At 40.5% G+C, this 72,089-nt stretch overlaps 1 protein-coding gene across 1 annotated transcript; it reads left to right on the top strand.

The window, feature by feature from the left end:
* Nucleotides 1-32,240: 32,240 nt before the first annotated feature.
* On the top strand, nt 32,241-69,401 carry IRX6 (iroquois homeobox 6). Its single transcript, XM_075836743.1, has 7 exons — nt 32,241-32,312; nt 32,821-33,075; nt 33,620-33,729; nt 43,926-44,230; nt 55,013-55,612; nt 62,313-62,421; nt 69,302-69,401. Exons 1-7 carry the CDS (start codon nt 32,241-32,243, stop codon nt 69,399-69,401), a joined length of 1,551 nt encoding a protein of 516 aa, XP_075692858.1.
* The last annotated feature ends 2,688 nt before the right edge of the window (nt 69,402-72,089 follow it).

Genomic DNA, 72,089 nt, shown 5'->3' with positions numbered 1-72,089 from the left:
GGGATGTATCACACCTGATGCGTGTGCACACTTCATAAATTCAATGCCATTTTTATAATTTAATAAAACTGGAAGTCCTTATCCATTCTATGAAAAAAAGAAAAAAAAGATCTAGCTTGGTGAAATTCATTAAATAAGCATAAAAAATTCATTAAACAAGAGAATTGCATTCATGAGTGCTTTGATGCAAATGCCCTTTAAGCAAAGTAAAATCTCCATTTTGAGTTAACCTTTTGTTTTCCTAATATTTAAGGATAGACAGCTGATATGAAAATAACTTAACAAACTTGTGTTTCAGATTGGTATTCAAATTAAAATACATTGTAATGTCGAATGACAACTGTATTTCAATTGTTTAAGGTAGAAAAGCTACAGCTGTGGAATTCTCACAAGAATTAGAATTAGAATTCTGTTAAGACTTCGAATCAAATAAATAATTTTCACCTTTATAGTACCTACTGCTGTATAACAAATATTTACCAGCTTATGTTGTGATACAGTTTGACCATTTGTGTCTAAAAAAATGTTTTATGTATAGATAATTGTTAATTGTTTTACCATTTTACACAAATATGTTACATCTAAATAAATGCCTAAAGCTCACTTAAAACAATAATGCATGAGTTATTTGCTTAATAATTCTATAATAAATTAAGAGCATATTCAGTCAGGTTCAAAGTATTTAAAATAAAGATAAAATAAAATTCAACAGTTATTGTTAGGGTTATAGACGTAGTAAAAAACATTTTGCCGTACAATAAAGGGAATTCTTGTTATGGAAGAAAGCACTCTTGTCTTGTTCATTGCATGGGCACTGCCATTATGCCCTCATGATCAAGAGTGGGACAGAATTGCAAGACCCAATCAAAGATGAGAAAGCCAGCTTTGATAGTGTCACAGGAGTTCCTTGTGATGCTTTTTTGGCTCATATCATATGTGAACAGACAGTCCAGGGTCCATTGACCCAGGGTTCTCTGGTCAAATTGCCTGTTGTTAGGGCGTACTTAAGTATGCCCCAACAACTGCCAGTGGACTATTAGTACACAAGCTAATTTACTGGCATATAGGAAAAAATTATAATTTAACCCCTTCCCGATCTGTGCCCTACTATTAAATAATAGTTAACAACAAGGGGACATATAACACAAAAACACAGAAAAAGGCCATACTTACAAATGGACACAGACAGGTCAGAAACGCTGATGAAGGAGAGTGAACAGGTGCTTTAAATAATAATAGCCACTCCCACTAGTCTTGAGGGGAGTGGTGTGTGGTGCATGGGATGTGTAGTAAAAAATAATAAATGAACAGTGTATGTGCAAGTGATAATAATAGGGGTGAAATATAGGGCGAAGTAATGAGTAAAGTGCATAAATAAAAATAAATGAATAATGGGGTGCCAGTGTGTGAAACATGGAGGGATAGTGTGTAGGTTATGAGGCGCAGCGTGTATAGCCAGGTAGAAGCCTATTTGTGACCCCTTGATAATTCATAGAGCGTGCTACCCTGCTTACTATGCCAAACAACAGCACACCATACTCTCCCAGCATCAAAGACCCGGCTGTGTCCAAAAGAAGCAAATATAAGTAAGAATGAAATACCCACAGACTTAGGATATATAAGGAAAAGGACAACAGAATACTCCCCCTTCTCTGGAGGAACTGGTAAAATAGTGTGAGATGTGGTGCACCCAATGGATAATTTTAATACCAGGGTCCCACTATTAAAGTGCCTTGCTTACAGAAGCACTGCTGCATGCGGCACTGTAAGAAAAAAAAAAAACAGAGTCTGTGAAGTATAAGGACAAGAGTGATGTCCTTACATTGAGAATAATACACATCAATAGCAGCTTCCCTGTCTTAATACAAAGTACCAGTACAGAAACCCCCAAGCCAGACTACCCTGGACTATAATAGGTACATGGGAGGGGATGACCTGTCGTATCATGTGCTGAAGCCGTGCAGCACCATGCAGAAATTGAGGGTGGGGTACAAGAAACTGGCTGTGCACATCATACAGATTGCATTATATAATGCTTACATGCTTCATTGATGTGCAGGCCAGAGGGAAACCTTTCTTGAAATTCAGGAGGTGGTTGTCAAGACCCTAATATTTAGAGACTAGAAATGGGGGGGGGGGCAGACTTCTGGAAGCATGGCCACACGCATTGTACCAGTGACGTTCCCCAAACTAGAAAGAAGGGAAAAAGCCAAGAACGGTGCAAAGTGTCTTCCAATAGGGGGAATAAGAAAGGACACTATTTATCAGTGTGACAACAGCTCCAACAAACTGGGACTTGCATGAAAGATTGTTTTAGAATCTACCACACATCCCTTGATTAATAATTTACTTTAAGAGTAACTACACTTTCATAAAAAATTTGATATGTCATAGAGACATATCAAAAGTTTGGATCGGTGGAGTTCCGGGTGCTGAGACCTCCCACCATTGCTGAAACTAAGGTGCAGAAACGCCCTGCACCTTCTGCGGTAATGGGTGCTCCCTGGCAAGCTGGAGATGACTCTCACAGACGTTCTATGTAAGCCGTTTTCAGCCTCACGATGAGCGCTACTCACAGACAAAGGAGCAAAGCACTTGGCTGAGCGCTTCTGCACCTACGTTTCAGCTACGGTGGGGTCTCAGCACCTGGACACCCACCAATCCAAACTTTTGATATGTCTCTATGACATATCAAAAGTTTGATGAAAGTGTACTTCCTATTTAAACCCACTGTTTATTCACTCTGCATAGCATATATACCTCTATATCATCAAAGTAGGCCCCAAATGTCCCTTGCCCTTCTGAGCCCTGCCGTGTGCCCATGCAGCAGATATGCAGCACTTTGGAGAACCTGCATAACAATTAATGGGGTGAGTATCTCCAGTGGCACAAGCCAGACACAACATACTATACACTGAAACTGAATAAATATAGAAACAAATTGCAATTTCCACTCTGCCCCATCCATTGTTTCATTCAATTTTGGAAACCACTTGTGAGGTCAAAATGCTCACAACACCTCTAGATGAATGCCTTGAGGGCTTTAGTTTTCAAAATGGGGTCTGTAATCATAGCACATTGCAGTTAATATCACCAAAGTAGGCCCCAAATTTCACATGCCAGGCCTTCCCTTCTGAGCCCTGCCATGTGCCAAGGCAGTAGATAACAGCCACATGTGGGGTATTGCCATACCCAAAAGAACTCGCATAACAATTTATGGAGTGTCTATCTCAAGGGGCACAATCTGGGCACAACATATTGGGCCAATTCACTTCAATGGGAGAAGGCTGTAATACTGTGAACCGCTGCTACAAGTGTGTCGGCGATTCACAGTGTGAGCAGTAAAGGAAATGAAGGGGAAGCAGCGCTCGTATAAGTGCTACGGCCCCTTTCAAAACAGCTAATCAGCAGGGGAGCCAGGATTCGGACCTCGACCAATAACATATTGATGGCCTATCCTGAGGATAGGCCGTCGATTTCTTAGAACTGGAAAACCCCTTTAATTCTAACAAATTCACTGATAAACCTGTGGTGTCAAAATGCTCACTACACCCCTAAATTAATTCCTTGAGGGGTGTAGCTTCCAAAATTGGGTATTTTTCTGGATTTTTGCCACCTCAAGGCCTCTTCAAACATTAAATGGTGCTTGGAAAACATTCTAATAAAAAGGAGGCACCAAAATCCACAAAGTGCTCCTGTGTTTTAATAAGTAGCATATTAGGGGCACATATAAGATATATCTGTAATCTGCAGAATCTGGGTTAATACCAGTGGCGTAACTACCGCGGTAGCAGCAGTAGCGGCTGCTACGGGGCCCGGGGCTTGAGGGGGCCCGTGCCGCCAGCCGACACGCCCTCCCAAATGCCCGGTGGCGCCGCTAGCAGCCGTTATGGCTGCTACAGGGGTAGCACCGCTACTGTGGGGCCCGCGCCACCGAGCCTTACACAGGCACTCTCATGCCTGTAGGTGTCGCTAGCACCGGAGGGGGCCCCGGTGCTAGCGGCAGCCAAATACATGTATTAGCACTGAATGGCCGGGCATGTTCCGTGCCTGACCATCCAGTGCCTTACAATGACACTGATTGGCTAGCGGCGCGATGACATCATCGCGCCGCTTCCATGCTTGGAAGGTGCTGATTGGCGGGGCAACTCATTCTGCCCCGCCAATCAGCGTCATTGAAGGACGCTCATTCAGCTCCTGCAGACATGCTCAGAAGAGAGCATGTCTGCATCGCCAGTGAACAGCGTGGGAACCGGAGAATGTGAGTATGTCAACTTTATATATTTTTTTCCTCATAAAAATGTGAATGGCATTATCTATAGTGGGGGGGTCTATCTACAGGGGGGGGTCGTCTTTATGTGGGCTATTATATATAGGGGGGTCTATATGTGGGGCAGTAGCTACAGGGGGGTCTATATGGGGGGATGTGGGCCACTATATACAGGGGGGTCTATATGTGGGCCACTATATACAGGGGGGGTCTATATGTGGGGCACTAGCTACAGGGGAAGTCTGTATGTGGGGATGTGGGCCACTATCTACAGGGGGGTCTATATGTGGGGCAGTATATGTGAGACACTATACAGGGGTGGGCTATATGTAGAGCACTATCTATAGGGGAGCTATTTTTTAGGGTACTTTCTATAGGGGTGGGCTATGTGTGGGACACTATATACAGGGGTGGGTTACCTGTGGGGCACTAGCAACAGGGTGGCTATATGTAGTGCACAGTCTACAGGGGTGGGCTATATGTGGGACAATATCTACAGAGGTGGGCTATACGTGTAGCACTAACTATAGGGGAAGCTATATGTAGGGCAGCACGGTGGCTCAGTGGTTAGCACTATTGCCTTGCAGCTCTGGAGTCCATATGTGGGCACTATCTACAGGGGCTTCTATGTAGGTCACTATCTACAGGGGGCACTATCTACAGGGGGCACGGTGTGTGTGTGTGTGTGTGTGTGTGTGGCAGTTATATTTAGATGTGTTGAGAATTTTAACTTTGTTTACAGGTGCAGAAATGTTTTAAAAGTGAGAAGCTGAAGATATCTGAGCGGAAAACTACAGAAATGGGTCATGGCCGGGAGAAATCCATCATAGATGTCTGAACCGGAGGGAGAAGAAAAGAACTAGAATCTGAGACGTCACCGGTGAGTCACTTAATGTAAATGTTTATTCTGCCTCTAATCAGTATTGTAGTCACTGTATGATCTGCAGCGAGATGATGGTGGTATGATTTTTTTTTGTCAAACCGCATATCCTTATCATTGTTTCGGCCATGCTGGGAGCTGTAGTTTTACGCCGTACAAACCTATGCGCAGTGGCGTAACTACCGCTATAGCAGCCGTAGCGACTTCTACGGGGCCTGCAGCATGAGGGGGCCTGTGCCACCCGCCGGCACGGCCCCTCCCATGGCCGCAGGCTCCGCTAGCAGCCGCTATGGCTGCTACAGCGCGACGCCACTGAAGGGGTTGTTCCTACAAAAGACATGCATCCCCTAACCACAGGATAGGGGATACATGTGGGATCGCTGGGACGCCCAGCGATGAGGAGAACGGGGGACCGAAAGTCCCCCCTAAGTTCTCCATGACAAACCTCGGACTTCCGTAGTCTGTCTGCAGCTCCATGGAAATGACTTGCGCACCGGTCGAGCTTGTGCGCATGCGTGACCAGCGCTCCTTTCATTTTTATTGAACTGCGCAGACGCCGGAAGTCCGAGGTTAGTCATGGAGAACTTCGGGGGACTTTCGGTCCCCCGTTCTCCTTATCGCTGCCAGCGATCACACATGTATCCCCTATCCTGTGGATAGGGGATGCATGTCTTTTGTAGGACAAATTATAGGCCGTTTTTTTTTTGGGCGGGGGTCTGTATGGCGTAATCTACAGAGGGGGCTGTATGGCGTTATCTACAGAGGGGGCTGTATGGCGTTATCTACAGGGGGCTGTGTATGGTGCTATCTATAGGGGGCGCTGTGTGGTGGAATCTATAGGGAGGCACTATCTACAAGGGGGGGGGGTTGTTGTGTGATACCCAGCAGAGGGGGGTGGCCCCAGTCAAAAGTTTGCTATGGGGCCCAGTCTTTCCTAGTTACGCCCCTGGTTAATACATATTAAGTTGTGATTCTCTGTTAACACCTGCTGTGTTACAGAAGTAAATGGATTACAATTGAATATTTGCAAAAAACAATAATAATAATTTGTAAATTTTGACTTTACATTTCTTTAATTTCTGTGAAACACCTAAAGGGTTTACAAACTTCCTAAACATGTTGATGAGTGCAGTTTTTAAAATATGGTGATTTATGGGCGGTTTATAATATATAGGCCCGTCAAAGCCACTTCAAAACTGAAGTGGTGCCTAAAAAATTAGGTCCTGCAAATTTTGTTGAAAATTGTAAAACTGCTATTAAACTTATAAACCTTACAATGTCCTAAAAAATTAAAAGAATATACCTACATAAAAACATTGTGTCATTATCCATTTTAGAAGCAGAGTATTTCAAATGAAGGAAAATCCTAATTTTTAAAAATGTTCTTTCAATTTCTGGAAAAATAAATAAAGAGATAAAATTATGACCAAAATTTACCACCAAATTATATTATAATGGGTCGAAAAAAAAAAAATCTCAGAATCACTTGGATAAGTAAAAGCATTCCAGGGTTATTACCGCATAAAGTGAAACAGCTATGTCAAACTAAAAGCAAAAAGTTCCCATCAGAATAAAAAAAGGCAAAATCTAAAAATTCTTAAATAAAAATAAAAATAAAAATTGGGTAAATCTGTTCTAAATGTGATTATACAGGGTCGGCTTTACCTATTGGTGCAGTAGTAAGTGTCCTTATTTAATCTTATACAGACAGAGTGTGGGACCCTAATACACCTTTTCTGCCCATCATAATGTTTCTTACGGAGTCAATGAAGAGGAGTCGGACATGTTATGTAGCCGCCTAAAGGTCTTTTTTACAAATCTTATTTACATTTATGTAAAATCTGAATGCTGTGTTTTTCAAGCTGCATAAAAACACAGAAAAATGCAAAATTCGGACTGTTGTTTAAAATCCCCTCTTGCTGCCACTATTGGCACTAGAATTAGAATACATTTTTCATTGGCTAATTAAACAATGGAATTAAATAAATACATAATTTGGTAAAAAAAAAAAAACGGGGGTTTTCTAGGCAATAGACATCACGTGGTGAGTTACCACTGCGGTCATGTGACGTTATTATAGATGTCATTCTATTATACAAAATTATAAAAAAAAATAAGCTGCAATAAGACCCAGGAGACCAGTAGGGGTGGGATAACAAACAGTAAAGTTAGAGGACTGTACAGCAAAACAAGTATAAATGATGTATAGAGTGTATATGCGTGAAAAGTCCTAAGGCCCTATTACATGGGCCAATGATCGGGAAAACGAGCGTTCATATGAATGCTCATTCCCAATCATTGACTTGAGTAATCAGAGCAATGATCAGCCAATGAATGAGCAAACACTAGTTCATCGTGTGATCGCCTCTTTTATCCAGAATTAAAAATCATCGTTGTCGGCAACACATCTTCCTGTTTATCAAGGTAGACGTGCTGCCAACATGATGAAAATGTATGGGGACGAGTGAACGATAGTCAATCATTGCTCCATGTGATAGGAGCAAACGAGCGCCGATCAACGCTTCTTTGATCGGCGCTTCTTTACATAGCCCATGTTGGGCCATGTAATAGTACACTAATTATGAGCAAACACTTGGAGACACAGCCATTTTTCGTATTTTCCTTTTAGTTTTTTCCTCCCCGCCTTCCAAACGCCATAACTTTTTTTATTTTTCCATTGACATAGCCGTATGAGGGCTTGTTTTTTGTGGGTCAAGTTGTAGTTTTTCACAGCATTATTTAATACAGTGTATTGGGAAACCGTAAATGAATTCTTTGTGGGGTGGAATGGGAAAAAACATAAATTCCACCTTTGTTTTTTGGGTTTCATATTTATGATGTACAGTACGTCATTTGGTAAAAATGACATGTTAATTTTATTCTACTGGGTTGATATGATTGTGGAGATACCAAATTTATATCGTTTTTTTTTTTCCCGTTTTACCACTTTTATGAAGATAAACTATTTGTTCAAAAAAATAGATTTTTGTCAAAACATTCCTAGAGCCATAACTTTTTTATTTTTCCGTCGATTGAGTGGTATGAGGGCTTATTTTTTTGTGTGGCGAGCTTTAGTTTTTATTGATATCGTTGTGCGGTAAATTTTTTGATCACTTTTTATTTGATTTTTTTGGGGAGCTAAGGTGACCCAAAAATAGCAATTTAGACTATTAAAAAAAAATTACGGCGTTGAACGAGCAATTTAAATAGGGTTATATTGTAATAGTTCTGACTTTTACAGACGCGGCAAAACCATTTATGTTCTTTTTTTAACATTACTTTAGGGAAAAAATTGGAAACGGTTTTTTAAACTTTAAATATTTTTTAAATATGCAGTGAGGTGTTAGCTGTAACATACAGTCAATACTCGCTAAGTATGGAGCACACTCAACCTGTGAGCGCGCTCCATACTTCCACTTTAATAATATTTACATTAATTTAGTCTTCAGAAAAGACTACTAAGGTGGGATCATGATAATTTTTTATAAGAATATAAATGGCCCATTCAAAATTTTTGGGCAAGAAGCTGTTCAATGACAAGGGAACATTACCTTTTCTGGAAAAAAAGAGCTTCAATGTTCAGAGGTGACAAGGCTTCTTTACAGTAAGGGTATGTTCACACGCTAGACTAAAAACATCTGAAAATACAGAGCTGTTTTCAATATAGTCAATGAAAAACATCTCCAAAAATGGTCCCAGGAAGTGACCTGCACTTCTATTTCGCGGCCGTTTTTTTATGCGGCCATTTTTTCAAAACGGCCGCGTAAAAATGCGGCTCGTCGGAACAGAACGCCGTTTTCTCATTGCAATCAATGGGCAGATGTTTGGAGGTGTTCTGCTTCTGATTTTTTGGCTGTTTTTCGGGCGTTTACGGCCCGAAAAACGGACGAAAATAGGCCGTGTGAACATACCCTAAGAGCTTTGAATCTGTACAAGAGCTGGTTTTAGCAGAAACCATTATTTACTTCAAGAAAGTCTAAATACAAGTAAAAAAACAAAACAACATTAATGATTATGAAGTCCTAGAAGTTAATCGAGTCATATATTTTCAGTCTTTAAGGTATTTGTAAAATTATTTCCAATATTAAAATAAATACATTTTTTTAAAGCACTAATGTCTATAATTTGAAAGTGATTGTAAGGTTGTCTATTTATTTTTATTTTTTGCTAAAGTCTAAGTAATCTGTCATATGTTCTGATAGGAAAATGTCCAGTAACAGAGAATGTTGGTCTCTTTCATAAACTGGCACTCAATCCTGTAAAGCGCCTTTTCATAACTGGTAGACAGGAGAGATGTAAGAATATTCAGGATGTTGAAATAATTAATTACTTTTATAATTGTGTTAATGTATTTTATTTGGCCTCTCTATATGGAGGAAAGCCAGCCCTCACAGCATAGAATGAAATAATCATCTGGTACCAGATAAGTATATTAATGGTCTTTGGTCATTTAATTTTTACTGCTTGGTGAGTTACCATATTTGTTTGACTTCATTAGAAGAATGGGGTAAATCTGTTATTGCAAAATCCAGGGTCATCAAGAAGATGACATTCCAGGTTCTCTTGAACTCTTCCTTTACTTTTCAACACCCCCTGGCTGCGTTTGGGGACCAGTATCTCAATGTCCCATCATGCGCCGCTGTGGATCACAGTGGAAGTTATCTGCTACCCTTCACAGTACCACTCTCGCCAGGCTGCAACCTTACAGGGTAGAAGTCTAGTCAATATCACGCGACCTGAAAAGCTGGTTACGGCAGTTTCAAAGTTAAAGTTACAGTCATTAATAGTGTCCTTGTTGGTCAGAAAGTAATGTGCTGCCGCTCCTTTTAAAAGGTTCTTGCCTGTGGTATAAATTATTATGCAAGACAGGTACAAAGTGCAACATTGCAGGTGATGAACATATGTTCTTTTTTTTAAATAAATCTCCTGGCCCAACGGCATTCATCCACGGGTATTAAGGGAATTGAGCTCAGTAATGGAGAGACCATTGTATCTTATCCTTTTAGGATATGTTCACACGCAGAGTAAAAAACGTCTCAAAATATGGAGCTGTTTTCAAGAGGAAACAGCTCCTGATTTTCAGACGTTTTTTGTGCCACAAGCGATTTTCGTTTTTTACGGTTGTTTTTGGAGTTGTTTTCAATAGTCTATGGAAAACGGCTCCAAAAACGTCCCAAGAAGTGTCCTGAACTTCTTTTTCGCGGCCGTTTTTTTACGCGTAAAGAAACGCCGCGAAAAACGCTCCGTCGGAAAACAGAACGCTGTTTTCCCATTGAAATCAATGGGCAGAAGTTTGGAGGCGTTCTGCTTTCTATTTTTCAGCCGTTTTTCGGGCGTTTATGCCCCGAAAAACAGCCGAAAATAGGCCGAGTGAATATACCCTCAGACTCTCTGGTAAGGGTATGTGCACACGACAAGACCAATCAGTGACCAATCAGCCTCATACACTTCTCATTGTTCCAGCCCAGCATGATCCACGGTACAGTGTGATTGTGCAGTGAAAGAAGCTGGGCTTCTCATTGTTCCAGCCCAGCTTCTTTCACTGCACAATCACACTGTACCGTGGATCATGCTGGGCTGGAACAATGAGAAGTGTATGATGCTGATTGGTCACTGATTGGTCAGCCTCATACACTTCTTTACAACACCCACTTGGTCAAAAGTAAAAACACGCCCAGTTGGTCTTTAAGAAACTAATTAGCATAAATCTAAAATTGCTTATAACTTGCTCAAAAATTATCGTTTTGCAAAATAAAAACCACTGCTGTTATCTACATTACAGCGCCGATCAGACTATGTAGGAGATAGGGCACTTATAATCTGGTGACAAAGCCTCTTTAAGTACCAATTTTTATTGTCTAGTAAGTTTAACATCTGCAGTATGTAAAATATTTTAAGGTGTTCAAAGAGATGAACTGCAAAAGTATATGGTGATGAATAATCTACTAACTGATAACCAGCATGAATTCATGAAAAACAGGTCATGCCTAGCCAACCAACATGCACAGTTTCCATGAGGAGGTAAGTGCAGATCTGGATGTTAGTCATGCAACTGATGTGATATATTTGGACTTTGCATTGAGAGATATAACTAATCTATCAGTGAATGACGTGTAATTGATTGAGAAGGGTTGACCTAGATGGACCTGTGTAATTTTTCAACCTATGTAACTATGTAACACAATCCTTACTATAGGTAGTTCTCTCAAGAAGGCAACGGATCAGCAGAAGAATGCAGCCCATATGCCTCTAAACTTCCAGGAGGAGGGCAAACAGACAAAAAGGGGAAGACACACATAACACCCACAAGAACTACACAGAAGGTAAAGCAGACGTCCAGTGTGTGATAGCATGGTAGACTACTTTAAACACATACTTAGACATTAAACTAGGTGTTGCGCTAATGTGCACATAAATATATACACTCCCGTTTCCAGTGGTTTTTTTTTAACCTAAATATGCACTTGTTCTTAAGATTGTATGACCTAAAGAAGTCAATTAAAGTTTGAAATGTGGAGCCTTTTTAATAAACACTCAGGTGACTTATTGTCTACATGTATACTGACAATCTAAATCCATTTGTAGGAACGTAGCGCTCTCCAGCCATCCATTTCTGCTCACCTACAACCATCTGCATGGTTGAGTCCCAAAATGTTTGAGACGGGAATTTAATGTCTTGACTCCTTAATTTCATGAATTAGTGGGGAATCCAATGTTCAGAGTGATAGAATATTCGGACACTGGTGGAAACATATTCGGACACATCACAATGACAACATGTCTGAAGATGCTTTTAAAGTGGACTAACTCTTCAAACATAAACGTGTGAATGCTGTCTGAAAGAAACAGCTAAGGCTTCGTTCACATCTGCGCTAGGGCTCCGTTCTGACATTCCATTGGAGCTTTCCATTGGAACGGATCCCTGACAGACACAAACGGAAAACGTAGGTTTCCGTTTCCATCACCATTGATGTCAATGGTGAGGGATCCTGTTGACAGACGGAATCAATAGTGTAGTCGACTACGCTAGTGAGTTCGTCAAAACGACGGAACACTTGCACAACTGACACAAACGGAAACCATTTGCACCGTATCCGTCACCATTGAAATCAATGGTGATGGAAACGGAAACCTATGGTTTCCTTTTTTGTCTGTCAGGGCTCCGTTCTGACGGAAAGCTCAGACAGAACGTCGGAACGGAGCCCTAGAGCAGATGTGAACAAAGCCTAAGCGTAACAGAGAGCATTATGTGCAAATGAGTGAAACTACTTAATATCTTAGTATGTGTTTAAAGTAGTCTACCAGGCTATCACACACAGGCATTAGAGAGCAATCTCTGCTTCATAGCTGTAAAAGAAAAGTACTTGAGCATAATTTGGAGAAGATCCACTATGGTCATTGGAGACTTCTGAAGCCAAGATGATTTTTTCACGTCATTTAACATATCCATTGTTGGATTTTAGCTTTCCCCAGACACCAGAATCCAGAAATATAGACTTAAATGTCTCTAAGGATCTTCTAAGTATTATAATTCTTTTACTGGAAGGAAGAAAAATGCCTCTGTAATAATTTAAATACAAAATTTAAAATGAGTATTTCATGATTATTAATTCAAAACTAAAATGTGTGCAATGTTTTATTGATACTTCTAAACATGCTTTTGGTTTGGGCACACAGTATAATAATAATAATGTAAAGCCTGAATAAGAAAGGTTCCGGAGTATTGATCTGTCTTCTAAGTTTACTCGGTAAGCATAGGTAGCTAGTTTCTTGAAGGCATTATGCCAGTTTACACCTACTTTCGTGCTCTTGGAATGTTAATGCCACAAATATTACTAAAAAGAGGAATATTTTATATACATGTTTATTTAACCACTTATAAAAATTGTTTGTTGATAAATAATCATTAATGTAATTTTATATAATAAGCCTTCCAGATTATTATTTTTATTTTAATTCAAATTACTAACAATGATTTTTTTTTTGTAAAAGGTTAATTAAAGGGGTATTCCCATCTCAAACATTTATGGCATATCCATATGAATATGTACTTATATGTAAATTATATGTATTTACATGTTAATTACGCATTCACATTGTGGTGGGTGTGAGAGGAAGACACTCAGGGTGGGCTAAAGGGAAGGGTGAAGGAGAACTATGAGTGGAGTGACAATCAATGAGACAGCCCACATATAGAAATGCATGGAGACCTACATTTCTATCATTTCAACAGCACACCTCCCTGTTTACACAGGGAGATGTGCTGCTGACAACGATAATATTTCATGCTGCATGTACGATATGATCAGCCGGTGAACGAGAATTTGCTCGTTCATTGGTTGATCGTTGCCTCTTTGCCTTGTTTTTCATATGAACGGCCGTTGCCTGATAATTGGCTCGTGTAAAAGGGCCTTTAGACCCCAGACAATCTGTGCCCACAGGCCGCTGAGCTACAAATCCGGTAATGTTTCTAAGTCTTCTTTTTCTCTTTTTAATGCACTATTGTTCTATATATACAGTATAAAACTTATTTGTATTGAAATGCTGTTATATTCTATTCAGAAATAACTGTAAAGCCTATGTCAATTCCAAACCTGAAAATTCAGATGTCACTGCAGTTAAGTTCAGTATTCCACTCTTCATCTCCCATGTCATTCAGGTCTCAAGTGAGCTGAGATACAGGTGACTTTTTAGCAGAGTCCCCACAATGGAGAAATTGTTTCCTTACTAAATGGGTTTCCTTGCAAAAACGCTATTTTATTAGGAAAAGAAGATTGCCAATAATCAGCAGTGACCGCTGTAAAAAAAACAAAACACTTTCCTATATCTCAACTTCTACACACTTGTGAGTGTGGCATGTTAGTGAAATGGGATATTGGAGTTTATTATGACCTTCACTTCTGAATTTTTCGTTTTTGAGTCAAGTATGGCATAATATCAGGACTGGTTAGCTCCCGCCATAAACCACATTTTAGAAATAACAAGGGTCATATTATTGTTTTAGTAAATATTCCTTTTCCTTTTCATTCATTTGAAAACAAATGGGTTAATAACAAAAAAAAAACCTCCATAATTGCCAACTTCACTTTGAACGCCCTAGGAAGAATGATCTTTACAACCTGTTATGAATCATCTCCCTTTCAGAGTCATGCTGCACTTTAATGGATGATCAATATAATATTTTTCCATAAAACATTAGCTTTGAAATCTATATTTAAGTGCATTAGATTTTTTTTGTCTTTTCAATGAGTGGGTGTCCCTATACATGATAATCAAATAAGAAAGAAATATGACATAGATTAATTGTTATATTTATTTATAGGACCTCTAAAATACACTGTGAATATATTGGCACATTTTGGGATAGTGAGCTAAACTTTCAGAAAGTTAAAAGCATTTAAGGTGACTGCTGTGTAGATTTATAGGATCTAACTACACACAGGTATTAGGATGGGTCAGACATTAATAGCTGCAACTCATATGCTTTTTCTATCTTTTAAAGCAATATATGACCCCAATTTTTATTGATTTTTGAAGATTTATTATGGAGAAGCTTTTGGTCCTTGCCTTTCTTGGTCATAACTACTGTGTATGAGCAATAGTGTCAAGCGATAGTAAAACTATGTGCTCTATTTAACTGCTAATACTAATTAATGGGTATTGCATGTCTGCATAGGCATTAGACAACTTTAGTAGTGGAAAAAACTCTATCTAAAAAGGAGAACAAACTCTACTTAAAGCTTAATAATTTATGTTAAAATAAATTGTTAAAGTCAAGTTTTTATGTTAATCATATTTAGAAAAATTATGGTGCTCTCATTTAGATTTTCCATGTCATTATACCAATATATATATATATATATATATATATATATATATATATATATATATATATATATATATAAACTAAAGGGGTTGACCAGAATTAGAAAAGCATGGCTGCTTTTTTTTAAAAAACACTCCATACCTGTCCACAGGTTGTGTGTGTTTCGGCAGCTCATTTACTTCAATGGAGCTGAGCTGCGACACGAGACGCAACCTGTGTACAGCAGTTTTCATGCAGAGCACTGAGCCCTCAATAGGCTGACACTTACAAGGAGGGTGAACAATGTGTATATATATATATATATATATATATATATATATATTGTATTGCACTGTATGTAATGTTTTATTTTATAGGTCAGATGGATTACAGACCACGGTGTCTTATGGAATTGTCGCGTGTGTGATGCTGTTACTGTATGAAGGCATGAGAGACTACTAGGGGACAGTGACAGGGGAGGTATTGAGGACTGATTAGGCCCATAGAAGAGCCTGGGGCTGGCTGGGGATGTAGCCTGGTGATGCTAAAGCGCTGTGCCACCACGTAACCAGGTGAGACAGTGAGAACTCATATAAGGAGAAGGGTTGGCGCCATTTCAGGTGAGTGTGGGCGTACTGAGTTTAGTGCTAGACTTGAGTGTTGGAGGTATGTGCATTGATAGGCCGGGACCTGCTCACCAGTGGAAAAAGGTTTGTTGCTCTGCGGAGAGGCGGGGAAGACCGAAGACTGTAGCTGAGAAGGTGGTGGACCATAGGTTGGGAAATGAGACAAAAGGTCTGTGCAGAGTAGAAAAGAGAGAACGCCGGCCAAGAGTGAGATAGTTTCTGAGCAAAGAGCAGTAGGGCTGCTTTGCCAAGTAAGGGCTGGAACGTGTGGAACCACCCCAGTACTCACACTTCCTGTTCGGTAGTGATCGCTTCTCAGCAACAGGGCCGGCCTTAGGTGTGTGGGACCTGTGCAAGTGCACAGGGTGCTGCACCCTCCCAGCATGTAGGGGGCGCCACTGGGCTCTGCCTCTACTCTGTGCTCTGCTCTTAGTTAACACACGGAGTAAATAAGAGCCGAGGAACAAGAGAAGAAGTGGAAGCTCCGCTCACAGCCCGTCCTGCAAGAAACCTGTGATCCTGTCAGCACGGAGAGATGGTGAGTGCCTATGTGTGACTGTGTGGCTACAGTAACTGTATATGTGTATATGTGTGTGTGTGTGTGTATACAGTATGTCTCTCTGTGTTTGTATGTGTATATGTTACAGTGTGTGTGTGTGTGTGTGTGTGTGTGTATACAGTATGTGTCTCTGTGCTTGTATATGTATATGTTACAGTGTGTGTGCATGTGTGTGTGTGTGTGTGTGTATATGTGTCTGCTGCCCCTATATACCCTGCTGCCCCTTATATACCCTGCTGCTCCTTATATACCCTGCTGTCCCTTATATACCCTGTTGCCCCTATATACCGTGCTGCCCCTATATAACCTGCTACCCCTATATACCTTGTTGACCCTCATATACCCTGCTGCCTCCTATATACCCTGCTGCCCCTTATATACCCTGCTGCCACTATATACCTTGCTGCACCCTATATACCCTGCTGCCTCCTATATACCCTGCTGCTATTTGTATGCCCTGCTGCCCCCTATATACCTTGCTGACCCTTATCTACCCTGCTGCCCCTTATATACCCTGCTGTCCCTTATATACCCTGCTGCCCCTCATATACCCTGCTGCAGCTCATATACCATGCTGCCCCTTATATACCCTGATGCCCCTTATATACCCTGCTGCCCCTCATATACCCTGCTGCACCACATATACCCTGCTGCCCCTTATATACCCTGCTGTCCCTTATATACTCTGCTGTCCTTAAGGGAAACACCACATTTTCACATATAGTAATCTATAAAACTTTAACCAATTCATAAAGGCAAGGATTGATTGCCTAATTATAAAAAAGAAACAAGTGAGGTTTCCGAGTCCCCAGCCATAGGAACGGAACAGGACTCTAATAAACTACGGAACGGGTAGGAGGGGTCATTACCCCACAGAGATTAACATTTATCCTTCTGGGAAATAGACTACTCACATGCATTGAAATAATTTGGAGCATCTTTTACACTCTGCAAAGAAATGTTAATATCATCAATATAAAATTTACATTTATTGCATGGAGCATTACATCTCCTTTATGATAAGGAAGATTTTTTTTGTAAACAGTCTTGTCCTGGTGTGTCATTTGTTTTGCACACTTTTTTAAATATGTTAAAGGTTACATTTTAAATGAAACTCTAGTCCTATTCCAGTGATCTGATTACATAGGACTGCTAGTAACATCTACTACATTATCTGTACTCAGAGTTATCACTGTGTGTTATCTGTGGTAAACAAGGGGAGAGAAATCCTCCAGCTCACCTGACACAAGGATTGGGTGTCGCTGTCAGCGCCTGGATCTTTTTCGTGTCGGCACACGATGCAGGAACAGAAGTAGCAGAGAAAATGTGGTCCAGCGCTTGGGTAGAAGTAAAATAGAAAAAATATTTTTCCAAGTTTAATTAAATTGCGTTAAAAAGTCCATTGTAATATGGTCTCGGTGTGTGGATAGAAGGAAAAATGACCCTGTTAGGTTAGCCTACGCGTTTCGGACGAGGCACCGTCCTTAGTCTTGGCTGTAGTCTTGTACAGCCAAGACTAAGGACGGTGCCTCGTCCGAAACGCGTAGGCTAACCTAACAGGGTCATTTTTCCTTCTATCCACACACCGAGACCATATTACAATGGACTTTTTAACGCAATTTAATTAAACTTGGAAAAATATTTTTTCTATTTTACTTCTACCCAAGCGCTGGACCACATTTTCTCTGCTACTTCTGTTATCTGTGGTGTTACATAGGACTGCAGGTAATGTCTACTACATTATCTATACTCAGAGAGTTATCACTCTGTGTTATCTATGGTGTTGTATGTATGTATGTATGTATGTATGTATGTATGTATGTATTTCAGAATGTGTATATGTATATTTGCCTGTATGTCTAAATATCTGTCTTTTTTTATGTACAGCATATATGTTCCAGTATGTGCGTGTCTATATATGAGGTTAATTTTTGGTTTCTGTAGGGGGCGGCAATAGAGAGTTCCGCACAGGGCGCCATCCAACCTAAGGCTTAGCAGTCATCTCATTATTATAACAGACAGGATTACATTGAAAGGTAACACATCCCTATTATTAAGCTGGAAGCAGATAACGCGGGATCACACCATTGACAATAGGTCATGTTCACAGCTCATCTCCTCAAATCAGAAAATAAAAACAGATTAGACTAAAAAATATGTTTCAGTATCTCATAATAATTAGTATAAAAAAAAATATAGAGGATACCTTCCTTTTAAATTACTTTTCAACCATTTAGAAAAAATAAATCAGCAAGTCGATAGACCCACATGTTTTATCAACTAGGTGCGTCATTCTGTATATATTTAGATTTAGATTTTACACACAGCATGAACATGTTCTGTATAATTAAGATTTTCACCTGCAGCAATACATGTACTATAACAACTACATTTAATCCTAAATCCACAGATTGTGGTTCTGTAATTCCTTAAAGGGATTAATGTTGTTCCAGATATTGGATAGTGTACTTTATGTTGTACTGTTTTTAATTTGCAATATAACCTGCTTTTTTCTTCCTAGTAGAGCCTTTTCAACACATGTGTAACTTATTTTATGTCCCACATTGTCATTTTGCAGGTTCAAGCAATGATGGCTAGCTATGGAGGCTTTGACTTGTTTGGCGCTGGGAGAAATGGATAAGACACCAACTCAGTTAGACTATTTCCACACCATAACAGTGTAGAGGACGGGACTAGCATGGCTATGCAGCGTCCTCACGCTAGCTGTCTTTATATAAGGTGGCTGTTCCCGCCTAGCGGTGTTCAGTGGCCCTGCAAGCCCATAAGGACAAGATATTGTGAGATGAGCTGCTGTTGGTGACAAGCAGCATGTAAGTGGACCCTGAGCTACTGTGGGCCCTGAAACATCGGTCGGTGATGAGCCTCCTGCTGGTTTGAGATATCATGATTGGCAGTTGGGCACGAGTCTCCCTGCAAGAAAGAAAGCAAGTAAGCAGCATTAACAGCAAGCATTGGAGGCCTAGAGGAAGACTCAAATATCTGCTATGGGGATGTACCCCTTTAACAGAGAGGAGCGCCCTAACTCTGTCCTGTTTATGGTGAGCCAGTCCCCACTGTCTGCCTGAATCAAGTTGTGCAAGCTTGTAATGTTACTAAGAACTACTTAGCCTCTCATAACTGCTGGGAAGCAAAGGTGTAGCTAGGGGTTCAGCACGGGTGAGGGGGAGCAAAACACATCTGCAATCTGAATGGTTAGCCCCCGTCCCCCGACCCCTGATGAATGGGCCTGATGACAGATGGTTTTAAAATGGGATTTTCTGTTATGTCTCAGTGACATGTCAGAAGTTGCCATGGGGAATGGGGGTATAAATGAGCCGAGTTATCCACTGGTCCCCAATGTCTGTCCGGCTGATGTAATCCATCTTATTTCCCACATTGGGTACCTGATACTCCATCCTAACAGATGGGGTGTCCTGGGTGCTGAAACCTCGGGTCTGCGATCGGGAAATGAGATATGGCAGCAGTCTGAGCACCATTTGTAATGCCCAGTACAGGGCAAGTCACAGTGCCAGGACTGGTAAGGGAGCTGGAAACTTCCGAACATAACATTTCTGTCGCATATGCAGGATGACCACTTGTCTCTTGGTGCTTTGTTCACTTTTGCTATAGGAGAAGAATTGAACATTTTGCGGTTAAAGAGGAGGATGTCCAGGATTAAAAAATGTAAACTGAAATAAAAGACACAGCGCATGGACAAGTCTTGGGCTGTTTCTGAAAAAAAGTGGGTTTTTCCTAATCCCAGACAACCCCTTTATATAATCACATCTCTTACATGTTCATCTCCTTTAGGATAACTCCTAAAATGCCACGGTCAATAGCGACTGCAATACCTAAGGAGATTAGCAGAGGGAGGGGGCTGCCCTCTGTCACCCCATTGGCACCCCCACAATGCCAATAGGTTGTCATGGCCAGGGTATTATTGCCTGTCAAGGGCTGCCTAACAATGGAACGCAGGTCTGCAATGTGTTTGTGTTTGTTATGTCTTGCCTAAAGCAGTAAAACACTGACAGGCAATAATAAACCGCACTACAGGAGTATTTACGTGTTTAGAAGCGATCAAAGTATCCCAGTCAAATTCAATAGTGGGAATAAAAAAGAGTTTATTAACAAAAAACAAAGGTTTCAAGATTTAAAAAGATAAAATAAATGTTTACCATTAAAATCCAATTATAAGGCAAAAATAGTAAAACAAAAACATATAGACACATATTGGCATTAATAATGACCCATATAATAAAGTTATAACAAAGTTATTTATATCGCGTGGAGAACAACGTAAATATAAAAAACAATAGCTTATTTGCTATTTCTTTCTAATAACATCCATAAAAAATTAATAAAAGTCAATAAATTAATCCCAAAATGATACAATTGAACAATATAACTAGTTCCGCAAAAAAGAAGCTCCCATAAAACTATGTCTACAGAAAAATAAAGGAGTTATGGCTCTCAGAATAGGACAATGCAAAAACAATTTTTTTTTTTATAAAAAGTGCTTTTATTGTTCAAAAGTAGTCAAATATAAAAAAATATATATACATATTTGGTATCACCGCATTTTTTAATGATTTGCAGAGTAAAAATAAAATGTTATGTATACAGAACGATGAACAGTGTGAAATAAAACAAAACACAATTGCGGAATAGAGTTATGTGCACCACAAAATTATACCACTAAAAAATATAACTTGTCATGCAAAAAACAAGCCCTCAAGCGGCTGTGTAGTTGAAAAAAAAAAAAGTTATTGCCTTTGGAATGCAGTGATGAAGAATCCATTGAGCCAGATAGTGAAAATAGACCGCATCCCTGTAGTGAACATAAAGTAAGAATCTGCACTGTGTAATTAAAAAATAAATAACATAATTTTTTTTTATATTATATTGATGTAAATCTTTTTCTTAGAAGCAATTTACAGTCAGGTCCAGAAACATTTGGACATTAGCACCATTTTCACAATTTAGCCTCTGTACACCCCCACAATGGATTTTGAACAAAACAATCAAGACATGATAAAGTGTAGACATTGAGCTTTAATTCAAAGGGTTTAACAAAAATATTGCATAAACCATGTAGGAATTACAGCCATTTTTTTCCATAGTCCCTCCATTTTTACAGGCTCAAAAGTGATTGGACAAGCTAAAATAGTTAGAAATAGTTATTTTTTAATACTTGGCTGTCAATTCTTTGCAGTCAATGACTACCTGAAATCTGGAACCCATGGACATCACCAAGTTTCCTCCCTTGAAAATCATTGCCAGTCCTTTACTGCATCTGACTTCGGTTGCTGCTTGGTTGTGGGTCTTTCTGCCTTCAGTTTTGTCTTCAGTAGCTCAATTAGGTTGAGATCTGACCCAGCTATTACAGAATATTCTATTTCTTTTGCTTAAAGGACGGATGTCGCGAAAAAATATTTTTTTATATCAATTTGCTTTTAGTGTTTTATTAAAAAATGTTTTATTTATTTGTGTGTTTGTGTTTTACTTTTTTTTATTTTTGAACTTTTACTTCTCTATGGGGGCTGCCATTTTTTTTTTCATCTCTGTATGTGTCGTTTAACGACACATACAGACATGGAATACGGCACATACAGCCCCATAGTGAATGCGAACGGGACCCGTTCCATTCACTATGCTGTACGCCGTCTGTGTGGGAACGGCGCATGCGCCGCTCCCACACAGTCCAAATGGAAGGTCTTTGGACTGGTCATTTTCTTGTGGACCGGAAGCCGCGGCCGGACAGTAAGATTACTACTACCGGTCGCGGCTTCCGGACTTGTGTTCTAATGCAAGCACTTGGAGCGGAGGGAGCGGACGGACCGGAGGGAGCGGCGGGAGCGGCGGCGGCAGGAGCAGGTAAGTTATTTCTGTGTATGTATGTGTTTTAGTGTGTGATTACTACTGTATGTAAACCTACTACACTGTGTGTTCGCTCAAAAAATGGCGACACACAGTGTAGGAGGTTTGACCGTTCAATCCCCTCCTTTCTCCTGGCACTAGCCTGGATAAGGGAGGGGGGATTCTGTGAGCTCACTAGAGCGAGTGCGTCTTCTCAAATTTTGCAGCATAAAGCAATGTGGTTGCTTTACCACATGCCAATGCTGCAATTTTGGGAATTGCTCCATCTAGTGACCAGCACTGGGAAATGTTATAAATTAGAATCTAATTTATAATATTTCCTGACTCGTGAAAAAATAAAAAAAAATTAGAACAATGTTTAATCATTTATACACTAACTTTTTAACTAAAAAAAAAAATTTTTTCCTAGTGACACATTACCTTTAAGAAGATCTTGGGATCCTTTCTCAGTGTGTTTTGGGTCATTATCCATCTGTACTGTGAAGCGCTGTTTATCAGTTTTGTAACATTTGACTAAAGCTGAGCAGAAAATTTAGCCGTATACACTTCAGAATCCATCCTGCTACTTTTATCCGCAGTCATATCATCAATAAACACCAGTGACCCAGTTCAATTGGCAGCCATACTGCCTCCACCATGTTTGACAGATGATGGGGTATGCTTCATATCATTAACCCTTCTTTTCTTCTCTATACTCTTCTCTTCCCATCATCAGTCTGTCCAAAAAATCTTGTTCCAGAACTGGGTGGCTTTTTTAGATTTTTTTCAACATAGTCTAATCTTGCCATTCCGTTATTGAGTATTACCAGTGGTTCGAAATCTTGAAATAAACCCGCTGTTTTCACAAGTACAGATGTAGCAGTCGCCACCTTGACTGCCGTCACACACTATGGTGGTATAGTGGCATGCCTATGTTGTTTGCATGGGGCAGCGCTCACTCAGATTAAATTAAACCGGGTGTTCGTCGCAAATAGTATAAAACATTGTTGTGCGCTACACTAAAATGCAGCATGCCGGCAGTGAATTTGGCGGCTGCTAGATCTGTATGTCTGATAATGTGTATTCTTTAGATTACATTGATAAATTCGTACATAATTGTATTTTTTTATTACTATACGTAATTTAAGTTATTCAGCAATGTATTGAGCTTTACATCATATGCCTGATAAAACAATCGTGAGCAAGGTGAGTGATGTAAAATTCAGCCTGCATTGTTTCTTTCATATTTTATTGCCTTCCTCCAAATACCACTGGACTCCTTTTATAACTACATTGGCTGTTCCTCGTCTCACCTTTATTTCCTCATTCTCTACCGTAATATACACAGAGCCTTGACTTGCAGTTCTCTACCACCCTCTTCAGAAAATCCAACCAACTGCAGCTGAACTCATTTCGGTAGCATTAAACAATTGTAGATGCTATGATTAACACTTCAAAGCCTACAGAACTCATACTGTATAGTGATTCAATTCAACGGGCTAAGGATACACATAAAACAGAAACATATACTACTGATTTGATGGGATAAGTAAAAATGTATTGTAATTTTAAAAATATTTAACACATTTATGTTATATTTATATGTTTTAGACTAATTTATGATGTGCGTTATTCAAGGAATGAGTATAGCAGGGTCTCTACTATCTATGAGTTCATCCCAAGGAACAGTATACACAGCTTGCACATTGGGACACTATAAACTGCCCATCCTTATTCACTGTTGCACAGGCCACAAGGAGAGTTGTCTGATTAGTCTATACCATCTGAGATCTTTTCATGGCGTTGCAGTGACTTTTACAGTAGTTCTCCGGGGTACTTGTTATATTCTGAGTGCTTTTCAATCTTAGTTACAGGAAAAACTTGAAGGCAGATATGAGCCATGGAGGATGACAACATTTGTCGATGAGAAGTGCTAAATTGGATGCTGATTTAGATAATGAATGTCAAAATGATTTAGTAAAATAGTAACATAATTTGGAGAGCTGAATAAGGCTATATTCACATCTGCATCGGAGCCTCCATTAGGGGCCTCCATCACAGATCCACATGCTGCGCTATTGTGTCCAGTAAAATGCCGGACACCCCAATGGAAAGCCGACAGAATCCATTAAAGTCAATGAGTTCCGTCGGCAACCTGCGGCATCCGTTGTGCAATGGAACCATGGTTACGTTATTCCCTTGTTCTGCTCCTCTGACAGAGCAGAACAACGCAGCACACCAATGCACGTGTGAACCCAGCCTTATAAATAAATACAACGAGTTCAGCCTATTCACCTGTACTTTTGATCCAGGGAAGAAAAAAATCCCCATGATTCAGAGGCCAAATTGCCTCATCTTAGGCAAAAAAAAATCCTTCCCGACTCCAAACATGGCAAAGAGAATAAGTCCCTGGTTCCCCATTTCCGCTAATCCTATAACCATAACTTGTAATATTGTTACACTGAAGAAAGGCATCCATACCCCTTTTAAATTCTCTAAATTCATCAACTAGCAGAAAGTTCCGTAGTCTCACTGTTTTTACAGTGAAGAAAATCCTTCAATGTTGGTGTAGAAACTGTCTTTCCTCTAGACATAGAGTCTTGTTATAGTTACCACCCTGGGTATAAATAGATCATTAGACAAATCATTATCTTAATCTTCGATATATATATAAACATAGTTATTAGGTCACCCCTCAAACGTAATTTTTCTAAAATAAATATCCCCAATTTTTATAATCTCTCTGGGCACTGCAGTCAACCCATTCCATCTCTTACTTTAATTGCCCACTTTTGAACAATTTCAAGTTCTACTATGTCTGTAAGCCGCGGTCCAACTCGTTTTGCCGCATTGATTTTCCTGCCTGGCAGCATGTCAGCCAGCCAGGAGCCATGGCATCACCATGACAACTGGATGTCACAGCTCTGCTCTGTGCATGACTACAGACGCAGGTTTAAGACCCAGTGCGCCGTTTGACTTCACTCTCCGAAGTCCTCAATGGGCAATCGCTCTTTTCTTCCAGTGCTTGGTTAAAAGCCCTAAGGGTCATATTCCTGCAATTTGTTTCTGCTGTTCCCTGTGATTTTCTTGACTCCTCTTGAATTTATTTTTTTGTGTACCAACCTCTGTTCTGATCCTAATACCAATTATTAGACCTGACGCGGCCCTCCTGTTATTGACCCAGCTCTGCTTGACCATGAAACATCTCATATACGCCATCTGCACCCCCACCGTTTTTTGGAGACTGCCCTGGGGTACCGCCACCTAGGAATCTTACCAGCAAAATCCATACCTCCTTGCAGTGGTTAAGGGTGAAGTTCAGAGGATTCCTTAGACCTCGCAACCCAGGTTAGCCTGCGCCAACTCAATAATGCGGTCCCAGTCATTCATTGTGTCTGTTGGCTGACGAACTTCTCCTACGATGTGCTATTTTGTTTCACCATCCCTAAGATGTCCTACTATGCTGTGCTACTCTGCTTAATTATTTTCGAGAGGTTATCCAAGATCCGGTTACACTTACCGGAGACCGTCTTTCAGGTATACTCTTGGGCTTATTGTCTAGTACCAAGTGTTGTCTATTTTGTACACTGGTGCTCAAAACTGCACACAACATTCCATATGCGGTCTGACTAGGGATTTTTAATGTAGTTGAACTATGTTCTTTTCATGTGCATCTATGTCGCTTCTGATGTAACCCATTATCTTAATTGCCTTGGCAGCAGCAGCCTGACACTTGTTGCTACAGTTAACTGTTGACTAATATTTCTAAGTCCTTTTCCATGTCAGTTTTATCCAGTATTTTCCTATTTAATAAGTAATGTTGCCATGATTTTCTCTTCTCAAGTATATAACCTTACATTTATCAGTGTTAAACTGCATTTGCCTTGTCGCTGCCTAAGCCTCCAACTTATCCAAAATTATTTGTAACACAATACTGCCCTCTTTTTTTATTAATGAACTTACCCTGTTTAGTATCATTCTCAAAAATTTATATTTTAAGGCCTTTTTACACGGGCCAGTGGTTGAGTGAACATTACCCTGTCTAAACAGGAAAGCAATCAGTTGATGAACGAGCAAACAATTGCTCTTTGGCTTATCTGGTCTTCTATATGGCCATAAAAAGGGTCTCTGGTCGGAAGCACATCTCTCTGTGTAAATAGAGGATGTGCTGCTGACAAGATTTAAATGTATGGGAATGAACAATCATAGTAACGACCATTCGTCCTCATACTCCCAATAATTGCTCCTATAGAATGGAGCAAACAAGCGCCGATCGACAAGCTGTATTGCTGATCGGCGCTCATTAAAGGGGATTAAACAGGGGCGAATATCTGCCCTTATAAAAGCACCTCTGCTTAATATATGTAATAAAGAGAATAGGGCCCAATACGGACCCATTGGTACCCCACTGGTAACGGTGACCCAATCTTTTTATATCATTAATAACCATCCTCTGTTTTATATAACTGAGCACGTTTTTACTCACTTACACACATTTCCCCCAGTCCCAGAATTCTTATTTTTATTCCAGCCTTTTGTGTGATACAGTATCAAATGCTTTAGAAAACTCAATATATATGACATCTAACGACCAGGTCTAGACTAACTTCCTCACAGAATCTGATCAGATTAGTTTTCAGGACCAATTCCTCAGACATCCATGCTGATATTCAGGTATGAATTTATTTTCATTGAGATACTTCAGGATAGCATCTCTTAGAAAACCTATTTTGTATTATATTATAGTGTAATTTGTATACATTGGATTTACTATTGGTGTTTTGCCAGAATTCTAGCCATTCTTTTTGGCGCAAAACACGTTAGACAAATTTATTTATGAAATGCGCCAATAAGTAAAAAAGTTGTTTGAAACTCATTCGACATGTGGGTGTGGCTTAGTGGGGAAAGAGGGCGTGTCTTAATATGTGCCAAATTGCACCAAAATTTTGGCGCATAAAATGGACTAAAGTTGGCCTACCAAGAGGTGGGATACAGTTAGAGAGAAGTTTCTAAAGGTGAGCCAAATTTATGACTCAGCATGGGCCACTGTGATAAATTTGGCGCATCTAGTCTTATTTTAAACTGTCTGAATTTCAGATAATATTAGTAAATCTGCCCCATTCTGTTTTCAGACCGGTTCATTTCCCTTCCACTGAGTTCCTGCTCTTGACAGCAGAAGGGGAAGAGTAGAGATAATGGGCTCCTTGTTGCACTCTTCAAGTAATGGCCATGTCCTATTCACTGTTGACTGGGAAGGTAAGTATTGACCCCCTCCTCTTCCGGTCACAGCAGTACACTAATTTCCCTTAGCAATTAAAACATTATCAGCTCCTTGTAGCATGTCACCAAATATCTGAACAAAATCTATTCAAGATATGAGATATCAAATCAATCCGCTGCATTTGTTTATTAACAATCCTGTAACTCAATACTGGTAAGTCTTAAGGCCCATGGGCTGATGATCGGGAAACGGAACGCTATCTTCCAAACATCGGCATCTGAAACAAGGTCCAGCAGTCAGCCGACAAACTGGTGTCAAAGGACCCTTAGCTGTGTAGCTATATTGATTTTCTAATTACTTGTCTCCTCACCAATGTTCCATTGCACTATCGGTACCAGCAATCCTTGTTTTACAGTCTGTTTAATGGACAAATAAACACGTCACTTATCGCACTGACAGAGACAGAATCAATCACGAAATTTCTGCACAGAGAAAGATATTACAGGGAAAGGATTCTCTCACTGTGATTGACTGCCGGGAGACCCTCTGTGTCTCTGGATAACAGGAAAACTTAGTCCCATGATAGTAAATATGGATGATATTGATAATTAAAGGATATCTACTTCTTGCACCAGAATTTGAAGGTAAGAGAAGTCTGGAGCATAGACCTGAGCTTACAAAATAAAGGTTGAATATAAGGATCCAGGGGCATTCTCAAGTTTCTATTTTTTGGTTGGAAGTTTACATTACGGTTTTTCTTTTCCGGTTAATAGAAGAAAATAAATTGCTGATATTTGAAATGCAAATGTTGCAAATTCATCCCTCACAAAAAATACTTTTCTAGACACATATGAAAGAATTACATAGTTATTTAGTATGGTAGCTAGCGTTCTGCAATCAAATAATTCTGATACATTTCTTACAACATGGGACATTTTGTCTTTTTAATATTTTCACATAGTAGATGACAGTTTTGCTTACATTAAATTCTTTACGTCATACAATTTTGAAGCAATAAAAAGAATGTCTCTAAATCTTGCCATATAGAAAATCGGATTGTGCTTATGCTATCATTCCATCTTCTCACGGAAATGAAGATTCAGTTAATATCTTGTCAACTAGACTTATTAATGAGACAGCTCATAAACTAAAAATTTGTCGTCAAGATTTTCTTGCTATAAATTGCACTCAAAGTAATGAGTTCAGGTTCCCTTGACTTCCAAGCCAGAGCCGATGCAGCCTTAGCACCTGCCCTTTCCACAAACTTATTATTCCCATTGTCTCCTCCTACTTTTTAAGTTTGGACTATGTGAATTACTATCAAGGATAGTGTCACAGTAAGGCTGTGTTCACATCAACGTCGCTTTTCGCTGAGGTGTTCCGTCGGGTTCCGATGGAACCCCTCAACAAAGGGGCAAAGGTGATGTGAACAGGCCCTAATTGTAGCCATTATTTATTTTGTTTTAAAATGTATTAACATTTAGTTTTACAGATACAATTAAATGTCTTATGTTCACACGGGGTATTTTGCTGAGTTTTTTGACGCGGAAACCGCGTCGCAAAACTCAGCAGAAATGGCCCGAGAACGCAGTAAAACTGCCTCGCGGAAAATGAAGCGACATGCCCTATCTTCGGGCGCTTCCGCCTCGGACCTCCCATTGACTTCAATGGGAGGCAGGAGAAAGCGTATATCTCGCTGTTTTATGCCCGTGGCGCTCAGTGGCCGCGGGCGAAAAACGGCGCGATAATTGCCGCGAAAATCGGCGTGCAGGGAGAGGAATATCTGCCTCAAAGTTCCAAACTGAATTTTGAGGCAGATATTCCTCCCCCAAAATACTCAGTGTGAACATAGCCTTAGGCTGGGTTCACACAGAGTTTTTTACAGGAGGAAAATCTGCCTCAAAATTCCATTTGGAATTTTGAGGCACATTTTCCTCTGCCTGCACGCCGATTTTCGCTGCGTTTTTCACAGCGTTTTTCACCTGGGGGCATACACTTTTTGATGTCAATGGGAGGTCAGAGGCAAAAACGGCCGAAGATAGGGCATGACCCTTCTTTTTCCCGCGAGCCGTTTTTTCTGCAGCATTCTGTCCTGCAGCATATACATAACCAAGCAAACTAAAATACTTGTCTCTGAGTTTTACAGTGCAGTTGTATGGAGCACATTAGACTTCTATAGGGCCCTACTGTGACTCCATATTGCTCTGTGGGGTGTGTGAGGCTAAATGCTCATGGACACTCAATGACTTGTCCCTATAATAAGTTACATGTTGGTTAAAGCCAGAGAATCGCTTTAAAGCAAAACTGTGGGCACAATTTCATAATTAGAAAAATGGTGCTACTAGTCATTTAACACAGTAGGGGTATTACTTCTTTCACCCTGGTCACTTGATGCAAATTTCCAAGGCACTCTGTACACTAAGGCCACATGCACACAACCGTGCCCATAATCACGGTCCGTAATTACAGGCATGGCCGGCCGCGGACAGTCACCCGTATTTGCGGGCCGTGCTCCCATTATACAGTGGGTGCACGGTCTATAAAATAAAAAAATAAGACATGTCCTATTTTTTACAGAAGCTTTCTATGGCCCGGACACCTTCTCGTAAATATACGGGAAGGTGTCCGTTGGCCATAGAAATGAATGGGTCCGTAATTGCGGTCCGCAATTACAGACCATAATTACGGATAAAATCTACGGTCGTGTTCATGGGTCCTTAGGGCATGTTCAGACATGGCAGCAATTTTCCACTGTGGATTTTGCCGTAAAATTGTGGCAATTCTGTAATGAATCTTCAGCAAAATTTGCATATTTGACAGCCCATCCAGATGTGGCGGATTTTGCAGAGGACTTGCCCTAGATTTCAGCCTTTGCATTGCAAAGGGTGAAATCCGCAGTGAAAATCTGCTGCTTCTCCCCAACAGACTGTGCATACTGCAGAATGTAAATTCCGCACAACAAGCTGTTTCCGCACTATTATCCGCAACGTCTGCACTAAGTTACCTAAAAAGCAATAGAAACCAAAGGAAAAAAAGTCTGCTGTGGATCTTTACTGCAGGCTGTCTACAGCAGAATTCCGCAGCAAATCTGCCATGTAATTTTTCCTAATTATTTAGATTTTGCCAAAGTTCCACTTTAAGCTATTTGTATCAAAATGTTATCAAGGCAAACCAAATGCATGCTGGGATGTATATTATTTATCAAAGCATAAATGAGCTGTAGAACATGTGCCATGAATAAAATGTGCTGCATTATGCTCTTATTATAATATAATAGCATAACATTATAAACATGCATACGTACATGCACCTAACTTAGAAAAACGGAAAAATGCAAAGAATAAATACAATTTGTATACTTATATTATATACATGATGAGTCTTATGGTCGAATATATGAGAAAGCAAAAATTATAATTGTGAGTCACAAAAAAGATCATTGGTGGAAGTTGAATTTTTGTACACTCAGAATTTTTATTTCCTCTTTTACAGAAGAGCCCCTTCTATTTCCGAACTGTACAATGCTTAAAACAAGGACATTTTCATTACTTAATTGAGGCAATTACCTAGCAGTGGTATTAGGCAGATTGGTCTCTTGGCAGTCATCAATCACTTTACAACTGACCTGTCAAATTTTTAACAAAATGTCAGGTAGGGCAACTTTTATGTTTTATAGGAAAGCAGATAACTTTTATTAATTCATTGAGTGAGTAGTTATTGTGTCCACATCAAGTGTCATTGTTCTAGGATATCCTCTGGGGCCATCCTGTAAAGATGTTCATCTCGGAGACTTTCATTCTTGCATCATCCTTTAGTGAAACATTATATTGTCATCTTTCTTTTTATAGAATTGCAAATTACAGCATTTGGATTTAAAATTATTGCTCGAAGTTAAGATCTTGTGATATCATATTTATGGCCGCGTACTATTTGTAAAGGGCTGTTTTAAGAGTAACATTATACCCAGAACGAGACCACAGCACAATGTATGTGTTATACTTTATTTTGAATATGTTATTTTAATTATTTTTTTTTGTTCTGCACAGATTAAATATTTTCTAGATTATTTGTGTTGATATCTTAACTATTTTTATTAGTTTTTTTTTATGTGTTTTTATGTTATGTTTTTTATTATTTTTTATGTTCCAATGTTTCTATGGGCTTCATCTGTTAAATGCGTATAAATTAATATTTCATGAGTGAATAAAGTAATATAGTAGCATTGTTTTCAGGCAATGCCATTCAGGACAAAATAATTATAGAGAGTAAGGAACTGTTAATGATGAAGATTATAATATGCGTGGGGAAATATAGCAAATAAGAAGTTGAATGTGTCAATTAAAACATTTCCACCTACACCTTTGGCATGCAGAACTCCTGGCACTGTATAATAGTCACATTTTAGTTACAATTTTACACTAAGGATTAAAAACCAGACCAGGGCTTCCACAGATCATACAAGAAAATTTACGATTTTGAAGCAGTTTACATTTTTCTATATGAACCGTAAATGTTTAAAATGCGAATGACTGAAAAAGAGACTGCAATGGGTAACAGATGTTAGAGGTACGTCGTATAAATTCCGCACAAATGTACAGCAATTACGTTTCTGGAGCTCAATGGGTTAAAACAACATGAAACAATTTTGCACTGTATCTTGAAATATCAGATGCGGAATATGATTGGGATCCTATCTTGTCCTGGGCTTTGGGATTACTGTGACGTCATTTTCCTCATCTTCCCTGGATAAATGCTAAAGAACTATAGATAAGCAAATAATACAACAAGCCGTCTTCATATCGAGCAAGATTTATTCATCTTTTTTTAACTCTTGTCTTCTAAACTCATCTTTCCTGATTTATTATTCCGACAGGAAGCCTAACCTCTTTGTAGCATTGTCCTGCAAGCTGAAGATGCTGTTCTTGTTAAGTGCAATCATATATAATTAAGTAAAAAGCCTGGGCTTGGGATGTGCATCTGATTCCGCCTTGGGTACGGCTGATCTGCGGGTAAACTATTGTCTATGGTAATAAAAAAATCAGGAGCCGAAATGTCATTTTCTCAGTTTGGATATCCATACAACGGCAACTCTCAGGTAAGTGACAGCACTGCCCTCTCATTCATTAGTTCTATCTCACAGATGTAAGGAGCAGCAGCTGCAGAAAAATCTGTATTCTTTATATTTTTCATTTTAAGATCCTGATTTTCTTTTTTAGATTTGTTTAAATATTCCTGCATATCGATGTCACAATGTCATATCCTAAATAGTACATAATATATATTTATATTCAAAATTTGTTCTGTATTGTACGTATATCAAGCAAATATAAATGTATAACATTTTATCTTTTGATTTTTTCTTCTTTGGGACATTTGTAAATCTGGTTGATTTATAAATGGACCCAGAAACATTTGTGTACATGGTACTCAAAGAGAACTGGTAACTGTTGTTATGGATTTTCCCCAGTTTTTAGCTTACTAAGGATTCTCAGTAACATTTGTTATACTGATACACTATTTCTTGTGGATCATTAATGCATTTGTATTGTATGCTCCACTATCTTTAGTATTTTATTTTATTATGTTATATTTTTTATTTGTAGTTTTTGGTATCTGCAAATCCAAGTACAATGTGTTATGATTCCTCAGTATCCAGATCTCTGCCTGAGGTCTCTGCTACTTCTGCCCAGACCCCTACCATCTGCTGTCCTTCTTATGAGAATAGGCTGCTGGTCAGCACAAGGACTGATCTGAGCGCAGCTCTTGGAGTGTATAACCCTTCGTACGCGACAGCCAGTTCAGGCTACACCAGTTACCTTCCTTGCAGTTCTGACCCAACAACCTTGTATTCTACTTTGGTAAGTAATTTGGAAAACATGAATATTAACTTCAGTATTCTTTACCACAGTTTTCAGTGTCTCAGAGCTGATACATATAGAGAGATAGATAGATAGATGATAGATAGATAGATAGATAGATAGATAGATTAGATAGATAGATAGATAGATAGATAGATAGATAGATAGATAGATAGATAGATAGATAGATAGATAGATAGATAGATAGATAGATAGATAGATAGATAGATAGATAGATAGATAGATAGATAGATAGATAGATAGATAGATAGATAGATAGATAGATATGCGATAGGTAGATAGATAGATAATTTAACTTTAACTTATTATTTAACAATAAACATATTATTATTTCCTTTATTGTTGTGTCTAAAGTCTGATTTGTTTTCCTAATTAACTCTTTGAATGGATTTTTAATTTTAGTTAACTCTAAAAAAAATGCTGATTATTTCTATAAATGCAAATGGCTAAATTTAACGTAACAAAAAAAATGTCACTGGTTGAGTAAGTACGTAATTCTTTTCTATATCTACATATATTCTAGACCTCACAGTATGAAAGGAAGGATGGTACCAGCTCTCTGCATCCAGGGATCGCTCAGCCTGCTGCATACTATCCATATGATCACTCCTTGGGGCAGTACCAGTACGACAGGTAACATTCTCTTTGATCAATAAGAATAACTAATGTTCTGTCTGTGATGCTGCAACAGACATCAAACCACACCATTTCCAGGGACTATTGCTACATATGATGAATCCCAAAGCAAGCGTATAACAGAAAAAATGTTTGTAATCTTATCAACTACCTTTTACATGGTAGAATGCTAATGCGGAATTGGGCTGTATTACTTTTCTTACAGTATTATCATGTATATGCGTTTTAATGCTCAGACTTTATTGTGAAGCATTAGAATCATTTAAAAATATGTCAACTACACTTAGTATGTAGAAGAAAGTAAATCTATTTATGTATCTCATACATCTCATATCTATCTATCTATCTATCTATCTATCTATCTATCTATCTATCTATCTATCTATCTATCTATCTATCTATTTATTATCTATCTATCTATCTATCTATCCATCCATCCATCCATCCATTCATCCATCCATCCATCCATCCATCCATCCATCTATCCATCTATCCATCTATCCATCTATATCCTCTTTCTATCTATTTATTTATGTATCTTCTATCTATCTATCTATCTACCGATCGATCGATCTATCATCTATCTTCTATCTAAATTAATAATCGATAGGTACAATATATGCTGAAACCTATGTAATATATATATAGTTATTTATACGAAGTTATTAATAGTTGCATGTGTATAAATATATATTAATAATAGATAGGTTTCAGAATATACTACGCTGTACAACCTACTCTACGTCAAAAACAAGTAAAGTGTATCCATTAATCATTGAAATGTTTTATGTGACGCATGTTGTGTTCGTATAATTAACATCTAGGATAACACTTCTTACCATTTGCTGGTCCTAAAAAAAAAATCTACTAAACATTACAGGTAAATTAGTATGGATGGATTATAAATGAATTCTAATCAAGACAACATAAATAATTACAGCTCTCTAATGGAGACCTGACACTTGATTCATCCTGTCCTGGTATCACCACAATTCCACACATTCAGATTACATGATGAAGTTTAAACCTCATTGTTAGTAAATACATTTTATGGGTAAACTGCATTAAAAGATAAAGAACAAATCTCAGTAAATGTAACATTTACACTGGACAACCTAGAATGCCACTTTACTGCAACAATCCCTCCTCTAATCTCCCCAGGTCTTAACAGAAAATGGAGCTAAGAGAGGTTGATTCACTTCATTTATTTATTTCTCATTGCTAATATTGCTTTACATAATTTTTCTGAAAGGGAATGAGGGTTTACCATTCTGTACAGAAGTGTTCCCTAAACAGTGGCTTGGAAATCACATGTGGCTATTGGGCTCCTTGCATATGACTCCCCAGCTGTTGGCAGATACACATATTATTGCACTAGTGGCACCGGAGAGGTCATATCATATTACTGGCACTTATTATTAGGGCAAAATTCATATCACATGGTCATATCTTTAACAGGCATTCTCCCTTTTAATATTCATTGTGGCTCAACATAAGCTGTCATAACTGAAAGTGGCTCATGACCTACAAATTGATGGGGACCCCTGCTTTATAGTAATCTGAAGTATGAATATGGTGCAAGCTGAAAGTTGCATTATTTATTTATTTATTTATTTATTTTATCGCCCGAATGGTATCATTCTACACGGGTGCTCATTTCATCAATGTATAAAACGGTATTTGTGTAAAATAGCTCTTTAGATGTCCCACTGGTATCATACCCACAAGCGTCCACTAGATGGTGTGCAAAGACTGCAAATGCTTATCATTTAAACTTTCACAAAGATCCACCCAACAATCTTTATCTGCCAGAGCTCTGCTTAATAAATATGATGTGTCTGGAAATAATAAATCAAGAAGAATAAAGAAGCAACGCAGCCGGATAGTGAAATGTTTTTCATAATCCATAACATTTCGATTCCCTGCAACAGATCTCCCAGATGATCCATCAGGTCCTTAGTAATTTCTCATCCGCTTGTTCCTCAGTGGGAGGCACACTGATCTGAAATCTTATTTTGCTGTCAGTCAGAAATGCTGCAGTGCTTCTGAATATTACTAAAAAATGCCATAACCACAAAGTTACTTAAAGAGGTTTTCCACGACTAGACAACTGATGACCTATCCACAGGATAGGTTATCAGTAGATGATCAGTGCTGGTCTGAAACCCGAACCCTGCACCGATCAGCCGCTTGGGCTGCCTCCAGGCGCCGCATGATCTGAATGGTTTGCAGTAGTTGGAGCCGGGAGCAGATAGCTCCGGCCACCGCATTGCAGTCGTTCTGCTGAACTGCAGCTCTGCTACAATTCAAGTTGTCCAGGCACCAGATGTCCATGCCGGAAGCAGATAGCTCCAGTCCAAAATAGCGGTCAAGCTTTAGTACTGCAGTTCTGCTCCTATTCAAGTGAATAGGATCAGATCTGAAATTCTGCAGCACGGCCGGTATGCAGTGTATGGAGCCATCTGCTTCCGGCTCCGAACACTGCATACACTGCATAACATTCGGCGCCCGGAGGCAGCCGGAGCAGCTGATTATGCATGATCTGGCTGTCGGACCCCCACGGATCATATACTGATAACCTATCCTGTGGATAGGTCATCAGTTGCCCGTGCCCGGATAACCCCTTTAAGGCTCTGTTCACACTGCAGTTTGGGTCTTAGTTCAGAGCCTTCATTGGCAGTTTTGTCGCTTTTGACAGCAAGAATAGTGCAACATGCGGCACTATTCTTTCCGTACAACGGATTCATCGTATTGTGGCTTCCATTATGTACAGAAGTCACCATGCAGATTTAACAGAGCCTAACTTTTTTAACAGAGACTTTTTTACTGTTAAGTTTAAGGATACACTTAGTGGCTGGTAGCACAAATTTGGAGAAAATCACTACGCTTTTTAAAAAAAAACTTAGGTTACGTTTTTACCGGTAAACAGCAGATATGTGAGCCTAAACCCTAAATATTCAATACTCAGTGTGACTCCTCACCACCTGTCATGTTTGTAAGTGGCTGAGTGACTCTCAATCTACAATAGGTTGGGGGCCTCTGTTTTAAGTATTTGGCGGAATATTAATATACACTGTAGTTCACTGTCTCAGTTTAAATTATTATAGCTAAACAGTTCTCCTCCAAAAAACAGAAAACTGTCTCTTTAGTGCCATCTATAGAGGAATACCCTGTAAATCAATGTCCGACCCTTTATAGAGCCTTAAAAATTAATTATTTGGATTAATAGCCAAACCAGAGTCACCCATCTGTAGACAGCACTGTTTTGGAGTTGTTGCTCCTCATCAGTACAGAGTAGGGTTCCAGTTGTCCAAAACAGTGCTGTCTACAGATGCCTCCAATATTCAAGGTAATTACCCATAGATGGCACAAGAGAGACCACTTTCTGCCTTCCGGAGGACAGCTATTTGCATTGCCCTTAAAGAGGCTCTGTCACCAGATTTTGCAACCCCTATCTGATATTGCAGCAGATCGGTGCTGCAATGTAGATTACAGTAACGTTTTTATTTTTTAAAAACGAGCATTTTTGGCCAAGTTATGACCATTTTTGTAGTTATGCAAATGAGGCTTGCAAAAGTCCAAGTGGGTGTGTTTAAAAGTAAAAGTCCAAGTGGGCGTGTATTATGTGCGTACATCGGGGCGTTTTTAATACTTGTACTAGCTGGGCGCTGTGAAGAGAAGTAACATCCTCTTCTCTTCAGAACGCCCAGCTTCTGACAGTGCAGACCTGTGACGTCACTCACAGGTCCTGCATCGTGACGGCCACATCGGCACCAGAGGCTACAGTTGATTCTGCAGCAGCATCAGCGTTTGCAGGTAAGTCGATCTTACCTGCAAACGCTGATGCTGCTGCAGAATCAACTGTAGCCTCTGGTGCCGATGTGGCCGTCACGATGCAGGACCTGTGAGTGACGTCACAGGTCTGCACTGTCAGAAGCTGGGCGTTCTGAAGAGAAGAGGATGTTACTTCTCTTCACAGCGCCCAGCTAGTACAAGTATTAAAAACGCCCCGATGTACGCACATAATACACGCCCACTTGGACTTTTACTTTTAAACACACCCACTTGGACTTTTGCAAGCCTCATTTGCATAACTACAAAAATGGTCATAACTTGGCCAAAAATGCTCGTTTTTTAAAAATAAAAACGTTACTGTAATCTACATTGCAGCGCCTATCTGCTGCAATAGCAGATAGGGGTTGCAAAATCTGGTGACAGAGCCTCTTTAAGACTCAATACCAGCTGAATCTTCGAAAGGAGAATCAGAACCTTCCAAGAGCAGAAATTATCATTGACATTACTTTTGTAAATTCTGAACATAGTAATATATATCTATTTTTTTTTTTTTTTTTTAAAGAAAGGGGTTTGGGTTTGAATATGCAGTGTTGAATATATTCAGTATATGGGTTACTGGTTTTATTTACATACATTTTTAATTTGTTTATTATTATTAGTTTCATATACTTTACTCTATAAAACTGTGAGTGCTAATTAATCATTCTGCTGCTGATGCAGATTTTGAAGTCTTACTTTCAGAATTAAAAGGGTTGTCCGGAACTGAAAAAATAAGGGGTCTGCTTTATTGCTAGAAACAACGCCACTTTTGTCCATGCTCTGTATCTGGTATTTTAGCTCAATCCCATTCATTTCAATACCAAAAAATAAACCATGGACAAGAACGGCACTGTTTCTGGTTTCTGTTAAGGTGAATTGGGCAAAAAACTGCGAATTCACATATGTTTTTTGGATTTCGTATTTACGGTAAAAACGACATGTTAACTTTATTCTATGGGTTTATTTGATTAAGTAGATACCAAATTTATATAGTATTTTTATGTTTTGCTACTTTTATAAAGAAACAACTATTTGTTAAAGACATAACTGAGAGCCATACATTTTTTATTTTTCCGTTGATTGAGCAGTATGAGGACTTCTTTTCACGAGGCCTGCTGTAGTTTTTACTGGTACCATTTTGTGGTACATGCAAGTATTTGATCACTTTTTTATGGCACTCTCCGTGCGGGTGAAATAATGTTAGATTAAAATAGTTAAGACTTTTAAGGAGGCGGCAATACCAGCTATGTTCATTTTTATTTTTTTTACACTACTGTAGAGAAAAAATGGAAAAGGGTGTTTATGTTTAACTTTTAATTTTTTTTTTTTATTTATGCATTAAAAAAACTTTATTTAACTGTATTTGACTTTTTTTTTTTTTTTTTTAGAAGTCCCCCTAAATAATATTGTGATTTTCACAGACTCCTATGAAGTCCTGCCTCCAGCAGGGATTTATAGGAGTACAAAGATGGCAGACCTGGGGTCCAACTTATTTTAACGGCTTAGTAGCTGTTGACCGCGGCATCTAAGTGGTTAAACAGGCGGAATCTAAGTTATCCTCGATTCCGCCCATTACAGTAGCATGTCGGCTGTAATATACAGCCAACACCCACTCGGTATGGAGCGCGCTCAGCCTGTGAGCACGCTCCATACTTCCCCTTGGCAGCTGTCACGTACATGTATGTGACATGTCGCCAATGGGTTAAACACTACTATAATTGTTTTCACTATATATGTCCTAGTAGGAAAACAGGGGTTCATTCTTACGTGTCGGTAGGCACCGGTAGTGTGTGTGAACAAAAAAGTGTTGGTTTTGTCCGCATGGTAATTACACGTAAAATACATGTGTTGAACACTTTTCACATGCAATTATTGTGCAGACAAATTGTCCGGATCGAATATTACTGCTGCCTACCGAATGTGAAATCCTTAGGCTACATTCACACTTTGCAAAATTTGATGTGGAAAATCTGCATCAAAACTGTAGATAAATGCAGGTAATTCTGCAGGTAAAATCTGCTCTTAATATTGTATCTTTTCATACATTTTTATGTGCAGTTTGTATACCTTGATGCGAAAACAGGGGTAGATTTAATTATGCCGATTTTGGTGCATTTTTATTTATAAACTTGTCAGATACAAATCTAAGATGGAAACGCAAGATAAATTGACCTGCTGTGGATTTTAAAATCTGAACCATAGGTCAATTTACATGCTGAAAAATTCCACAACATGTGGATGAAATCATATTTACTTTGCTGGTACTGTATTTCACTGTGACTATGCGGCAAATCAGCACGTAATATGCATTGTGTGCATATGGCCTAACGGTACATTCTCTCTTGCGTTTTCCTTTTTTTGTTTTTCATTTCCATGCAACTCAAAACAGATTTAAAAGTGCTTCAGTCTCCATCAGTTCCATCATTATCATGTTTGTTTGCAGGGTCTGTCAGGATCTGTCTATTATTTATCAGTTTTTTAAGAATGAGGTCAATGTGTGATGGATGGAATCTGATCAGTTTCAATCAGTTAACTCCTTAACGCCGAAGGACGGATATATCCGTCCTCAGCAGCTGCTAGTTCGCGCAGGAGGACGGATATATCCGTCCTGTGATGGCGCGGGTACTGAGACTGTACCCACGCGATCAGCGGCAGGAGCACGGCTGTTATACACAGCCTGGCTCCTGCTGCAACTGCCGGAATCGAAGCGCGCGCCGATTCCGGCAGTTTAACCCATTAAATGCCGCTGTCAATAGTGACAGCGGCATTTAATGTGTTTGACAGAGGGGGGAGCTCCCTCTGTCACCCGATCGGCGCCCCCGCAAACAAATCGCGGGTCGCCGTCAGGTTTCCATGACAGCCGGGGGTCTAACAAAGACCCCCAGGTCTGTCTTCAGCATCTGCCTGTTAGGCGATGTCGGAGGCATGACCTAATAGATTGCCTGTCAGTTTTACACTGACAGGCAATAATGCTTTGGTATACGAAGTATACCAAAGCATTATATATGCGATCGGCACATCGCATAGTGAAGTGTCCTGGTGGGACTAAAAAAAAAAATGTAAAACAGTTAAATAAAGTTTGTGAAAAAAAATAAAGAATAATTACAGTCAAATATAAATAAAACTACTTTTTTGGCCCAAAAAGTGGTTTTATTTAGTAAAACGGTCAAAACAAATCACACATACACATATATGGTATCCCCGCATTCGTAACAACTTGACCAATAAAATGAACATATTAATTAAACCGCCGGATGAACGGCGTCCAAAGAAAACGCCAAAAACAACGTCAAAATTCTCTCTTTTCTCCCATTCCCCCCATAAAAAATAAAATAAAAGTTAATCTATAAGTCCTATGTACCCCAAAATAGTACTAATAAAAACTACACATTGTCCTGCAAAAATCAAGCCCACGTACGGCCACATCGACGGAAAAATAAAAACATTACGGCTCTTGGAATGCAGCGATGCAAAAACAAGTAATTTTTTTCTAAAAGGGTTTTTATTGTGCAAACGTAGAAAAAACATATAAAACCTTTACATATTTGGTATCCCTGTAATCGTGCCGACCCATAGAATAAAGTTAACATGTTATTTCCGCTGCATAGTAAACGGCGTAAATTTATAACGTGAAAATTAATGCTGGAATAGCTGCTTATTTTCAATTCTCTACTAAAATAAAGTTAATAAAAGTTAATCAATATATTATAAGCATCTAAAAATGGTACAATTACAAAATACAACTCGTCCCGCAAAAAACAAGCCCTTATACGGCTATGTCGACGGAATAAAAAAAGAGTTACGACTCTTGGAATGCGACCGTGAAAAAACAAAAAATAATCCTTGGTCATTAACGTACAAAATGGCCCGGTCATTAAGGGGTTAAGATCAGTGGCAAAATATACTGCAAAAAAAATAATAATACCCAAATGTTAACCCAGACTCAGGCTGTGCAAATCTCACTGTTATGTTCCATTCCATCAGGGGGTTCCACTGTTTTTCATGTGAAGAATAGCAAAGTCTGCTGCGCTAGTCTTTCTTTCAAAACCACCGGAGACCTAATGGGAACCTGATGGACCCCATTATAAGTCAATGGGATTTACTTGGATTAGTTCAAATCTGTTTGAAAACAAATCTGTCGTAGCATAGAAAGACTACATGGCTGCACACACTGTTAGGGCTGCTGTATTGTGATCTGTGCTGCTGTAATACAACACCGTTAGGGTATGTGCACACAACCTATATTCAGACGTAATGAAGGCGTTTTATGCCTCGAATTACGCCTGAAAAGATGGCTCCAATACGTCGGCAAACATCTGCCCATTGCTTGCAATGGGTCTTACGATGTTCTGTGCAGACGAGCTGTAATTTTACGCGTCACTGTCAAAAGACGGCACGTAAAATTACGCCCGCGTCAAAGAAGTGCAGGACACTTCTTGGGACGTTTTTGGAGTCGTTTTTTATTGACTCAAATGAAGAACAGCTCCAATTACGTTCATAAAAGACGCCACGAAAAACACAAGTACATGCAAAAATGTCTGAAATTCAGGAGCTGTATTCACCTGAAAACAGCTCCATAATTTCAGACGTATTTTGCGTTGTCGTGTGAACATACCCTTATGCGGCAACTGTTGGAGCATAGCAGTTTTTCTCCTATTCGATTCCCCATGAATCTGATAGTAAAAACCTTTGTATGACCCCATAAGAAATTGGACAGACATGCTGTCTCGTATTATAGCTGTGTACAATATGGGGATTGTGTGAAGCCATTGTACGGCCATGTACATAAGGTCTTAAAATAAGGTTCTACTTTTCCCATTTTTTTTAATGCTTTACTAAAAAGTCATTAAAAAAATTACTTTATTTGCGCAAATTACTATATGTATATATGTATGGGCTTGCATCTTTACCCACGCTACACATAATTCTTTGTTTTAGTGCATCAATCACAAAGTTCTCTGGAATGCCAGAGGATGTAATATACCTTGACTCTGCAAAGCCCCCGATAATTCACTGCAGAGCTATATAACAGTGAAGAAACGCGTAGGGCTAGTTAATTGTAGATAGACTGAGGGTGTATTAGTATAGTCTAGGATCTTTCATCAATGAATATAGCTCCACCAGGTGCATCTATTAGATCCAGTTGACATTGAGCTACTGAGACTGGGCAGTTATACCTCATTATAGAGGAAGGGAAATCCTAGTGCAAAGTACTTGAATTAGAGGGAATGACTGGTCTCCACTCACATAAACATTGCATGGAAAATGATGGATGAAAAAGAACAATAAATACACATATAAAATTGAGATAAATAAGAGACAAAACAATAAAAATAGAATTAACAGTAAAAAGTAAATAAAAGTAAATTATAAAAATACAATAATAACTTTGCTTATTTCCTGTGATAAAAAATCAATAATACACAGTCGGTCTATTTAAACAATGCAGACAATTGTGTCAATGTAATGTGCGTAGGCACGAAAATTATATATACATATATCAATACATTTGAATTGTAATTCCAAATTGCTGAAGTTCTTTAGAAATAAATTATTAAAGGTTACGCTTTAACAATCAACTCCCCACTGGTGTTTGTTCAGTGAAAAATATGTATGTATGTTTGTACTTTGTGAAAATAATATTTATGGGCTAAGACATCAAGTAATCTATCCACCCAATCTTCCAAATAAAAACATTATAGATACCTTTAATTCCTGCTATATTTCACGCCTGCGTCAGTGTGTTCCATTGTTACGCTCCGTCAGAGGAGAAGAACAAGGGAATAACGGAAGCAACGGTTCCGTTGCACAACGGACATCGCCGGCGGCCGGCGGGACCCACTGACTTTAATAGGGTCCATCGGCTTTCCACCAGGGTGTCTGTGACTTTACCGGAGACAATAGCACAGCATGCTGCACTATTGTCTCCGGTAATCTCGGCCAGATCTGCGATGTAGGCCTATAACTGAGCCTCCAACGCAGATGTGAACGATGCTTAATCTTATTTTTCCTTTTATTACCCACTTTGGTTCATTAAGCAGGCAAAATTCTTATCAAATATCTTTCAATGCATATAATTCTCTGTCGTATGTATTGTACACCAATGGGGAATACGTGAAGTTATATGTTTGTTTGATATTGTTCCTTTGAAATGGTTGTTTCTTCTTTGAAAGGATTAATTAATGTAAAGAAAGTTTAACTTTTTTTGTGCAAATAGCAGGAGCTTTAATTTATAAAATCTTCCTCTGCAAACTGGTTTAGCAGCGCTCTTACTGAAATACTACACAAAATTGAATTTTATATGTCAGTTCAATGAGAATAAGTCTGATACAGTGTCTTAAATATTTATCTGTTGAAAGGTTTGGAACACTGGATTTTACTGTCTCTACTAGACGGAAAAATGCAACCCGAGAGACCACGAGCACCCTTAAGACCTGGTTATATGAGCATAGAAAAAATCCCTATCCAACAAAGGGTGAAAAAATAATGCTGGCCATTATTACAAAGATGACGCTTACCCAAGTGTCTACCTGGTTTGCTAATGCAAGGAGGAGATTAAAAAAGGAAAATAAGATGACCTGGTCACCAAAAAATAAGGCTGGAGATGAAAGTAAAGAAGAAAAAAATGATGCAGAAGAATACAGCCCAGAGAGTGATAGTCCAGGTAATTTATACATGATTTTGACCAATATGAGATTCAGAAAACATAAGGTAAAATATGATATAGCAGTAGCTCTTACATTAATTATTGCATTCTATCTACTGTTTGCCCATCTGTTTGTGACCCAGACTTATTTCCCTTCAGTTACTTACGCACACAGAAGCTTCTTCCTGTCAGACATCTTAGCTCTCATGGGACTAATATTTTTTAAGCCAACTAAGTACAGATTTTACAAGTCTGTGTTTGTTTTATTAATTAGATATTTTTTATAAGAATTTTTAAAACAAAATAAACAGAGAACCCCAATCCCCTCCAACCCATTAAATTAAATAAAGCTGGGTGTAGTGGCGCAAGAGAAGGACCTGGGCATTCTGGTTACAAATAAGCTAAGCAGCAGCACTCAATGTCAAGCAGCAGCTTCAAAAGCAAATAGGATTTTAGGGTGTATAAGAAGAGAGATAAAAACCAGTGATTCAAATGTAATATAACCCCTCCATAAATCCCTTGTAAGGCCACATCATGAATATGGAATTCAGTTTTGGGCTCCACATTGTAAAAAGGATGTAGGAGACATGTACAGAGTTCAAAAGCAGGTGACTAGATTATTAAATTGGATCAGAAGAGTACTTTACAATGAAAGACTTAGAAATTGGGCTTGTTCAGCGTGGAAAAAAGACGCCTTAGAGGTGACCTTACTAACATATACAGATGTAGCCATCTTTATCTTGACTTTTAACATATTAAATGCTCAGAGGTAAGAAATTTTACCTTGACTTTTTCAGTGACATTTCAGTGGCTTTTGTTGTGTGATACCACAGTGCAGCAAGTTACAAGAGTCAAGATAAACTTGGCTACATCTGTATAAACATATGTGTGGTCAATACAAAGAACTAGCAGCTAATCTGTTCCTTCCAAGGACTCTACAAAGGACATGGGGACATTCATTGCATGTGGAAGAAAGACTTTCAGACATCAATATAGGAAAGGGTTCTTTACAGTTAGAGTAGTTAAACTATGGAATGCCCTACCCCAAAATGTAGTAAAGGCAGATACTAGGTCAGCATTTAAAAAAAGGATAGATGATGATAAATTGACAATTGGCATTGAGGGTTATAATTAATAAAGCAATAAATGACATGCAATTTATTGATAAAGGTTGAACTTGATGATCCTGTGTCTTTTTTCAACCTATGTAACTATTTAACCCCACCCATGCCCATTCTGGATTTCAGTTATCCACATCAACAAATACATAGAATAAGAAATATACTACAAAACATTAAACAATGTGTGAACAGGTGGTATCAAGGGAAATAAGAACCTTTGTCAAGAAAAGCAGCTATCAAAGAAGAGGACAAAAATAGGCACATATAGAAGAGGCTGGACGCAGCTGCAGGCTTAAGGGAAGCCGACATGACCGTCCTGGTAGGGAAAGGGTTAATGTTACGAGGTCAGGGAAAGTTGAAGGAGCTGAAGGAGGGACGGGGAGGAGTTAAGGGGGGCGGGGGGGCCGTTACTGCGCTTCCCGCTGTTTCTCGGCATTGAGCCGGAAGCAGCGGGAGGAGTAACACACAGTAAGCAAAGCTCCCCGTTGCCCGGTTTTTTAGTAATGGCAGAGGCCTTGATTTTAGAGCGGCTGCGCGCCGCTGCTGTGCACCACGGTCCCGGATGGCTGGAGGAGACCGTGGCTGCATTAACGCGGATCCCGGACGCCGTTTCGCCACGTCGGGCACGGCGTTCGGGGTCTGTTGTAAGGGACAGGCTCCCCTCCCCCGGCCCCCCTACGAGCATGGCTATGGCGGCGGGGGGGGAGTCGGCAACAACCGCTCCTGCGCTGGGCAGGCAGAGAGCGGTGGCAGGGGTGACGGCGATGCAGGCTGTGTCGACCCGTCCCTCTCGGCGGTCCCGACCTCCAGAGCGCCTTAGTCCGGAGGTAGTCCCGCGGACACGGCGTCGCAGAGGGAGCCCGATCCCGGACGCTGCAGGCCAGGCAGTTGGGAGGACCGCCCCTTCCCAGGCCCTGCGTCCTGGCAGGAATCCCAGGCCGCGACGGGGTCCGGCGGTAAGCAGGGAGTCGCAGGCCGGGCTCCCTGTCACCCCTCCCCCATCAGATGGAAGATGTCGAGAGCAAGGTACGGCCGCCCCGCATGGTGATGTTCCGGCCAGGGGGCAGGCTTCGTCAGGATCGTCTAGACGGACGACTAGATCTGCAGCGACGTCGAGGCAACAGGTCCGGTCGGAAGTCTGGGTCCCGGCGGTCGGGCGGCAGGTTGCCGGCCCATCGGTCAGCGCGTCCTCATCCCCTTTCCGAAGATGTCGTTGGGAGGGACAGTCGTCGGCGAGAGAAGAACTGGAGGAAGGTGAACTGGACGTCTATCGTCGAGGTCAGGATGGTCCGGCTGACGGGAACACAGCGCCTGTGCAGCCCGGTGAGTGTATAACTCCATTATTGTCTTATCCAGCGATTTTTATGTCGGGTGTCGGCGGGGGGGCTGCTAGCATAGCATCGGGGGCCGGTAGTGGCGCGGGCGGACGCGACGGAGCGGGTTTGGCAGATTTAGTGGGTTGCTTACGGGAGCTGGTGGGGCGCCTTGATAGGGCCGCGGCGCCGGTTGTAACGGAAGTGTCCCCTGCGGTAGTTTGGGAAGGCCCCAGGGACGTGGGATCGTTGCAGGCGCGTCCTGTGGTGGCGGTTAGAGAGGCGGTCGCGGTGTCGGTGCAGACTGAGGCACAGAAGGACGGCGATCGAGTGCGCATGGACGATCGTGCTCGGGGGGAGGTGTATGTTTGTTTTGAGGGTCTGTTGGGGGCGCATTTAAAGCAGGAGGTGCGTGATCGGATCTGGAAAGATGAATACGTTGAAATTTTTTCTCTCTTGCCGCTGGCTAAATTCAATTTGGATAAGAGCAAGCGGGATGAGAGTAAAAAGGACGAGGAGGAACGGCGGCGGTATAGGCTTATCCCGCAGACGTTCGTTAATTGGTCGCAGGCGTTCGCCATATTGGCTAGTGTGATAGGGGAAAAGGCGCCGGAAAATTGTTCGGCGTTATTTTGTTATTTTGATGCTATTGGGGAGGCTCATAGGGCGTATGGGGGTCAGGCGTGGCTGCGATATGATGAGCAATTCCGTCAGCGGAAGGCGGTTCGGCCGGCGATTCGGTGGGACCAGAAGGATATTGCTCTCTGGTTACGGGTTACGGCTCCGGTTAGGCAGCCCTTTCCCGGGAGCGGTGGCCAGGGAGGCCAGACTAGTCAGAGTGGACCAAGCGGCGGGGGAAAGGCGGGGTTTTGCTGGCAATTCAATGAAGGCCAGTGCAAGTTTGGGGCCACGTGCAAGTTCAAGCACGTGTGCTCCGAGTGTAATGGTGCATCACACGGGGCGGAAAAATGTCTGCGGAAAAAGAGGTCCGGGAACCAGCACGGGGCTGGTCAAGGGGGTGTCGCCGGTGAGGGTGGAAAGGATGGCCCCTTATCTAAATGAGTATCCGGATAGGGCGGCAGCTAAGTTGCTTTATGAAGGGTTTAGTGTTGGTTTTGTTATTCCTCCGCCTCCTTATGAGGTTCCGGTTACGCGGAGAAATTTAAAATCGGCTTACTTGCATGCGGAAGTCGTGTCGGAAAAGTTGTTAAAAGAAGTTTCGTTGGGGCGCATGTCGGGGCCATTTGTGGAGTCGCCGGTAAAAGATTTAGTTGTGTCCCCTTTGGGTATTGTCCCTAAACGCGAGCCCGGAAAGTTTCGTTTGATTCAACATTTATCGTATCCCAAAGGTTCGTCGGTAAATGACGGGATTGATCACGAGTTGTGTTCCGTAGTTTATACCTCATTCGATAAGGCGGTGGGGTTAGTGCGGGCTGCGGGTCCGGGGGCGCTGCTAGCAAAAACCGACATCGAGGCGGCGTTCAGGTTGTTGCCGGTCCACCCAGAAAGCCAACGGCTGTTGGGTTGTTTTTGGAATGGGGCCTTTTACGTGGATCGGTGCCTTCCGATGGGGTGTTCTCTTTCTTGTGCATACTTCGAGGCGTTTAGTAGCTTCGTGGAGTGGGTAACGAGGGGAGTATCCGGGGTCGATTCGTTGATCCATTACTTAGATGATTTTTTGTGCGTTGGCCCGGGGGGTTCGCCGGTTTGCGGTAACTTGCTTCATGCCCTGCAGAAGGTGGCGAGGGATTTTGGGATCCCTTTGGCGCCGGAAAAAACGGAGGGCCCGGTAGCGACGATTTCTTTCTTGGGAATCGAAATTGACTCGGTGGCAATGGAGTGTCGGCTCCCGGCGGATAAGTTGGGTGCTTTGAGGCTGGAGGTGCGACGGGCTTGTAGAAGGAAGAAAATGTCGCTGAGGGAGCTTCAGTCGCTGCTGGGGAAGTTGAATTTCGCCTGCCGGATTATGCCGATGGGGAGGGTGTTTGGTAGAAGGTTGGCGGCGGCAACGGCGGGAGTGCGGGCGCCGCATCATTTTGTGAGGCTCAAGGAGGAGCACCGAGCTGATCTTCAGGTTTGGGATGACTTCTTGGGCCAGTACAATGGTCGCTCGCTATGGATGGCCCCAGCGCAGGATACGAGTGATCTGAATATTTTCACGGATGCGGCTGGGGCGGGTGGCTTTGGAGCTTACGGGGGGGGTCCGTGGTGCGCAGGTCAATGGCCGGCTAGCTGGGTGTCCAGTGGATTGACGCGGAATCTGGCCCTGCTCGAGCTGTTTCCCATCGTGGTGGCGGCTACCATTTGGGGGGATAGGCTCAGGGATAAGAAGGTCCGTTTTTACTGCGACAACATGGGGGTGGTGCTTGCCATTAATAACATCACGGCGTCCTCTCCTCCGGTAGTTCAATTGTTGCGACATTTAGTGTTGGTGTGTTTGTCGCTGAACGCGTGGGTGGTGGCGGTGCATGTCCCGGGTGTACGGAATTGTGTTGCTGATGCTCTTTCTCGCTCGCAGTGGGACCGGTTTCGGGAATTGGCCCCGGGAGCGGAACGTCTCGGTTTGGCGTGTCCGGATCATCTATGGGATCTGGTATCGGTCCCGTAGAGCAGCTGTTACAAAGGTCTTTGGCGCGCACGACGTGGAGGGCTTATGCTGCTTGTTGGAGGCAGTGGGAGGAGTGGGTAAGAGAGTTGGGTGATGTCAATACGGATAGAGACAGGTTGGTGGCACTTTTGTATTGGTTAGGGGATGCCTGGGAGGGGGGGTTTTCAGTAGCGAAGGTGAACCGGTTTATATCCGCGGTGGCGTTTGGGCTTAAGTTGCGGGGCTTGCGGGATGTATCGAAGGAATTTCTGGTATCGCAGGCTTTGAAGGGGTTGCGCAGAGGTAGGGTGGAGGCGGATAGTAGAAGGCCGGTGTCGTTTGCTTTGCTGGGCTTGTTGGGCGGTTCATTGGCATCGGTATGTCGTTCTTCAGATGAAATGGATTTGTTTCGGTTGGCTTTCTCGTTGGCGTTCTTCGGAGCATTTAGAGTAGGTGAGTTGGTGTCGCCAAGTACTAAACAGGCAGGGGGGCTGAGATCTGGGGAGGTGTGCCTTTTTGCAGATCGGTTGGAGGTATGGTTGCGTAGATCAAAAACTGACCAATTAGGGAAGGGAAAACTGATAGTTTTGTTCGCTCTCCCGGGGTCGGTCATGTGCCCAGTAGAGTGCATGCGGGGTTTTACAAAAAACAGGGGGTCTCCAGATTTGCCTTTGTTACGTCATGTGGACGGGTCGTTCTTGTCCAGGTTTCAGTTTGGAGCTGTTTTTAAAAAATGTTTGACGGCGGTTGGGGTTGCAGCAGGCTCATATTCATCTCATTCCTTCCGGATTGGCGCAGCAACGGAAGCAGGGCGCTGGGGGTTGGATGATGAGGGGGTGAGGCGTATTGGTCGTTGGGAGTCTAAAAGGTTTAAGTCTTATGTCCGCCCCCATATGTTGTAATTTTGTTGTTATGCTTGCAAATGTTATATGGTGGTGCCTAACTGTGTTTTCCGTTTCAGATTCGCCTCCTTGTCTGGTGTGGTTGATGGGTCATTCGTACGTGCACTGGGGGGCTTTGAGGGCGGACGTCCGCCCGGATGGTCGCCAGTTGCGCATTCCGCGACAGGATGCGGTTGTGCATTGGCTGGGGTTTAGAGGTATGTCGTGGAACAGGGTGTTGGCGGAATTCCAGACATATGTGCGGCTCGATAGGGTTCCGGAGGTTTTAGTGTTGCACGTGGGTGGGAATGACTTAGGAGTCCGCCCTTTTCGTGAGTTGGTGCGGGATATCAAACATGATTTGTTGTGTTTGTGGGTATCTTATCCCAAGTTGGTGGTAGTGTGGTCGGACATAGTCCCAAGGAAGCATTGGCGGTTAGCTAGATCGGTGGAGAGAGTCAATAAGGCTCGGATAAAAGTTAACCGGGCGGTGTCCCGTTTTGTGGCGAAGAACGGGGGCATTTGCGTGAGGCATAGGGATTTGGAGTCAGGATTGGGGAATTTCTGGAGGAGTGACGGGGTTCATCTGACCGAGGTTGGCATTGATATTTGGAGCTTGGCTATAGCAGAAGGCATAGAAAGGGCGGTGGTGGTGTGGAGGAACTCACAGGCTTAAGGTGGTCAAGGCCTGTTTCGCGGTGGCGGGGGGAGTCCTTGAGGCCAGTCAGTACAAAATGGTGGGGGGGTCGCATCGGGGGTATGCGTCCCCCAAAAAAGGTACATGGTTGAAGACTTCATCGGGTGTTATCCCTTTGAAGTGGTCTTCTGGTAGAAGGTATGTCACTTGAAGGCTTCATCGGGTGTTATCCCTTTGAAGTGGACTTCTAGTGGTCGGTATATCACTTGAGGGCTTCATCGGGTGTTATCCCCTTGAAGTGGACTTCTAGTGGTTGGAGCCATCTGCAGAGGTGAACGGTGCTTCCGAGCTGGTTTACGGCTGGAGGTAATTAGTGGTTTGCAGATGGCTAATTCGGTGTGTTCTTGAAAGGAACATCTGAAGGGGCTTCAAGGACTTCCTCTGCTCGGGTTAATGTTAACGTTTAATTGTTATTTATGATTCTGACCCATGTTGGGTCATGTGAATTATTAGGAGGAATTCTCTGGTGGATTCCTAACTAGTTATCCGAATGTTTCGGATTTAAATTGTTTTTATAAAACTGTGAAATTAATAAACGGCTGCTGTGGCCATTTCACATCCAACCTCGGTGTCATGTGTCGTTACTAAATGGGGATGGGGGATAGTATGGTTTAAGGTTAACACACGACTCTACCTAGGCAGGTCAAGAAGAGGCTGGACGCAGCTGCAGGCTTAAGGGAAGCCGACATGACCGTCCTGGTAGGGAAAGGGTTAATGTTACGAGGTCAGGGAAAGTTGAAGGAGCTGAAGGAGGGACGGGGAGGAGTTAAGGGGGGCGGGGGGGCCGTTACTGCGCTTCCCGCTGTTTCTCGGCATTGAGCCGGAAGCAGCGGGAGGAGTAACACACAGTAAGCAAAGCTCCCACCCTCCCACCCTTGTTTTGTTACTCCTTAGGTCTTATGTACGTCTGGCTATGAGCGTTGTGTTTTATTTTGTGTGCTTATTTAACATGTTTTTCTTTTTTCCGGAGTAGGTTCTGTTGTCATGGCAGCTGGCGGGGGGAGTCCTTGAGGCCAGTCAGTACAAAATGGTGGGGGGGTCGCATCGGGGGTATGCGTCCCCCAAAAAAGGTACATGGTTGAAGACTTCATCGGGTGTTATCCCTTTGAAGTGGTCTTCTGGTAGAAGGTATGTCACTTGAAGGCTTCATCGGGTGTTATCCCTTTGAAGTGGACTTCTAGTGGTCGGTATATCACTTGAGGGCTTCATCGGGTGTTATCCCCTTGAAGTGGACTTCTAGTGGTTGGAGCCATCTGCAGAGGTGAACGGTGCTTCCGAGCTGGTTTACGGCTGGAGGTAATTAGTGGTTTGCAGATGGCTAATTCGGTGTGTTCTTGAAAGGAACATCTGAAGGGGCTTCAAGGACTTCCTCTGCTCGGGTTAATGTTAACGTTTAATTGTTATTTATGATTCTGACCCATGTTGGGTCATGTGAATTATTAGGAGGAATTCTCTGGTGGATTCCTAACTAGTTATCCGAATGTTTCGGATTTAAATTGTTTTTATAAAACTGTGAAATTAATAAACGGCTGCTGTGGCCATTTCACATCCAACCTCGGTGTCATGTGTCGTTACTAAATGGGGATGGGGGATAGTATGGTTTAAGGTTAACACACGACTCTACCTAGGCAGGTCAAGAAATAGACGCCATAAGAAAACAAGATATAACCATGCATAACTCAGACGTACACCTAGTTAGGACCTTAACCTGAGAGCACCTAAAATTCTATCTTGTAGGAGAGATTTAGAAGCCAGTTCTGGAGGAAGTAAGCCAAGGTGTCTGTAACTCTGCAAATTTAGAACATGCCCCTCTTTTCAGAATCATTATTGGCTTATCTTCCCCCTTCTTCTGTTAAGGGGGTTTTACACTGGGCGATTATCGGGCAGACAAGCGTTCATAGAATGATAGTTGCCCTCTGTAAACAGGGCATCGATCAACAGATGAACGAGCAAACGCTCGATCATCTGCTGATTGTATAGTTTTAAAAAGGTAAAATATTATCGTTGTCGGCAGCACATCTCCCGCACTGCCGACATGATAATAATGTATGGGGACAAGCGATTGGAGTAACGACCGCTCGTCCCCATCCATAGCTCCGTGTGACAGGAGCAAACGAGCGCCGATCAATGATGTCTCGTTGATCGGTGCTCGCTGCACCGGCCAGTTTTCTGCCGGTGTAAAAGGGCCTTACAATGAATGTTTCAAAGAAAATCCCCCCTTCACTCTATGAAAAGTTCATATAGTGCATGCTAATCACTACAGAGGCGAGATCTTGCAGATTTTTATTTTCTCAGTATTACTGTGCACAATGTAAACAGGTATGGATATCAGGGTCTGCAGGTAAATAAATCAGCAATAGAATAGGCAAGATAGCAAATACAGCGCAATTTAGTAGCTACAAAGCAAAATTTTGAACAAGGTCCTGTTCCCCATGAACACCTTCAATTGCAAGTGAATTCAGGACATGAAAAGCTATTTTGTTCTCCAATTTGTAACTGTGTTTTTTCTTAATACACAATCATAATGTACTCAATGATGTCACTGCACACTAATAATGCCAACAATTATGTCAGAGTACAAAAATTATTTTTTTTTTAGTTAAACAATTAGTGTGTAGGTGATTAAACATTTAGAGATAGGTTCGGAATTCACAAGATCAGGGTAGGTGCACGAATAGGGTCCCAACCCAATCGTATAATGGAAGAAGTATTCGGCACACTGAGACGTCAATATCAAATTTCTTGACATTTTTATTATGATAGATGCCAAGGGTTTGGCGCAACGTTTCGGTCAAAGGACCTTCGTCAGGCACTGGTTACCCTGGTTGCTGGAGTGTCCAGAAGGATGGCGCTGCTTGGCGCCAAAACTAGCAGAAATCCACCATTACAAGCAGCGCCATCCTTCTGGACACTCCAGCAACCAGGGTAACCAGTGCCTGACGAAGGTCCTTTGACCGAAACGTTGCACCAAACCCTTGGCATCTATCATAATAAAAATTTCAAGAAATTTGATATTGACGTCTCAGTGCGGTGATTAAACATTGTTCAAATTTTTTTTATTTTTTTCATGAGTCAGGAAATATTATAAATTAGATTCTAATTTATAATATTTCCTAGTGCTGGTCACTAGATGGAGCAATTCCCAAAATTGCAGCATTGCATGTGGTAAAGCAACCACATTGCTTTATGCTGCAAAATTGGGAAAAACTCACTCGCTCTAGTGAGCTCTCAGAATCCCCCCCTCCTTTATCCTGGCTAGTGCCGGGAGAAACGAGGGGATTGAACGGTCAAACCTCCTACACTGTGTGTCGCCATTTTTTGAGCTAACACACAGTGTAGTAGGTTAACATACAGTAGTAAACACACACTGAAACACGAACATACATAGAAATCACTTACCTGCTCCAGTCGCCGCCGCTCCCTCCGGTCCGTCCGCTCCATCTGCTGCCGCTGCTCCAAGTGCACAAGTCCGGAAGCCGCGACCGGAAGTAGTAATCTTACTGTCCGGCCGCGACTTCCGGTCCACAGGAAAATGGCGCCGGACGGTGCACAGTTCAACTTTGACTGTGTGGGAGCGGCGCATGCGCCGTTCCCACACAGGCGATGTACACCATAGTGGATGGAACGGGCCACGTTCGCATTCACTATGGGACTGTAGCTGCCGTACTCCATGTCTGTATGTGTCGTTAATCGACACATACAGAAATGGAGTAAAAAATGGCAGCCCCCATAGGGAAGAAAAAGTGTAAAAATAAAAAAAAGTAGAACACAAACACACAAATAAATATAAAAGTTTTTAATAAAAGACTAAAATCAAACTGATGTTAAAAAAAAAAATTTTGTGACGCTGTTCCTTTAATGTGCACAATGACATCCCAGCACAGGAATAATGCACACAGTGATGTAACAGCATGGAAATAAGGCAAATGTGATGCCACAGTATAGGGATAATGCAAAAGATGATATTACAGGGTGCATTCACACTACATCTGGCATATGTGCAGGGAAAGCTCCCGCCCTATATGTTGTATGTATTTAAAGGGCCCTATTCACCCAACTGATGCTAAAACGAGTGTCTCCCATCGGTGGTATACGTAAGAAAATTTGTAGCATCAATGTACACTGCGAACACAGTGTGAATACACCATACTCATAGATCTAAATTTTGGTTACCTTCTCATATTCTTCATCTGTGTTTCAGAGGAAAAGTTATGCAAACGTGAGAAGGAGCTGAAGCAAAGTGACCTGAATGACATTGAGGTTGAGCCAAACAGCTTACAGAGTGAAAACAAGAACATGGAATGCCATCATGATCTGGCCAGATCTAGCTTGTATGCTTCAGGGACCAGTGAAAGCATTTTGACACAAAATTACAATGCAGCCACCATTCCATGCAATAAGGATAATACAGAAGACTTTTTGGGACTAATGGTGGGGAAAAAAAGCTTCCAAGGATACAGCGAACACATAGTAAGTTGTGAGAATGCTGAAAAACCTAGAATATGGTCTTTGGCTCACACAGCAGGTGCCACTATTACTGTGGATGCTGAAAGTGGTGATAGTAGGTCAATGAGCCCTGACTGTCTCTTTGTGAGAAGAAGACACTCTACCCATGGCTTGTGCAGTGAGAAAAGGTCCTTGCATAGTATAAAGACTCAAACTCACACCGAATGTTCTTTTGAAGAAATGTCCCAATCAGCTAAGGTTTATAGAACTTCAACATTCAACTTACAATCATTTCAACTCAGCTGTCCATACCCTGTATTGGGAGAATCATATGAATATTCCTCTGGAGTGGAAGGTATCTACTCTTCCGTGTTACTGTAAAAACTATTTAGACCCTCGGTGGAGAAATAAAACATACTGGTGGCATGAACAAACATAATGAGATTTTTTATTTTTTTAATGGTTAGACTCATATCATTAGAAAAACAATAAGAATATAATTTAAAAACCTCAAATTCACAAAATAAGTAATTTAAGTGGTGAAATGTTGCTAAAAGTATATTTGCTATGTCTTGGTTCATTTTAGTTTATTTATTTCAGAGCAATTTCCAAACATCTATACTGCTGAGCCGTATGCACAGAGCCTTTATGGAGGCACACAGAGACCCTACGGCCCTGCACTACCAAGCCATAGTGAACTCTGTGTGCCGCTGTATAATGCCTCCATACTGCACTGTATTATGGAAAATATTTTCCCCTAAAAGCAATGCTTCTGAGGGCGAATATTTACATAAGAGGGCATCTGATTGAACATGCCATAATTTTTTTCTATTCAATTGATTGCAGATATGACAGAAAAACCTCTGCATGAAATCAGAGGCATTCAAATGTTTAGTGTGGCCTCATATGGGTGCCATATTACAGTTCTGTGAAAGTCGGAGTTAGAACAGAGACGTAATATAATCATGAGCATAAGGCCATACATTGTACAAACATAGTGTTATAATAATAAAAGCAATGACATAATGACTGACTCATATGACTGCATACTGTACATATTCAAATATAAAATCTAATAATGTTACTATTAGCACCAAATGTAACAAAAAAAAACAAAACACTAATTGCTAATCTATACTGTTTATTAATCTCTATCATTTTACTGTTAGATTATAACACAATTGCACGGTTTCAGGGCATTCTGCGATTGTATGTTTAAAACTGCAGCATGACCTATCGGTCGCAGTTGTGTTACAGTTTTACTCTTTTCACCTCATTCAGGTTTTTTGCTTTTATTAGCTAAAACAAACACACATAAACTGCAGTAAAAATTTAAAAAAATGGTGTCCCCCCCCCCCCCCCCCCACTAATATGGTTGGCACCTGTACGTGCCCATAGCAGTAGCATTTGCCAATAAGAAATTCCCATTTGTGCACATGTCTATTTCAACCCTAAGCGTATTACCCTAACTACCCAGAGATGAGAATCTATGGTAAATTGTTGTGGGTGTATTTATGTTTTTAAAGGTGTTGTCTGATCTGGACAAACCCTACTTGTTAGAAGGGGCCCATTACAATAAGCTGATCAGAAAGTGTCCCTCTCCTGGGAACCTGAGCAATCAGCTGAAATCTCTGTGGAAACCTGGCAGTAAGTATTCAATTTCCCTACAGCACCACCATTGGGGAAATTGAGCATTACACAGTGTCTACTCAAATTAATGAGTTATCTCTGTAATTCAGGACAGGACAGATCCTCCAGAATGAGATGCTCATTTTAGCAACTCTGGCTAAAAGATGAGAATCCTAAATAGAGGTCCTCCCTCTATTTACTCTCAATTCCCTAATAGAGGATATGAAAATGCATTTTACACAACACTAAGCAGTATTATTTTTAAAGAAAAAACCTGATCCTTATGGATCCATTGACAGATCCTATCTTTTTCTATGAGACTTAAACTGAGTCCAAAGTGTGTCAGTCTTCATCAGTTCAATAATGATTATGATTTTTGGGACTAATGGTGGGGAAAAATTTTTACTCGTCCGTCAAGATCTACTTTGTTTTGTTTGTGTGTTTTATATAGTTGAGATCAAAGAACGACAGGCCAAATAACTAATAGGAATCAATTTTTTAATCAATTTTTAATCAATTTAGATAATTTGTAAAGCAAAAAAAAAAAAAACGTAAAACATATCAAGTGTGAACACACTATAAAACTCCTTGAGTGAGATATTGACTTACAAGTAAACAATGGAAGGAGAGCTAATTGTATATTTTTCAAACATTGACTGACATCTTCCTACCTCTCTGGTTCTTTCTAAGAAGAGTCAGTGTTCCAACGTAGTAATATTCTTCCATAATCAAGAATTTAGGACAATTTTAAAGAGACAGTAAATAATTTTGATCACTTTGATGACTAATGCAACACTGTGTTCCGATCAATGCAATAATTCCATATCTCTATGTATTTGTACAATGTATAAGGTTCATAACATGTATAGTTCAGTGAAATTGAAAAATGTTCAAGGGAAACTAAGAGCTTGTTCATCACTGTTGATTTCTCTTATTATTGGGATAAATAAAATCCTCTTAACATTCTGTATCAACTAGCAACAGAACATAGAGGTGTCAACCAGAGTTTTGGTTTTATGTTGGTTATTATTATTGTTATTATTATCAGTATTATTTGTTCTTAGAGTTGTTATTATACGTCCCCTTCTTCTTTACACAGTTACATAAAGTTGCATCGTTACTTATTTTGATATATACAAATGTACATCAAGCTAAATCTTTCTCAGACCTAGATATTTGACCAAGTGGAAGACAAAACACAAATTCACTGGTCACCTGTTGCCAATTTTGGACTTTTACAAAGTTTCTAGATGAATTATAACTATCAATCATTGTCATTAGATAAGTATCTAGCCCTTTTTAAACCCTGTAATTATATTTGCTATTAGTAGCTTTTAGCAGTAGGGCATTCCATAGGTTTACTACCTTAACTGTAAAGAACACTTTTCTATTGTGATATTTGAATCATATTTTCTGCACACATAAAGAAAGTTCCCTGATCCTTTGTACGCTTCTTAAAGAGGCTCTGTCACCAGATTCTCAAATCCCTATCTCCTATTGCATGTGATCGGCGCTGCAATGTAGAGAACAGTAGCGTTTTTTTTCTTGAAAAACTTTCATTTTTGGCCAAGTTATGAGCTATTTTATATATATGCAAATGAGCTTTGAAATGGACAACTGGGCGTGTTTTTTTTCATATGTCCAACTGGGCGTGTATTGTGTTTTTAAATGGGCGTGTTTACTTGTTTTACTAACTGGGCATTGTGGAGAGAAGTGTATGATGCTGACAAATCAGTGACAAATCTCCATTCATTTACACAGCACATAGTGTTCTTACTAGAACGATGTGCAGCCACATACACAAGTGTCCTTATAATGAATACACATGACCTCCAGCCTGGACGTCACGTGTATTCAGAATTCTGACACTTCTGAATCTTTTCTGTGAGATTCCAGCAAGCCGCGTGTAATCTCGCGAGATTACGAGGTAAACGAGATTTCGTTTCCCTTGCTGGAAATCTCACAGAAAGGATTCAGAAGTGTCAGGATTCTGAATACACATGACGTCCAGGCTGGAGGTAATGTGTATTCATTATCATGACACTTCGGTATGTGGCTGCACATCGTTCTAGTAAGAACACTATGTGCTGTGTAAATGAATGGAGAGGAGTGCATGATGCTGATTGGTCACTGATTCGTCAGCATCATACACTTCTCTCCACAACGCCCAGTTAGTAAAACAAGTAAACACGCCCAGTTAAAAACACAATACACGCCCAGTTGGACATACGAATAAAAACACGCCCAGTTGTCCATTTCAAAGCTCATTTGCATATATATAAAATAGCTCATAACTTGGCCAAAAATGAATGTTTTTTAATAAAAAAACACGTTACTGTTATCTACATTGCAGCGCCGATCACATGCAATAGGAGATAGGGATTTGAGAATCTGGTGACAGAGCCTCTTTAAGGAAAGTGGAAAAACTTTAAAAGTTACATAAATTATTAAAAAACACTAGTTATCTTTAATTACCATTATATTTCCTCTCCTTATGCATTAAAAGGTTGTCTCAACTGGACAATTCCTAACCAAATTCCCTGATATTCCTATTTAAATATCGTGTGAATGTAGAGAGGTATTAACCTGCTGGATCTATTGTTTTAAAATTAAAATAGAAAAAACATCTGAATAATTTGGAGTTAATTGCACACACTTAAAAGTTTTGAAATATTACTATTACTTTGAGTCCTGCACTTATTACTAGTGCTCACTTGCAATACAAACATTACACAAAAAAATATAATCAATAACATATTTCTGAGCAATCCAGAGCATATAAGTAACTTTTCTGTGCCATTGAAGTGTTTTAGATCTATTGCTCTAGTTCATTTTTTTTTTCTGTCTCTTTTAAAATCTGATTCAAGAAGCTATTGATATTTATCCAATTACTTTGTTCCCTTACTTAAAAAATTAAAAATAAATCCCAATCCCTCCATAAGAGGCTGTAGATGTTTATTAGATGTAGTGCAGACAGACAATTTTTGTCCAACCTGCATATTTGGGTATTTTCTCTTCCCTTTGTTGTGGTTTTATATGTGCATTTTTCGCTCTTCGTGGGATGTACCCTCTCACAGCATGCATTCTCACACACAATCTGATGCAGAGTCTCACAAACACTGAGGGAGAGTTACTGCAGCTGCATCCCCCACCTCCCCCCTGCTCCCTGTCTAGTATTTACTGTATTACTCTAGATGGATTTTGTGGTCAGTGTGAAAGTTCCTGAACATTCACAGAGAGCATGCAGGCAGGAAAGGAAGACCAAAGGTTGCTGGAAGGAAGATGTCACTTTCCCCTTATAAGATATATTGCAAAGTTCCATATATCCACATGTACTACCTAAAATGAGACAGAATTAATATGTGAGCCTGACCTGGCCAAACTGTTCAGAAAAAAAAGCAATAGCTGCTTTTATATTTAAATCAATAATCCTGTTACTATATGGTTGGCAAAAGAATAGATACAGGGAAAAAAATATAAAGCAACATAACTGTTCTTCAAGAATAATCAGTAACTGTGACTTTACTGTATTGTTACTAAAATATCTTGGAGTAATTTTATGTGATAGCTGCAAATAAGAAATGTGTCTAGATATAGGACATGTATAGGAATAATGGGGCGTCTTTTTTGTTTTTGTTGCTATAGGAATAATTAATTTGTAATAAGAAAAAGTAGATTTTTGTTAAATATCAGTAGAAATAATATTTTCTCACAGAAAAACTTAGCAAATAAAGTAAGAATTTAACTGATGGAGGTAAGCTATTGTACCTAAAGTAAGATTGCAGCTTCTGCTGCTAACACAAATGTGTACCCCTAATTTATAAACATAGGAATGGGAAAAAAAAGCAATTCCTAATAAAAAATATATGCCATTTTAGTTTTTGTATTTTCGGATATTTAGTACCTAAGAAATATATTTGGATGTAGCATGATAAGTATAATGAATTCTATGTTTTGTCAGCAGGGAATGTTAAAATAACATAAGCAGTTTGCATTTTGAAGTATGATCTAATTCAACATACAGATGCAGCAATCTTTAACATACACAGTGGCAAGAAATTTTGATTTACATTTTTTTATGGTTTTCAATGCGTAATCACGCTGCAGCAAGTTATCAGAGTCAAGATTAAGGATTGCTACATCTGTACACTTTGAAAGATCAGGCCTTTGAACAAGATGATAATGCTCTGTAGTAATCGTAGCAATGCAGTGACAACCATTCATAAAAATAGGGATTTCACCATTAAAAACGAAATAGCCGTTGTTAAAGAGGCTCTGTCACCAGATTTTGCAACCCCTATCTGCTATTGCAGCAGATAGGCGCTGCAAAGTAGATTACAGTAACGTTTTTATTTTTAAAAAACGAGCATTTTTGGCCAAGTTATGACCATTTTTGTAGTTATGCAAATGAGGCTTGCAAAAGTCCAAGTGGGTGTGTTTAAAAGTAAAAGTCCAAGTGGGCGTGTATTATGTGCGTACATCGGGGCGTTTTTAATACTTTCACTAGCTGGGCGCTCTGAAGAGAAGTAACATCCTCTTCTCTTCAGAACGCCCAGCTTCTGACAGTGCAGATCTGTGACGTCACTCACAGGTCCTGCATCGTGACGGCCACATCGGCACCAGAGGCTACAGTTGATTCTGCAGCAGCATCAGCGTTTGCAGGTAAGTCGATCTTACCTGCAAACGCTGATGCTGCTGCAGAATCAACTGTAGCCTCTGGTGCCGATGTGGCCGTCACGATGCAGGACCTGTGAGTGACGTCACAGATCTGCACTGTCAGAAGCTGGGCGTTCTGAAGAGAAGAGGATGTTACTTCTCTTCAGAGCGCCCAGCTAGTGAAAGTATTAAAAACGCCCCGATGTACGCACATAATACACGCCCACTTGGACTTTTACTTTTAAACACGCCCAGTTGTACTTTTGCAAGCCTCATTTGCATAACTACAAAAATGGTCATAACTTGGCCAAAAATGCTCGTTTTTTAAAAATAAAAACGTTACTGTAATCTACATTGCAGCGCCTATCTGCTGCAATAGCAGATAGAGGTTGCAAAATCTGGTGACAGAGCCTCTTTAAGTAAAGCGTGTTTTACACTGGGCAATTATTGGGCAAACGTTCATAGAACGCTCGTTCCAGATAATTGCCCTGTGTAAACAGGGTAGCGATCAGTATGGAGACGAGCAATCGGAGTAACAACCGCTTGTCCCCATCCATAGCTCCTTGTGACAGGAGCAAATGAACGGCGATCAGCGAGCTGTCTCGTTGATCCGTGCTCGCTGCACCTGCCAAAATCGGGCGGTGTAATAGGGGCTTTAGATGTTGTGTGGATCTGATCAATATATGGAAAAAAAACTGTTCAGGTAAACTATTAATAATGTTTTATAACATCAACTAATGAAATTACAATACACATTTTTTTACATGCAGGAACTGAAAGGTCAATGAAGACAAGCAAAGATATTTCAGAATACAGACAAACCAGTTTTATGGATGACAATGACTTGCTAAGGACAGCCTTCAGACCAGTTATAAGGAGGTGAGGCATTGCCAAGCATTATGTTGTATCTCAAGTATATACTGTATATTTAAAGGTAAATGTACCTTTACTCCAAAACATCTGAAATAAAAAATGAAAGATGTAGAAGACAGATGGAAGGAAAAATGACTGCAGGATCTGACTACACTGGGTTTGTTTGCTGTCTGTAACCAGCCTGATATTGTTTCTCGCCTAACAAAGCCAAATGTAGTACTAGGGATGACAAGGATTTGAGGTTGCTCTGCCCTGGACATAGAACACTCCAAAGCTCTCCTTCTGAATGTACCTTAATTCCTCTGAGGATATTACCTGGCAGTGATTAAGTCCCACACAAACCTTACCAAAGTGTCTGGATTGTGAATAGACATCACGTCCTGGCTGGAGGCAATGTCCATTCACTGTCAAGAAACTTCAGTAAAGTTAATGTGGGTGTATGTGACAGCACAGCATGATCTCGCTAGATCACGCTGTGCTGAGTATGAATGGAGAGAAGTGTATGACGCTGATTGGTCAGCATTATACACTCCTCTTTACAACGCCCACTTGGTCAAAAGTTAAAAAATGCCCAGTTGGGCATTAAGAAAGTAATTTGCATAAATCTAAAATTACTCAGAACTTCCTCAAAAATTATCGTTTTATAAAAAACAGTGTTGTTATCTTCATTACAGCACCGATCACATTATGTAGGAGAAAGGTCACATGTGGTGACAGAGCCTCTTTAAACAACAATAGCTCAACAACAATAGTTCAGGCCCATATACTTGTCCACAGGTTTCAATATTATGGTACTTAATGTTCATATAGTAAGGTCCTTTTTACATGGGCCAATGATCGGGCAAATGAGCGTTCGTATGAACACTCGTTCAGAATGATTGCCCTGTGTAAACAGGGCAACGATCAGCTGATAAATGAGCAAACGCTCGTTCATTGGCTGATCGTATAGTTTATGCAGCATTAAATATTATCGATGTTGGCAGTACTTCTACTTGTGTAAACATGTCAATATGATGGAAATGTATGGAGACCAGCGATCACTCCTCCCCCTACATTACTCAGCATTGCTCCTTGTGAAAAGAGCAAACGAGCGCCGATCAACGAGCTATCTCGTCGATCGGTGCTCGTTTTCACGGCCCATATCGGGCCTTGTAGTAGGACCTTTCATTTATTTTACAAATAGAATTCTTCTTTAATATGAAATAACACAAATTAAATGAATACTCATATGTACCATAAAATAGTGCCAAAATAAGACCTCATACAGCAACGTCAATTAAAAATTAAAAAGTTTAACACTGTGTTATTTTTTTACTTTAAGTAAGTCCTAAATTTTGTGCTAATTCATACGTCTTTAAGCAGTTAGAGCTCGTTTATTTATTTATTTTATTCAGAGCTCCAATCCCAGAAAAGTCACAATTTACACAAAAACGTGCATTTTATGCAAAAGTTTTACTTTCTAATTTTACGCCGCCTCTGCTTTTTTGAAAAAAAGAAGATAGGGCCACTGTGGCTTGATACATTTATTATAATTTGCATTCGAAAACTGGCGTAAACCATAGCGCAAGTCTACGCAGGAGCTGGCGTTGATTCAACTTTCTGGCACATGGACGGCCAGAGATGCACATAATTTATTAAGAGGCGCACACCTTAAGGCCCTACTGGACGATTTTGGCCAGTGCAGCGCGAGACGATCAGCGAGACAGTTCGTTAATTGGCACTCATTTGCTCGTGTCACAAGAAGCTATGTATAGGGACGAGCAATCGTTACTCTGATTGCTCGTCCCCATACATTATTATCATGTCGGCAGCGCGTCTCCCTGTTTACACTGGTAGATGTGCTGCCGAAAACAATAATAATTTACTTTTTTAGAAAGATACGATCAGCAGATGAATGAGCGTTTGTTCATTCATCTGCTGATCGCTGCCCTGTTTACACAGGACAATTATCGGGAATGAGCGTTCTATGAACGATCGTTTGCCCGATAATTGCCCAGTGTAAAAACCCCTTTACTCCAACTTTCTTTAGATTAAGATTGGCATATGTTCAATACAAAGGTTTTCCGAAAACCATTAATAATTGAATTTTGACACTAACCTGATTTTTTTTTTTTTTGTACAGATTTATTCACCAGACCTAAAGATGCAACAGTTTTGAAGGATAAGAAATGTGTGTCAAAGAGAGGAACTGGTTCTTCATATTTGAACATTTTAATGGGTACATCTGTCTCTGAGAAATGATCTATACTCATTCTGCCATTGACATGATTATGGTCATCATTAATAGCTCTGCTCCATTGACTGTTGCTGTTTATATTGTTTAAATGAACGCATTATCCCTGATGTCAGAAGATGCACTAAGCACTATGCTAATAAATACCCCAGCTCCCTGTCTATCTAATTGATGGCATATCATTCCTTGCACTTTACTTTGACATAGTCTTCCTTTATAATGTAGCATCAAAGGCGTGATTTGGGGGGAACGAAAGAAAAAAGGAAAGCTGAACAAGTTGCTCTGGTGCCAATTCACGAGCATATTGCATGGTATCAAATGCTCCCCTTTGGACAAATAAGACTTCTTCAGAACTCATTACTTTGTACTGTGCTATATTTTCCTTTATTAAAGATGTAAAAAGTAGCTTATTTTATTGTTATATTCAAACTTGTTTCTTTATGTTAAATGATTAGTTGGTATTTTGTTAATTGTTTTCATGCTTTAGTTATTACATAGAGTTGAGTGTTTCTGACACTTACTATTTCTGCTGAGCATTATACCATCAGAATTATATTGGATATCTGTGAGTTTGTGGTAGCATTTATTGTTTATTGATATATTTATTTATTTGAATATCACTCATTCCTTCCCATCTATAAACATATTTTGGTTTGTTTCAGGATTTGCATGAATTCGTTTTTAATTCCATCATGTCTGTCCTCATTAATACCCTTTAAAGGGCTAAACCATGTTATAAAGTCCTGGTACATCGTAATAAAATGGACATTGATCCTTCTCAGAATAGTTTATCCTTTATAGTTTATTATTTTTCAGTAATGGCTGAATTTGCAGCATTGTGTTATTCAAAGAATTGTTATACAGCTTTTCATAAAATTATATACAGTACATTAAAGAAGTTGTCCAGTCTGGATAACTCTAGCTGAAGACCCACCAGCAATGTAGAACTCTACTTACACCACTGGCAGGAGACATTGTTTGCAGCAGCTCTCTGGCTAACAGAGTGGGGTCCCGAGTTGGGGATCCCCTTTATAATGTCCATATGCCCTTTTGGGGTATACCCAGTGGTGGCTTTACTTGCTTTTTTTTGGCACACCTTGCCAATTCAGTTTTAGCTATGATTTTTTTAAACCTACAGGGAATATATAATGTATTTGATTTTAGTTTAATTAAAGGGAACCTGTCACTAGGTTTGAGATACTAAACCACCAGCCTGTTATTATGTAACTGGGATTTAGTGTTCCAAACAGAGGAACAGCACAACCCAGAGTTCTAAGAAAACGGGTATAGTATTTACTAAAACAGACATGTCAGAAGATTTGACAGGTCCTCTTTAAATATATAGATGATAAACAATGTGTTTGGTCTTTTTTTTAAATTTAGCTATTTATTTCTTATTTATAAAAACTTGCCTGTCCGCTGCCATATAGAAGGTACACACTTCCTTCCTGTTTTGTCTGTATAGATAGTACAGCAGGGTGTGTGTGCTTTATTGCAGCTGTAGTGCATGGAGATCAATAGACAGAGAAATGCTACAGAGTATAACAATCTCCAGGAAGTGATGGAGTACAGCCCGTTCCCCTGCATATGGAGTCTTATCTATGTGTAAAGTTTTGCTATCCTGCCTTATCTAGGCCTCCATTAATATAATAGACCTGTCATTAACTTACCCAACCTCGCCGATCGACTATTCTAGCATGCTGATCAGCACCTGTTTGCTCCATATACACGGAGGAATGATCATGGCTATGTGGAGACAAACGATTATTATTACAATTGTCCCCGTACAGTTTGTATATTGTCGGCAGCACATCCCTTGTTTACACGAAGATGTGCTGCCAACAAAGGATAATTTTTTTGGGCAGCATAAAAGATCCCATAAGCCGCTGAACGAGCATTTCCTTGTTCATCAGCTGATCGGCATAAAAATATATTGGAAAATTGTATAACTGTTAATGATACAAAAAATAACATTAATTTGCTGAAATCTGCAACCCCTCTAAGTGTTTAAAAGTGAAAGAACACCTGCAACATTCTTTTATCACAATATGTAACCACTAGACAGAAAAAAACATGTGGTGAAACTCATCCACCATCTAATGATAATAAGATGATAATTGTCACGATTCTGGGGTATGTGGACCCACTAGGATGCTCCGCCGTAGCGGAGTAGCAGCTGGCCAAACATCAGTCAATGCAAAAGTCTTAGCACAAGAGTACCTGTATGAGAGTCCAGACAAACATGAAATGTAGCTGTCACTTTGGCACAGATGATTCGTGGCACAGATGAGGCTAGGCGTGGCAGATGACACTGGACGTGGTAGATGGCACTGAATGTGGCAGATGACACTGAACGAGGCAGATGACACTAGACAAGGCAGATGAAACAGACACCATTCCAACACTAGACTTCAGCTTAGGAACAAACACAGTTACAGGATACAGAGAAGCAGGATACAACTAAGGGACCATTTGCTTAACTAACATGGGAAGACAACAACAACGCTCGGGCAAGGAGTGGAAGGGTAGAGCCCTTTATATAGTCCAGGGTGTAACAATTTGGGGAACAATTTGCTGGTACGCGCACTGGCCCTTTAAGACTGGGCATGAGCGCGCCCGTGCACCCTAGAGACAGGAGTAGCAGATGCAGCTGCATGTGCTGGCATCTCCTGGGAGGGAGACGTCAGCAAGCCTTCAGTGTCTCGCGGCAGCGGCTGCCTCACCGGGGTGCTGACAGGGTGCCGGAGGTCAGCAACCGCGGGCACAGCAATAATAAGGTGATTCTTCTTATCCTGTGTCTCTATATAAAGCAAAGCATGAAATATCAGTTTACTGTGACTCCTCTAGTAGCCAGTGTGAAAACAATAATATATCAAGATTTATTTTATATTTTCTTTCCATTATTCTGAAGGCAGTACACCCTGTGCTTTCGCACAGCTGATACAGAAGAAAAATAAGCATTAATTCAATCAATTAAGACCCTTATTAGCATCACACACTCCATAAAAGGATCTCTGAGACAATAAGGCATCCATGTTTATATGCAGCAATAATAAAATCTGTTTAGACTCATGAAAATAATTTTGGTGACAAAATTTTACCTTTCCCATATCATCTCCAGGCAGAACCCAATGGGATGTACAAGCAATACAAAAGCAAAAGGGAAGTTATAACCTCTACCAAAGGCCATCTCACCATCAGCTAAGGTGTCCAGCCTGTAATGCCCTGCAAAGGTACATGCAGAAGACCAGGTGACTGTATGACAAATCTGATTCAAAGAAGCTAAGTTTTTCTCCACCTGTGAAGTTGAAACTGAACGAGTAGGGTGAGCTCTTAGTTCACTAGGTCATGGAACTTCTTTAAGGACGTAGTAGGAGCTGTTGTTATCTCTAATTCAGTAGCTAAGGTAAGCCTTGCTAGGTTTTTCACCTGATCAAGGAACTTGGAACTCCAGAAAAAGAGTTCTAGATTTTTTGAACGGCAGACATCTCTCTAGAAAAATCTGAACTGCTCTTTTGACATCCAGAAGGAGAAGCATCTGTTTCCCTGAGGAAGAATTTCACAAGAATCTCAGTAAAAAGATTTCTTGATTTAGATTGTCTTCAGTAGCGACTTTGGGAAGAAACGCTGGAACCCTTCTAAGGACAAGGCAATCAGGACAAAATTTAAGGTAAGGGACCCTACAAGACGAGACAATGCTTGCAATTTCCCTACTCTCTTGCTTGCGAAATTACAAGTAAGATGACAAGTATGTTGTCTGCCGAGAGGGGTTCAAATAGAGAATTACACAAGCTCTTTAAAACGAAAGACAAGTCCCAAGATGAAGATGACACCGAGCATTTTAGAGGAGGTCACAATGTCCTGATAGCCTTAAAGATCCTTCCGATGAGAGTTTGACTGGAAAAGACACCCTGCGAGAAAGAATTAATAGCGGTAAAGTAAACTAGTATTCCATTTTAATCCTTTGTCAAAAACTTGCTGAAGAAATTGCAGAACTTCAGAAACTGATGTAGATTAAACAGAATTTTTAAGGGATCAGGCAGAGAATGTATTCCAAACCCTGGAATACAGTAGACTTTCCAAATGGATGGTCTATGAGAACACAGTAAAGTCGTAATGACTTCTTTAGACTATCCTTTGTCTGTTAAGTTTAGCTTGACAGTTTACAGGCCACCAGGTGGAACTTCTCCAAACTTTTTTCCTCCTGGGCAGTTTCCAAAATCTTCCCCTCGAACGTTCTAACAAAAGGGGAAACCAACTTCTCAGAGGCCAGAAGGAATTACTGCAATTGCCTTGGCTTTTTCATTCCTGTTCTTCTTCAGATTCAGAATTCTTAATATCAGAGGGATCAGAGGAAAAACGTACACCACAACATTTTTTCAGCTGATGGACAGTCCACCAGATGGAAGAGGTGACCCTCCCTGGACAGAGAACAAAATTAGTTGAGGCCATAGCTTCCAGATCTGGATATCTACAAACCTGGTTGTGATTTGACTGAAGACTTCTTGGTTTAGACTCCACTCTGGTGGTTTCAAGAAATTTCTGCTAAACCAATCTCTTGGCAGTTCAGAAGGCCTTTTATGTGGACTGCTGATATTTATAGAAAGTACTCCTTGGCCCACTTCATTATCTTGTGACATTCTTTCATCAAAGATTGACTCCTGGTGCACCCCTGCTTGTTCACATTGAACAAAGTGGCTATGTTATCCAACTTGATGAGGACTCTTTGGTTGTGGAGAATCAGAGTAAATGAAGGAGAGCTCAGCGTACTGCACAAAGCTCCCTGACATTGGATGACATTACTTCTTTTGCCTGAGACCACCGCTGTTCTACCCAATCCGAATCTACATGAGATCCCCATCACTGACTGGAGACATCTGTATTTAGGATAAATACCCGCAGTCGTCTGAAAGACCTCTTGCAGAAGACATGTGAAGGTCAAACCCAACACTTTATATCCACTCTTGTCTGGGTAGATATGGACATCCACTTGTCCAGTCCCTGATGTGAATTGTTCCATTAGCTGAGAATGTCCTCTTGCAGGGTTCTAAAATGAATTCTGGCAGAGTGAACAGCTTCTAGTGTAGAGGTCAAGAGACCCATTATCATCATGGCTTTCTTCACTCGCACTCTGTAATCTCATAATTAACCAAGCTACACTGCTTCTGAGACTGGTGATTCTTCCCTGAGATAATGCCAGTGTTATAGAAATATACTTGATTGTGGAGCCCAGGAAAACAAATTGCCTTGAAGGGGAATGGTGATTCTTCCCTGAGATAATGTCAGTGTTATAGAAATATACTTGATTGTGAAGCCCAGGAAAATAAATTGCCTTGAAGGGGAAAGGTGAGACTTTTTGAGATTGATCAGGAGTCCGTAGGTCGAGAGAGTCTGAATGTTTAGATCTGTATCTGCCTGCAGGAGTACAGGAAAAGAGGCTCTGATGAACCAGTCGTCAAGATAGGGAAATACAAATACTCCTCTTTACCTGAGTAGTGCTGCCAAGACCACAAGAGTAAACACCCGAACCATTCTGATGAGAGCGGACATCTTCTTTGGCACTGTTTAGAATAGATTCTTCTAGAAGTTTTCAGGAAGACATTTTGTGGAAATTATTTTAGCTCTAGGGAGTTCCCTCTCTTAATGGAGGATAACTATCAGATGTAGTGAGTTGCCAAGTTGGAAGAAAGGCTGACAGACGAGTGCCCACATGAGTGGAACTCCTGGCGTCATAACTGTGAAGGTTTGGAGTTTGAAGAGAATAGTTTCTTCTTATAGGAAGAAGTGGAAGCATTGTCTCGCTTTGGTCAAACCTGTATTGTCTTTTAGGTCTAAAATTTCTTCTACCTCTATGAGTTCATCTCCCTTGATCACAAAAGGATCACTGGGAGCTTTGAGAATCTTTTTAACTAAGAACTAAAGAGATTTCTAGGGTAAAAAAGAAGGACACAGAAATTATTTCTTGAAGAGGTGTCCCTTGCCAATTCCTTAAAGAGGTTCTGTCACCACATTATAAGTGCCCTATCTTGTACGTGATGTGATCGGCGCTGTGATGTAGATTACAGAAGTGTTTTTTATTTAGAAAAACAATCATTTTTGATAGAGTTATGACCTACAGTGAAGGAAATAAGTATTTGATCCCTTGCTAATTTTGTAAGTTTGCCCACTGTCAAAGACATGAACAGTCTAGAATTTTTAGGCTAGGTTAATTTTACCAGTGAGAGATAGATTATATTTAAAAAAAAAAAAACTGAAAATCACATTGTCAAAATTATATATATTTATTTGCATTGTGCACAGAGAAATAAGTATTTGATCCCTTTGGCAAACAAGACTTAATACTTGGTGGCAAAACCCTTGTTGGCAAGCACAGCAGTCAGACTTTTTTTGTAGTTGATGATGAGGTTTGCACACATGTTAGATGGAATTTTGGCCCACTCCTATTTGCAGATCATCTGTAAATCATTAAGATTTCGAGGCTGTCGCTTGGCAACTTGGATCTTCAGCTCCCTCCATAAGTTTTCGATGGGATTAAGGTCTGGAGACTGGCTAGGCCACTCCATGACCTTAATGTGCTTCTTTTTGAGCCACTCCTTTGTTGCCTTGGCTGTATGTTTCGGGTAATTGTTGTGCTGGAAGACCCAGCCACGAGCCATTTTTAATGTCCTGGTGGAGGGAAGGAGGTTGTCACTCAGGATTTGACGGTACATGGCTCCATCCATTCTCCCATTGATGCGGTGAAGTAGTCCTGTGCCCTTAGCAGAGAAACACCCCCAAAACATAATGTTTCCACCTCCATGCTTGACAGTGGGGACGGTGTTCTTTGGGTCATAGGCAGCATTTCTCTTCCTCCAAACACGGCGAGTTGAGTTAATGCCAAAGAGCTCAATTTTAGTCTCATCTGACCACAGCACCTTCTCCCAATCACTCTCAGAATCATCCAGATGTTCATTTGCAAACTTCAGACGGGCCTGTACATGTGCCTTCTTGAGCAGGGGGACCTTGCGGGCACTGCAGGATTTTAATCCATTACGGCATAAAGTGTTACCAATGGTTTTCTTGGTGACTGTAGTCCCAGCTGCCTTGAGATCATTAACAAGTTCCCCCCGTGTAGTTTTCGGCTGAGCTCTCACCTTCCTGAGGATCAAGGACATCCCACGAGGTGAGATTTTGCATGGAGCCCCAGATCGATGTCGATTAACAGTAATTTTGTATGTCTTCCATTTTCTTACTATTGCACCAACAGTTGTCTCCTTCTCACCCAGCGTCTTACTTATGGTTTTGTAGCCAATTCCAGCCTTGTGCAGGTCTATGATCTTGTCCCTGACATCCTTAGAAAGCTCTTTGGTCTTGCCCATGTTGTAGAGGTTAGAGTCAGACTGATTAATTGAGTCTGTGGACAGGAGTCTTTTATACAGGTGACCATTTAATACAGCTGTCT

This window comes from Rhinoderma darwinii, chromosome 9, assembly GCF_050947455.1.
Source record: "Rhinoderma darwinii isolate aRhiDar2 chromosome 9, aRhiDar2.hap1, whole genome shotgun sequence".
In the NCBI taxonomy this organism is placed as follows: domain Eukaryota; kingdom Metazoa; phylum Chordata; class Amphibia; order Anura; family Rhinodermatidae; genus Rhinoderma; species Rhinoderma darwinii.
Note: the sequence above shows the minus strand (reverse complement) of the source record. Positions and strands in the feature narration are given on the sequence as shown.

What these genes read in the sequence shown, in the direction of transcription:
- IRX6 (XM_075836743.1), top strand. Translation starts at nt 32,241, where the DNA reads ATGGTAATAAAAAAATCAGGAGCCGAAATGTCATTTTCTCAGTTTGGA. An exon ending in ATATTCCTCTGGAGTGGAAG is followed by an intron (nt 55,613 to 62,312) that starts GTATCTACTCTT and finishes TTTTACATGCAG; the next exon opens with GAACTGAAAGGTCAATGAAG. An exon ending in TTCAGACCAGTTATAAGGAG is followed by an intron (nt 62,422 to 69,301) that starts GTGAGGCATTGC and finishes CTTTCATCAAAG; the next exon opens with ATTGACTCCTGGTGCACCCC.